The sequence below is a fragment of the Stegodyphus dumicola genome, chromosome 10 (genome assembly GCF_044657685.1).
Source record: "Stegodyphus dumicola isolate Sdum_Otavi_A_Nest chromosome 10, ASM4465768v1".
NCBI lineage: Eukaryota > Metazoa > Arthropoda > Arachnida > Araneae > Eresidae > Stegodyphus > Stegodyphus dumicola.
This window is the reverse complement of record NC_140777.1, coordinates 82911625-82983713: the sequence shown is the minus strand read 5'-3', so window position 1 is coordinate 82983713 and position 72089 is coordinate 82911625.

Genomic DNA, 72089 nt, shown 5'->3' with positions numbered 1-72089 from the left:
TTTGCACTTCAACAAGTAAATCAATAATAGACTAATAAATAATCTTCGGAATAATTAGTTTATTTTGAAGCATGGGACATGACAAATGAGCAATGCCCTCGCCACGAGTCGAACCTAGAGATCTCTAATAGGCGCCTTGTGCACTACTGTTATACCAGGAAGGCATGCTGGGAGGAGAGAGAAAATACTCTACATACTGCCCCTTTTTAAGGGCGACTGGGGATGGCCAAATTGCCAAGGTGACAAATTATTATCCACCACCTTTTAGTTCGAGGGCTATATGTAGAGCCATTAGGATTTTTGAAGAAGAAGACGGAAAAAATGCGCAGCACCTTCGCCGGCATTCGAACCTGAACATCTCGAATACGTGCCTAATGTACTACCGTTACGACACAAAATCATGCTGGAATGAGGGAGAAAGTACCTTCTAAACCAAAACATAAATTACTGGTAACTTACTAGTAAATAAAAACATTACTGATCCCCTATTCACACTAACACTTTTTCTGTTATAGACACTCAGTAAATTTTAGCGAACGATATTTCAAGTTCTATAATAATCCAATTCTTATTATAATAAGACAAATTGATAAATAATAAGAATAAATAAGAATTAATAATTAATTCTTTATTAATAGTAATAATAATTTATAAAAATAATAAGAATCCAATTCTACCCTAGTTAGAATTTAGAATTTTACCCTAGTTAGAAGTTAGTGCCCCTAGTTAGAATTTACCCATAGGTAAAAGTTAGAATTTGCCAGCTCAAGTGATTAGGATACTGTAGGAGAATTTCCAATGTTGGTAAGTCAGTAAATTTAGTTTGCCAGCCAACAGTTGGTGGCACTTCAGGATTCTGAAATTTCTGGGTTTCCAGTTAAATTTAAAAGTAAGTAAGTAGTTAATTCATTATGTTGGAACTATCTGAAATAAATGTCAGTCTAAAATTTTACACTATATAATAATAATATTTAATTAATCAGACTCTTCCAAAACGTTGTATAGTAACCTAAGTAGCAGCCTTCAGCAACACCTTCACCCAAACAAAAGAAACAAAGTAACTCTTTACCGCGTCCATGTAAGCTGAGAAAAGCGCTGTATTATAAATGACAGACTCAAACTTTTACGTATCAAGCAAACCTCCAGACACGTTGAAAGAGAACATAAGATCTCTAATCTCGGAAAGAAAAGTGCGCTGACTGAAACGTTACAATTCTGAACCAACACAATGAAAGAGATACAACAATAGTTTTCTCAGATAACAAGTTCCTGTTTGCCCCGGTGTAAAAGGTCAAGTGCCACCATGAAGTGCAAGTATTTACAAGAAAATGAGCTTTCAGGACATTACAACTTCACGCAAGACCTAACTGCAAGCAACAAATGCAAAATTCTCATAAGTGCTGAACTAAAAAAAATGCTCATAACTCGTAACTCAAAAATCACACAAATGAAATCCATAACTCAAATTCTACTATTTTCCTATGACCACAGAAATCTCAATTCTTCCACAGAAACCAAACATCAGAGAACTTACATTTTACCGACCTTGGCAGAAACCACCAAAACAAAACAAAAACCTGATACAACTATCTTGATACTACCAATTCAAATACAAAACTTAAGCCAAAACAAGAATTAACCCCAAATTCAGCAACAAGTCCAACCAAGAAAGAAAATTCAATAACTCAAATCTAATCTATTACAATTCACTAGCAAATTCAAGACCAACTACTTGTAATCAACAGAAAATTCCCACACATGAGTACAGAGCAAAAGTAACTAATCTTCTCAAACTTATTTCAAAAATTTTTACAAAACAAATTCCCGTTGTCACAAAATTCTCATTAAAATTCACTTTCTACAATTCACAAGACTAACTCAATTTCTACTGTTTAAACAATTCTCACCTGACAACTTTTCACAAACTTAAAACTCAGAAGATAACTAATCTCAATTACTCTGATCATTAAACTTAATTAGAACTTCACTCAAGCTGATGAATTCAATCCAAACAAATTAAATATGCAAACATCACTATTGCTGATCTCAGGCAAAAATTCCAATCTAACCCATGTTCACTTTAAAACAGAATTTTGCAATTGAAAAATAACCTTCAATTTTTTTTTTAACTCATTCATTTGTATCATTATGCCTTAAGAACTTATAAAATTCATTGCTCAATACTAAATTAAATTTTCTAACACATTACACAATATACTGGAATCATATAGAAACAGTGTAATCAAAAAATAATAAGATACTTGGTAAGGTAGATAATCATGAAAACATTAAATACATTTCACAAATTATTATTCAATCAAGTCTAAACTCAAAATTTTTCTAACGTTACCCCGCACAATTACACATTTCACAAGATTCTAGGTTAAATAAGTAGCAAAAACACAAAAAAATTTCTAGCTACGCATAGCTATGGCTTGTCTCATTCAGTAAAATAATTAGAGTCTTTAATCTCTTTCTCTTAGTAGTGCTCAAAAAATGAGTCCAGTTTTTTAAAGACAAGCACTCGAAACTTTATACAAGGATACACAAATAGTATAGGATTATCGTGAAATAATTCATTTTCCATCTTGTATAAGAAATCAGAAATCAAAAATATACATCCAGAAAACACTCAAGGATTTTCCACAGTAAAAATGTACAGTACCTACTCTGCTACATTCTATATATATATTTTTCCTAATTTTAAAGTTCAATTCTGTTTGCCTAACGTTAAAGTCCAAAATTCCTGAAATTTACACACATTTTCAAAATTTATCACTCTCGTATTAACAAATAAGCAAACACAAATCAAAAAACTAATTAATCCTAGCACATAGACTTAACTCCTTCATTAAAACAGTAAATTACTAAAAATAGGTAAATTCAAAATCAATTACTGATTCGATCCTTCACTAAGCAGAGGTCACGGCACCAAATGTTATATAGAAGTTTCGTGAGAATTCAATCCCCCCCAAAAAATTACTTATCTGGTAAAGACGTCTTGAAGTTGGAGGACTCGTATCTTAATAAGCGTTGACGTCGGCCGGGCTCATCTTTACACTGGTTCTCATAATGTTGACGCCACTTCACCACTGTAGAACAGAAACAGGAGCACTGCTGCCCAGGACGGCTATCCGCTTGGTCCTGAAAGTCCTAAGTCAACACGCAGGTAACTCGTTCAAATTTCGCCTCTTTACCAGAACGCGGCAAGGGAGCGTGTTTGCAGCTTCCGGCCAGAAACGTTTTTTCTAGGCAATTACGGCTCGCCTGTTTATACTCATCCCAAGAGCAAGCTTCACGAGTAGCGTCCCAAGTAAGTTCCACCCGCCAGTCAGTAAGAGAGTCAGAGAGTAAGTGAGTCCGAGATGCCAACTCGAATTTCCTTCGTCTCCTTCACAAACGCGGGCTCCCACTATGGCTTCACTTATCGCCCCCTTAATTTTGGCAAAATTTGCGTTTTCAACCCCTGAATGCGGAAATAAGGGTGAACGCGCATGCGCGCCCTTCTTCACTTAGCCAAGAACCTCAATCGCCAAAAACCCTGAATGACTTACATTGAAAGACAAGTAGCAACCTTTGACCTTTTTTGTCACGTACTTCCTCTCTTAAGGTTAACTCCACAATGAAAAATCCTTCTAGAACATTCTAAAGGACAAAGCGCGCGAAATCATGACTTGGCAAAAAATTGCTTCTCTTTCCCTGCTTCTTTCACAATGAATCAAAGCTTGTACAAAATTTGCAAATAAAAGAAAATAAATAATATTCTTTTAAACTAAATAATATTCCCAGAAGCATCTGTTTTTCCCCAAAATTAAAGCCTTAAAATAAATAATTCATAATCAAATAAAATTAAAATTTCCATAAATCAGAAAATCATTCACATAGTTTTTATAACGCTATCAGACAAATTTTCTACACAACAGTATTACGGAATAACGAGCAAAATATAGAAAATATATGCATTTTTGTATCATCAGTTTTGACGTAATTTTTTCAGCATAACAATGACACCATATTATTTTTAAATCTCCAGCTGTATCAGCTTCTTTCTGTGGCGATATTACTTATGCGTCAAATATATGATTTAAATTATTAATTAGTAAGGTCAGGCCGGGACAATATGGTATATGTTGAGGTGATACCACCTGTCAGCAATATGTAAGCGGCCTCTAAAGGCAAGTGGGATGCGTTAGTGATGATCATACTGAGCAGTTCATTAGGTCCAATTGATTCGTGAATAGGCTTCTCAACATGCAAATGATGAAGTGCACTGAAAGTAGACAACGGAATAGTATCTGTTCCTTTGATTTCAGACAAGAGACTACGTGATTTGAATTTTGATGGCCTTTGCTGTTATGCTAGAGCCAATTTCAATTAAAAGTTTTTATAGTCCGCTCATTAGTAGTCTGTGACAGTGGTCTCAACCGCGCGGCCTTCGAAGCAATTTTGTGGTGTCCGCGAATACATTTTAATTATGTATTTGTCACAAATACGCTTCGAATTGAAGGAAAAAAGGATTCAATAAATAGGTTCTTTATCACTATGCGCTTTGTTTTTATGCTTTATCATTGTATTGTTTGCATTTATCAATGAATGCTTGTATGCCAGCTCAAGTGATTAGGATAATGTAGGAGAATTTCCCATGTTTGTACGTCAGTAAATTTAATTTGCCAGCCGACAGTTGGTGGCAAGATTCTGAAATTTCTGGGTTTCCAGTTAAATTTAAAAGTAAGTAAGTAGTTCATCACGTTGGAATTATCTGAAATAAATGTCAGTTTAAAAATTTAATATTTAGCTCTCATTTCCTTTGAGTTACGAAGTCTGACCAACAGAATTTCTTTGTAAGTAGCAATCTTAGATTTCAGATAGTAAATGAATAAAATTTGATTCTTTTGCATTTGTGTTATCATTGCTTATTTGTGTTTTGATAAATATTATGTAAGTGAGATTTAAATTACTGTTACGGTTTTCATATTTAGTTTGCTATATTTAATATAATTGTAATTAAAATTACTAGATTTGTATTTCCCCGTGCAATGCAGCGCGTCACGAGTTTTAAGAGAAAGTCACGCCGAAAAAGTAAAACTACAGAAGCACACGCAGTTAATAAATACAGGGGTGGACAAAAATATGGAAACACCTTTAAAAAAGTTTCTTTGCTTAATATGGTGTAGGAAACCCGTCGGCATTCAAAACAGCTTGCAGTCTTCTCGGAATGGATAAATACAGTTCCTGTATGTTTACCAAGGGAATATTATACCATTCTTCCTGCAAAACGGTGACAAGATAACGATGTTGGCGGAGGATAACGAGAACGCACTTTCCGTTCCAATGTAGACTACAAAGCTTCGATAATATTCAGGTCTGGTGACTGTGGTCGCCAGGGAAGATGGGACAACTCATCCTCGTGCTCAGAAAACCAGTCCTGGACAATGTGAGCTGTGTGAACAGGGGCTTTGGCGTCTTGGAAGACACCATCACCATCGGGGAACAAAGTTTGTACCATGGGATGAACTTGATCGGCCAAAATGTTCCCATAAGTCTTGGCAGTCATGTGCCCTGACACAGTTATCATGTGGCTAGCAGAGAACCACGATATGGCTGTCCAAACCATAACAGAACCCCCGCCATGTTTCACTCTTGGCAACAAGCAGTCTGTATTATAGGCTTGAGATGGCGTTCTCCAGACGTAAACTCGGCCAGAAGTCGGAAATAATGTGAAAGAAGACTCGTCAGACCATAGTACTCGCTTCCACTGCTCAATTCCCTGTTTATGAAGCTCCGTTCGAATTGTTTTGTTACTCACAGAGTTCGGTAACACAACATTCATTTCAGCAGTAACTTTTGCAGCTGTGGTCTTCTTATTTTTCGTCACAATTGCCTTTAATGATCGTCTGTCACGATCATTCAGGACACACTTTCGTCCGCGCTGTAATTTAGCAGATGATGTTTTTCCGCTTTTCAAATATGCGGAATAAATCTTCGATACAGTACATCTTAAAACACTAAACATCTCGGCTACCTTGCTTACGGAAGCACCTACCATACGTGCTCCAACAATTTGCCCACGTTCGAAGTCTGTTAACTCTGACATAATGCAATGACAACCTCGCATAACAGTACTCCGACAACAACTGAACTGTTTAGCACATTTACGAAGTTGTATAGGTGGCGTCAGTAGTCAAACGTGCCTAAATATTTCATTAAAATCAATATTTCTTTTCAAACATGCATTTCACAAGGTGTTTCCATATTTTTGTCCATCCACTGTAGGTGTTTCGTAATTGTACTCTTCTGCTATCCAGAAAAATCGAGAAATGCCAGAATGTTCTCGTGTATGATTAAAAAGCTTATAAAAGACGGATTAAATCATCTCTGTTCAGTTGTTTACTTAATTCTTGTTGTTGTATGTAGCAAAATCGTGGTGAGATCGGATTAGCTTTCGCTGCTTTGAATTGAGTTCTATTTAATGTTGTAGTAGTTCATAATATAACTACTGTGAGATATTAAGATATTGTACGAATATCTCTGAGGAAATTTCAGTATTTTGTTCTATTTCTTGTGATAAGAATAAATTTTATTATTTATTTTATCGACTTGTGCCTTCAATACATTACAAACCCGTACGCACGCAACAATATATTGAATATATATATTATATATATTGAATTTTACTATTTTATTTATTTTTGCGGTGTTAGCTTGGTAGACTGTTGCACGGATTTTGGCGATTTTTCTTTTGGCGAGCAATACGACTTATAGTTAAAACGTTCCTGAATAAGTTATTTATGGTAACCGATACTTTGTTGTCATTTTATTTAAAAAATAATGCCTTTTATTATGCACAACTTCCGCGTTTTAAATGTTATTTATGAGTTCTAAATATTAAAAATCAATTTAATTTTGCATTTTTATTTGAAATAAAAATGTTATTGTTTATGATATTTTATGAAATTTTATCTTGTGGATGATGAAATCAATGACGTCACCTTACTTTAAAAGTAATTCGTTTTAATATCTATCAATTTAATCTAATGTTTTAAACATTATTTATGGCTGTAAATATTAAAATACAATTTAATTTTGCATTTTTTTAAATGATTTTATTATGTAGGATTATTTAAATAATTTTAATTCTAGGCGTGATGTAATCAGCTCTCTGATTGGTTATAGAATATTTGTGCATTACCGAGCTGTAATCAGCTCCCTTATTGGTTACTGAAAATTTGCGCATTACCGCGCCATTTTAAAATTTAATTCATACCGCCGAATTCCTTCAAAGATGAATGTTGTTATTGGTAAGTACCAAGAATTATTGGTATTGGAATAAAAAATTGTCTTTTGTACTTCAGGGAGAGGCGGTTAAAGGATCTTCGAAATCTTATAAACAATACCTATTATTAGAGTTTTATGAATTTTTTTTGTGATTTTTAATCTTCATTATCCATTAATTTGGCTCTAAATTGCTTTATCTATTTATAATTTTTTTTTAATTTTTTTTATTCCTGCCCTTGATATTACATTTTCCAAATTTTTTTCAATGATATCTAAATTATGATTCCGATTTTTTGTGGTAATTATCAGTAAACGACAGGTTAAATGACTAAAAAATTGTAAGTACATATTTTCTTTCATTTTATGATTATATACTTCAATTTTCGTTAAAAAATTAAAACACTATTTTCAAAAATTGCTGATATAATTATTGTCACATATGTTTTAGTGTTAATTATAATCTATATAACGTATTTTAAAGTATTTGAATTTAGTATTATTTTAAATCTTTTATATGTTGGTATAAAGTTTTTAATTCGATATTCAATTTAAGTAATATTTTAATCTAATTAAACATTGGCACAATGCTTTTATAGCGGTGTTTTTATTCTCTTTCTTTGCTATGTGAAAGTAATAATAACCTTTTAAGTGTGAAAGTATTTTATACTCATAGCAAATATATTTATTTACATATATACTTGCCTGCCATCTTCAAAAAAGACATTTTCAACAAAAAAATAATCCATATTTTCGATATTTTTTTTTCTTCAAGTTTCGAATACTTTGCTATGCGTAAAAACAGCGTTTTTCAAGATGACTGACGATTGTAAAAACCGCGCCAACAATTGCGCCAACGTAAATCGCCAAAAATCCGTGCAACCGTCTACCAAAGTAGCACCGATTTTGCTTTGCTGTTTTAGGAAATGTTTATAAATTTTGTTAAAAAAATATCATCTGCCCTGTTAGCTGTGAGATCGAGTATTCGGCCCGCATGCAACGAATTTGAGACCACTAGCCTATGGTATGCGATACAGTGTAAATTAGGGTATCTTTCGGAAGTGATTTATAACATAATCATTAGATTCACTGCATGTGCACAAACCTAGTGTTTAATTTCGACGCATAATGTGACCTGTTTAAATCTCTTAACACATATAAATAAATTTATATCTTCATATAAGAATGAGAAAAAATTCATAAGAAAAATATTGTCTATAGTAGTAAGAGAAAAAATATTTAATGAAGTAGAATAACTTAATGAAGCTTTAAAAAGTTTGAAGAAAGTAGCAGATAATTTAATTATCAGTACACGTTGTAGGAATAAATTTTCGATAATCTAGAATGCAGTTAATTGAATTTATCCTGGTATGTATTGCACCTCCAAGTCGTAAGATTGAATTTGAAAATCCGAACGGGCATAAATTTATGGAATAATATGTATTTCAATTAAATTTGTCTATTTGAGATTATTATTGCTTTTCTATCAACGGGATATTGTTTCCCTTTATTTACATTTATACCCTAACATTTTATACCGAACAATACTTAAGAAAGAAATCTTGAAGACTTTATCCAATTTTCCTAACGAAATTTGCGAGGCATTCTTGAAAGAAAACATTTTTTACAGAGAAAGGACTTTTAGTTAATCGATTTACTCACACATTTGCAAACCGAAGGTATACCAGTTATCTACGACGTCAAGAAATAATACAAATTCTTTTCAATAAATAACAAAAATAACAACGGTATTTATTTCAAATTGCCTTTTAACATTTTATTTACTAAGAAATATTTTTCACTAGACCTAGTTATTTTATGAAATGTTTGTTCCAATTTAATCTTATTCTGCGAAAGAAATTGGCATTCCAATTCCTTCCAACAAATAATAGTTTTAAAATATTTTATACCTATGGAATAACGATTAGAATTTTTTTTTTTTTTTTTTTGACTTCTTGATTCAATTTCCAGAACTGCGTCATTTTCTAGAGCTTTAATACTGCAGATGTTCCACTTGCGAAAGAAGTGATGCATTCTTCGCTCTGTCTTATTTTCTGCTTCATATGAACTGCACAATCAAATAAAACCTAAGCACAGTAATAGAATAAAAAACTCGTAATTACATCGACTGTTCAATATTTGCACACATTTTACGGTAAACAACCCCACAGTAGCATAAGAGGAACAGTTACCAACTCTGCTTGCATAAAGCCAGTAACAGTTCTGGTAAATTGCGTTTTGAAGATTGGTCTTGAAGATTGGTCTTTGTAAGTGATTATCTGTTAAGACAATCGTGGAGTAATGTATTTTTTCTTTTCTTTTTCTTTTTTTTCTTTTTTTTTTAGTTTGGATTTCCAATACGAAATTGATTGATTTTTTCCTGCTCGTTCTGTAGAAATAGAGCGCTTCGAATAGAAGCAATTCTGTTTTTTCTCGAACATTTTATTTAATTAGATTATTCATTCATTCATCCCAGACTGATATGCGATCAATGGTGTGGAAAGTTTCAGAATATTAAGAAATCAGATCTTCATATAAGAATGAGAAAAAATTCATAAGAAAAATATTGTCTAAAGTAGTAAGAGAAAAAATATTTAATGAAGTAGAATAACTTAATGAAGCTTTAAAAAGTTTGAAGAAAGTAGCATGTAATTTAATTTTCAGTACACTTTGTAGGAATAAATTTTCAATAATCTAGAATGCAGTTAGTTGAAGAATTCTCATTACAATTCCAATACATGTGTATTGTACAGAAATATTTTACTCAATTTGCATTCTAATTAATGCTTTAACCAAAAAAACGTGTATCTTATATTGCATTTGGCGGTTTTTTCTAAGGACTTTTAAACAACTACTTGATTTACAAGATGCTTTTTTTTACTATAACATATCTGCCACTTAGAAATGTTAATTAAATAATTATCACTTCGAAAGTTTTAATATTTCTCTTTAGAAGCAGAATGAAGTACACGATATTCAAATAATAAGTTGAGTAATTTAATTTGAAAATGATCAGTTGTTGCCTACTTAATCTGCGGAATTCCAGAGAGCTGGTGAGGCCAGAACACGGCTTCAGGTCATAATTTTATTGACTTAATTTATCAAAAGTGAACTTTCCGTTTTTTGCATCGAAAAATCTGCCTTCGTTCCTGATGGTCGAATTGCTTGCTATTGCATATGAACTCTAATTTTAATTATAAAATTTATTTTTTAACTGTATTTGGTGTTTTAAGTATTTCACTGCATTTTGGGCATTTGGTGTTTTACAATTTTTTATTAAGATGTTTTGAGTTTTTATGTATTTTTGTTTTGCCGTGAAGTGAGAAGTGAATTAATTGAATAAGAAATGTAGCTCTAAGAAATTCGAGAAAATAGGTTGAAATGAAATGCAGCAAAAATGTGTATAATTTAATAGGCCAGACAAGAAAATCCTGTGATGTCCACAGCAGATTTTTACTTAAAATAAAACTAAAGTTACATTGTAAGGTTTCCCTTTGTTAAAATATCCAGTTATTCAAACTTATGTCATCTTTCCTGAACTCCTCAAGTTCCCTTCGCATTTCCTCGCCAGGATGCTAATTTAAAGTTAAGTGAAGTGAGTATTTAAATGGGGGAATCTTGGAGTTTATTCAGAGCACGTTTTCGCTATCCAGCGCACGCTTCCTTTCTGACCTTGCTGTTACGCTGTGTTGCTGATACGCCTCTTAGTAATTTGAATAATTATCGCGCTTGTTAAGTTCTCGAGTCAACCCTAGTTAAACCGTAACTTAAAGTGCTAGTCCAACACTACTCTTCTTAGAATAATTTGTGTAACAACACTTACGTTCTACTGCAATTTGTCGGTGTTATTGTAAAGCACGAAGTACATGCATTTCTGTTAATACTTGATACTAATAAAGGATTATTTTCCTCCTACTTCTATGCTGGTATTATTTCACGTCTGTGCAAGAAGTTGCCAGGTTCATTAGTAGGATCTAGATTAGTTTATACGAGGCCAAAGAGAGTTAGATCATAATATATATACAATTATTCAAATTGTAAGCACAAAATAGATAATACATCTAAATTTATACATCTCTTGAATTCAAAGTACCTGCTGATTCATAATAATTTTCGATTCATTAATACAATGAGCATCTGTAGGTACCTAATGCTCATTTACAATTATCTGTATTTTAAACTTACATAATTCACTAAAAAATTCCTGAAATCATACATAGTGTGATGCTTCTTTGGCGAAATGAAGCAACTCCAATGATGGAGCACAGCAATAACTTTTATTTAACACTAAAAAAAAAAATGACGACATGCAAACAAAAAGAGAAAACATATTCTATCATTTAAAAATAAATTACATTCTTCGTGCGAGAGTCGCACGAGGCACTCGAGTCTGGTTTCAAATATTGCCATTCACAAATACCTTAATGTTCATCTATTTAAATTATTTAAACTACAAGATTTTAATATTATTTAAAGCTGTTACAATAGCAATTTCATTCCGATTTAAAATGAAGCAATCTTACACACAGCTATATTTCTAGACGAATCTTTAATATTTGCTTTTCAGAAAATCTCTTTCCAAAAGAATACATTTCATGCCAAAGATAGTGCAAAATAGCGAGAGCTGTGACACATTTTTCACGGGACGTTTCACATCTTCAATCTCGCAACGAATGGAGCGACAGACCCCACAAAATGGATGCGAGACTGTGCAAAGGGACGAGGATAAAGAACAGGCTTTTGAACTAAGCTTTTATGAAAGGGAGAAAGAAACATGCCTCATATGCCAGATTTCATTCTTCCCTTGTTTCTGATTCGTAAAGCATTCTGTGACACTACAGATACAAGACGATCGATTAGATCTTTTATCTTGCGATTAGATCTCTTATCTCTTAAATGAAATGCGTAAGCAATTTTTGCGCAGAATTATTCCTTCAGGATAAAAACTTCATCATCACTGTCAATCATTTCTGTTATTCGAAGTACAAAAGAGCTGAAGTATTGTAAGAGTATATTAAATGACAATAATATTCCGATTATCCTAGGTAACGTGACCGAAAATCATTAAAACAATGTAAATAAAAATGGAAGCCATAGTTTTTTACTTCCTTGTACGAAGTAAAAAGGAAGTATTGTAATCGCGAAAAGTTTCAGGCAGCATATTTCAACGAAAATATCCATTTTGACCGCTTTCGAACGCAATTTAACGATGTTTTTCGTGATATCTGTACGTAAGGACAGAATAAAAGACTTTTTTTTCCTCCAAACATTTATAAAACTGCTTTAAAATGAATTCTGAAGAGAATAGTCTTAGAGTACGAACGTATCTACGTACGTATCTCGCATAACTCAAAAACGAGTAGCCTTAGAAAGTCAAAAGTTTGTATATAGGACTACTATAACATGTAGATGTGCACCTCGTATTTTGGTTGCAATCTGCCGCGCCAAAAGTACATATAAATATAGTTAATTTGGTTTGGTTTGGTTTACTTAATTACGGCAAAGCACACTAGAGCTATCTGCCTAAGCGGAGGGATGCCTTCGTGGAGGACTTTCTAAGGGGAACTGGCTCGTATACACGTTACACATGGGGAAAACCACGAAAACGCCCATGCAGCCAGCCCGTTCGCGGGATTCGAACCTCGGACCGAACTACTAGTTTTCAGCGACTTTACCGCTCGGCCGCTGGTGGGCTATATAAATATATTTATAAATATATCCACTCTATTACCCGGCTCAGTGATCTAAGTTTCTTTACTCTTATATGTTTGTAAATTGTACACTTTTTTGCTTTAAAAAATGATTGCATTATGTTGTTCTTATCGTCCGGTTACGTTTTTATGCCTTTAGTAAATCTGTATGCAATATTTTTAGAATTATCAACAATTTAGAAGTTGTTCAAGTGCCGCTAAGCCTAATATTATTTCTTTTTGATGGCAGCCATTGCTTGTTTACATTTGAAACAGGAGAGTAGTGAATTTGTTGCCAATCTAGAGAAACGTAGCTTCGCAACAACAAAGATAATTAAATCATGCTTAATCCATTCTGGAATTTTTTCGAGGAAATAAGTGTTTAATATTTACTTAATTTTTAATAATTTAATTTTTAATAATTAGTAATTTAATTTTTAATAGTTAGTAATTTTTAATACAGATATTTTGAGTTTTTATGTATTTTTGATTTCTCTCGAAGTGAGAACTGAATTAATTGAATGAGAAATACTCAATCGTCTGTGAAAAACTGTTTCTTTTTTGTTTTGTTTGCTTAATTTCTTTTATACGTCGTTTTAGCTTTATTATAGTATTTGAATAGAACATGTGGCAACGCTTAGATAATTCTTTAAATGATATAAATTTTGTGCATTGTGAGTTATGATATGAACGAAATATAATACTGTTAAGTGAACCTAGCGCCAGAGTGTCGCTATGGTAAACAAATTTAGTGAATTTTAAAGAATGCATTTAGTCTATTGTGGTTTATGCGCTGTCGGCGAAGTAGATTTAATTTAATTCAATAAGTTTAAACGAAATGCAAGAAAAAAGGCGTATAATTTAATATTCCGTACAAGGAGGTCATGTGGTGTACACATCAGATTTTTTCTATAAATAAAACATTTAGATATTATATAACAAATTTCACTATTTTTTTTGCGGCATTACTTTTAAGATCCCTTTTTTGTGTGTTAGAAAATTTAATGTTTAGAAACAAAGACAAGCATGCATTTTCACTTATATTGCGATTCATTATATCATTCATATGCATAATAGCATCAATAAAATCCAAAGTCGTTGTGCGGGCTCTATTTGCCACGCTGATTACGAGAAATAAATTTTCTACATTCAGAGTTGGAGATTTTCTCTCTCAGTTATTTTCTCTTGTTCAGAAACTAAAAAGTATAAATTGCATCATACGCACGCAACCGAGAAACCGAAAACTAAACGGTTTTGATGAAAGGCCCTAACTTTTAGCCCAAAAAAGAGATTTTATTCTCGAAATGAGATTTTGAGCCGGTTCACTATAAACGGCGAGGCGCTTTTCAAATTGTTACCACCAAATATTATAAACCTGTATTATTCTTAAGGACATTAAATGCTGAAGAATCTGCATGTAGGTATGTATGTTCTTCGCACTATAAAAAATGTAAACCTAATCAGAGCCACTGAACGTAGTCCTCTACCCGAACACGTGCATTGAAATTTGTATTGACAAACTCAATAATTTGAAATTCTGCAGTGGAAACACTACGTAGAAAAAGCATTTTTATCCCCAGAGCGCTGGACAATCGATCGGAGATTCTAAAGTTATGCTGTCTTAAATCTTTTGTGATTTTGCTGTTGAATAGCATTTGATGTGGCGTAGGTGCAAAGAACATGATATTTAATAAATAATGCAAGCACTCAAAACGTTAATAATTTGGGATGGCATCGTTCATTATAATCGGTTGGAAGACTACGTTGTTCAGAATTTGATAGCTCTAGGTACCGTTGTTTCTTGAAAATGCGAGAACCATTCATGCAGATTCTTTATTATTTAGTTTCTTTAAATAGAATACATCGCGATAATATTTGGTGGCAACAGTTGAAACGTGAATCAACACAAAATGCCGCTTTGAAATTAACAGCCTTAAAACCATGAAACATTTGAGTATATCTCTTCCAAAAGTCGATAACAGAACGTAATTTAATAATAATGTATTTTTTGGATACTATATATATATAGTATAGCTTTCTGGACTGTCTGTTACTCTACAGAAGCACGACAATATCTTAATTTCATGCAAATAGCGATTACATTCCGGTTAAATTGAAATTTGCATGCATTAAATAAAAGCATATTTTTGAATGTCATAATGAATTACATAATTCCTATGTCGCAGAGCATCTCGTAAAAGAAAACGACGAACTAATATTTCAATTTATCTTTGCATGCACACACACGCGGAGAAATTGAATGAAATTAAACGCTCCCGAGCACCCCCGCAACTCGAGATCATACAAAATGAAATGAATTATTTGCTTTCCTATTCGTGAGAGGAATCGGTTAAAAAAGAAAACACAACATTCTGGAGCGTCTCAAGCGGCACAAGAAGAGAAAGAAAAGAAAACTAGGGACCCCAAAGGAATCGGGAAAAAATACTCACCACAATCAATACGTAAAGGACCGGCAACTAATATGAAGCATTGATTGACTAGAAGCTACACCAAAACTTGATTAGGCGAGAAGAGACGTGAGAAAATTCGAGAATGGTTCAATCCCAGGGAATTGGCTACATGTTATGCTTGCATACGGGCGCATATTCCTTTGAGTCTGCCGGGTATTAGCTTAATGCCATAAGCAGTAAACTCAGAAATGCGTCTGTTAATGACTCAGATGAAATTGAGATCACACAAAGCTCGAATATAGTGAGGAAAACGCACGAGAGGAATATATTACAGTTTTATGGACCGAAATCTAACGACATGCTGCAGATGGAGGGCAATTGTGAAACGGAAAATGTTATGTCCCAATTGGGCGCAAGTGCATATTGCGTTGCAAATGGCTGTGAGAGGATGAAGATGACTATCGCTGTATATTTTTTAACTGCAAACACTGCTTAATATATTTCCGAGTATGTTTGAGAAAACGCAATTTATAGATGCTGACTTCATAATAAAAACTTACTTACTTAAATTAACATTACATAAAAAATAAAATACGATGTGTACGCCACATGACTTCCTTGTAAGGAATATTAAATTATACGTATTGTTTCCTGCATTTCATTGAAACTTAGTGAGTTGGATTAAATCTACTTCGTCGATAACGCAAAAACCACAATACAATAAATGCGCTTTTTAAAATTCGCTATATTTATTTACCATAGCGATACTTTGTAGCTAATTTAACTTAACAGCGTTACATCCCATTCATTTTATAACTCAGAATGCAAAAAATTATATCAGCTGAAGAATTATCTAATGGTTACCATATTTTCTATTCGAATAATTTAATAAATTTAAAACGATGTAAAAAAGAAATTAAACAAATAATAAAGAAACAGTTTTTCAGAGACGATTCAGTGCTGCTAACCTAATGCGCCTGCGCTACTCGTTAACATTCCCCTCCACCCGAAACAGACCGGAAACAGTATTTTCTGCTAATATGAAACACTAATTTCCTCGTATTTTATTACATATATATTTATTGTTCAGTTAATTCAGTTTTCACTTAGTGGCAAGGCAAAAATATAATACAAAATATCTTCATTAAAAATTTAAAGATTTCGAAAACATAAAACACCAAATCCAGTTAAAAAATGCAAAAGAAAAATATTTTTACAATTAAAATTGAAGTTTTTACGCAAAAACAAGCAATTCAGCCAGCGGCAAGAAGATAGTTTGTTCGGTGCACAAAACTGAAAGTTTACTTTTGGTTTCACTCGGCAAAAACACACTGAAGGCATAGAAACTGATTTAATTTGTTGTGGACGCTATGCTGAGTCAATATATGGGGTAACGTAATAACTTAAATGATATTTCCAGAATGGATTAAGCATAATTTAATTCGCAATAGTAAAAGACGACTTTACCTTGTGGTTGCGAAACTTAGTTTCTCTAGATTGGCAACAAATCCACTATTCTGCTAAGTTTCAAGTGTAAACAAATATGGATACTATGGTAAAAAAATTAGGCTCAACCGCACTTACAACTCTTAAATTGTTGATAATTCTACAACTATAACATGCAGGTTAACTAAAGACATAAAAATTCTAACCGGAAGATAAGAACAAGATAATTCAATCATATTTAAAACGAAAAATGCACAACTTGCAAACATATAAGAATAAAGAAAATGAGCTCACTGAGCTATTGATTAGAGTGGATATATATATATGTATATATATAAATATATATTTATATACTTTTGGTGCGGCCGATTGAAACCAAAAAGAGAGCTGCACAGCTATATGTTATAGCGGTCCCACATACGAAATTTCAACGTTCTGAGGCTATTCGATTTTGAGTTATGCGAGATACATACATACATACTTACGCACGTAGAGATGCCACGAAAAAAAATTCTTGTGAATCCATTTTAAAGCAGTTTTATAATTCGTTTGGGGAAAAAGAGTCCTTTATTATGCCCTTATGTACAAATCACGCAGAAACTTCATTGAATTGCATTAGATAGCGATCAAAATGTATATTTTCGTTGAAATATGATACCCCAAATTTTTCGTGATTACAATACTTCCTTTGCTTCGTACAAGGAAGTGAAAATTATTAATGTAAAAACGTTTCAACTTAAAGAAATTTAATTTCGTACAGTTATATTATAGTCAGAGAATCATTTCGTGCAATTAGATATAAGTGCGGTTTAGTTATTCCATAAACATCTAGTTAAACACTAGTATATATAAATTAATTTAGCTTCATCATGCAGAATTTGATCTCTTAAAACTGCATCGTTATAGCAAACGTTTATTTCATCAGGTTAGCAGTTTGACTACTAGCGAGATATATTTTTTCCAATAAAAGTTTAAAAATTACTGAGTTGAAAAGTACTTAGAAACTCACTGTAAAGTATCTCAGTCCTAGAATCAAACCAGATATGCATGTTTCATCTTAAGTTACCCATTTGGCGGTAAATAGTTTCCCGCCAAATGCCATTGGTTTGGCCGCCAAATGCCAATATAATTTTTTTATTTCGTAGTCAAAGGGTTAAATATACATTCATATAGTCATTTTAGAAATACGTTGTTTTTGTTCCGCTGTCAACTATTTGAAACATCTTAAAATATTAGTTTTCACGCGAAAATAAATAAATAAATAATGCCTATGCTTATACTTCGCATATTATAATGTATAAAGTGACAAAATTGCCGTCTTCTGTTAATTGTAGTTCCAATGGAAGCTTCCTTTGTTATTTCAAGTCTATCTAATTATTTAATGAAACATTTATTCACAAATTTTGATACGAAACGAGAGATTGCAAACTACATTTTTCTTGAACTAGTTGCTTGATTTCGTTGGTGGGTTTTAATTAAGATACAGCATGCGGTCCATTACTTGTCTAAGATAAATTATGATTTTTTCGAGAATTTTCAGAAAGAATTTGTTTCGGGGCAGGAAGTTGACAGAACATCTCATTAGAGATCATTTTCTAAAGGGAAGTATGCCTTAAGGAACTTGATCGCATTTTGTGTTCTACAAGATATGAAAATGTTGATACAGATAATTTATTATGTTAGCTGGAATTTGAAAAATAGTCGAGATAATAGAGTCCAGCGATCGTAGCTGTGATTTTCAAAAACAAAAGGGCTCATATTCGCATTATACCTGAGGTACCCAAACAAAATATTATTCGATGATACCAGCTTCAGGATTGGAACTACAATTATTCATCAGTCTTATCTGTTCGGTTGTTCGAGAGCCTGGAGGTAATTGCAAAACTTAGCTCTAACTTCAGATATGTAATCCAAATGAAACTGCTTCAAATATTGCAAGATTTAACAGCAGTGGTCGTGGGAAAGGTGAAGAGTGTGGAAGACTTTGTGTAAAAGTGTGCAAGAGATTGCGGCGGACCACACAGAGATGAGAAAATCACGTGACGGTTCGCTCAAGTCACTGTTTTCAAGATTTTACAATGTGCCATGCGACATGGTCTGACATGGCAGATGGAATAATTCGTTCCACTTGACAATACAAGAGACATAACTTCACGACCAGTGTCAAGAGATTTTAGATTTCTGCACTACGCATGTCATCAAAACTTCTCGATTTTAGGAGAGCTGACGAACCAATGATCTTGGTTGTCCTCTTATATCGTTCCAAATTTGACGAATCAGAGGCTGTAAAGTACAACAGAAAAAATAAGGAGGCGTGGCTAATTCTGTTTGAAGATTGTGTCCATCGGAACAACAGGCCGGAATACAGTCACTACCAATAAGTATTTGGACACCTGTGATAGAAGAGAAAAACTAACTTTATTCAAAATCAATAGTTGGTAGAGCCTCCACGAGAGGTGATTACAGCGTGGAGCGTCCGGGGCATACTTTGTATGACAACTAGCGGTATTTTCTTCCACTCGACTTGGAGAAGACATAGAAGTTCCTTCACCGATTTTGCACGGGTAGTGCACCCCTGAATTCGGCGATGCAACTCGTCCCAGAGGTTCTCGATAGGGTTCAGGTCTGGACTCTGGGCAGGCCAGTCCATTCGATGAACTCCATTGGCACCATACCAAGCCTTGGTTAACGTAGAAACATGACAACTGTCAATGTCGTTCTGAAAGTAACAGGGATCCAACCCGTAAAACTGCCTCAACATAGGAAGCACATTGTCATCCAAAATAGTGTAGTAGGCATCGGAGTTGAGCTTACCATAAATGGGGACCAAGGGTCCCAGCCCATACCAGGAGAAACGCCCCCAGACCGTAATTCCACCTCCGCCGAACTTGACTGTTGACGCAATGCATTCTGGCAGGAGACGTTCTCCAGGTAGACGCCAGACCCAGACCCTGCCACCCGAACGGTAAATGGTGAACCTTGATTTGTCACTCGAAAAAACTCGTTTCCACAGATCTACGGTCCAATATCGATGTGCTTTGCACCAAATAAACCGAGCAGCGCGGTTGGACTTTGTGATCAAAGGATTATGGGCAGCAGCACGACCATGAAAACCAAGCAGATGTGCTTCCTTACGGATGGTATTCATTGAAACAGTACTATCGGATGCCTGTTGAAACTCCTCGCGGATGAAGGCCATCAGTTGGGTGCGGTTCTTCCGAATTTCTCTGGACAGCACTCGTCGGTCTCTATCTCCCAGTTTCGTTGGTCTGCCGACTCGGGGCACATTCCGTCAATCACCGATCACCTTCCACTTCTTAATCACATAGGCCACTGTCGATTTTCGGTAGTTCAGATCGCTATATATGCCCCTTAAGGATGGGCCGCATTTGTGATACCCGATAATTATACCTTTCTCAAAATCAGAAAGCTCCGAACTGCGAGTCATCTTGCATGCGTCTAAAACCGATGCTGTTTTCTTCACGATATATACCGGCGGAGTCCTTGATGTACCTTAGGACCGAAGATATCGTCATTTGCATAGGTGTCCAAATACTTATTGGTAGTCAGTGTATTCTTGAACTCTCGACTAGAGAGACCTTCGTTAGCAGTTTCCTCGCGTTACGAGGACTATAATTCACTACAATAACTATTCTATGGTATCCATGAATTGCATATATATGTAAAAAGCTTCTCTTAACTGTAATAAATGTTTTGACTTTCAAAATGCAGTGAGTATATGCAATCTCACAGAAAGTGCTAACGACCGCCGGTTACCCTCAAGATTACTATATACCTCTAGTATCTCTTACTCACATCTAAAGTCGTATTTAATTTATCTCATATTTTATTGACCAATAGCTATTTCTTTTCTAATGAATGAAATGTTGGTATAAAAAGCATTAATTATTGAAGATGCACAAAATTACGCATCTAGTATGAGATAACATGTACGTGAATCTACTGAGCAATAACCTAGGTGAATTCAATCCATTGTATAAGAATATGTAACTGAGATTTATCCTCCTTTCAATAACTTTGATTAAGAATATATTTTATAACTCTACGCTACACTTGTTTATCTACTTTATGTATTTCTGTTTATGAGTATTATTTAGGATAAGAATAAATCAAAGTTAATTTCACGCGTAATCAATTTCAAACATAAATATAAAAGGATACATACGTGAAAACACGTTTACTGTGATTTTCATCATATAGTTAAGTTTCAGTAAATATGTAAAGTACTTAAGGATCGGGCTGATCAGGATATCCGCGAAGTTTTCTGAAAATAAATTACCTTATTTTGATCGAATCCATCAACAGGAAATTATTCGATATAGGAATCGTTTATAACCCATTTGGCTGTATCTCTATCGTAGATATAAAAAGCATTTTGGTGTTTAGGGACAGTCTAATGATTCAGTTGCAAGATGTTGATAATGTTACTTTAGGTTTATTAGATATTTTATTTTTTTGTTTTCGTTTTCACTTAAACTAGAACATATTTCCATTATCTCTTTGTTTGGTTATCGTTTCTGACAGTGAAGTTTCGAATCCATTCTGTAATTAATTTTATTTATCATACGTAGATTCAATTATAATGATTCAGCGTTAAGAGGTGCTGGAATCCAAAAATCTTCAAAAAATGGTGATTTAGGATTTTTGCATTTTCAAATTCAAAACACTTTTAGCTAATCTCTTTGAAAATTAGAACTGTAAAATAATATAGTTTTCATTTATCATCAGATGCTTTGATAAATGAAAATTTTTACATAAGAGTTCGTTTTTCTCAAAATGCGTTTTTTTATAATCAATGTACCTTTGCTCAGGAACAACTGAACAGGTACATACATTTTTTATGGTTTAATTATTATGTTTCTTAATATTGACTGAAATGAGTTTGATAATTAAAAATTCGTTAAATCTTTACAAAATATGAAATAGATAAAAAAACAAATTCCAAATTTGGGCTTTCAGATGCCCATATTCGGGTGGAAACGTACGTTATTCAAAATTGAATGCCTAGGGACCGTTGTTTTATCACAATGCGAGAAATATACATACATTTACACATATTATTCATTATTTAATTTCTTTAAATATAACACAGAGTTCTAATATTTGGTGGTAACAATTTGAAAAGTGAACCGTCATTTCAACGCAAAATGCCAAAACGAAATTAATAGTCCTTCTGAGCAATTTGCCTCCTTGGACTAACTAGAACAGAAAATTAGATATAGATAGAGGGTCACTGAAATGGATTAAGAAGACTTAAAGGGAAATATGATATATATATTTATTCTGACAGTCTGACAGTCCTTCAAGCTCTCTCACGACCTGATCAAGACAACCCTTTAATAGTAGATATTAGAGAATTATATAAAGACTTGAGAAGATCAAAATTTTGCGTTTAATTGGGTGACGGCACACGTTGGGCATTTTGGAAATGAGAGGGCGGACGCACTAGCAAAGGAGGCAATTACCGATGTTAATGCTCGTGATATTGATGTACAGGGATCAGCAAGGGAAGCTGTGACTATTATGAAAAATTATATTTATGATAAATGGAGGGAGGTGTGGGAAAGGTCTGATCGAAATAAAGGTTATATGAAATTTGTTAAACATAAAAAAGGTTTATGTTATTCAGACATTGACGTTAACCAAATCATTACAGGTCATGGCCGTTTTCCTTTCGGCCATGACCTGTAATGATTTGGTTAACGTCAGATAATTTTAGTATTAATTAATGATTTTAGAAGGTTTAAACTACAAGAGTCTGACCTCTGTGATGTCTGTAAAGAACCAGTCACTGCAGAGCATTATGTGGAAACATGTAAATATTTTACTGATATCAGGAACGAGTTTAAGAAAAATGATGTTTTTAATATATATGATATTTTAAATGATTTTAAGAGACTGAAAAAATTTGACAGAAAAATGATGGAGATGATTAATCATAATAAGGTTGCAGTAGGCATTTTAATCTGAATTTTGTTTTTTCGTTATGTTCTTTATGTCTGTTGAAGGTGCTGCTTATGGCTTGCTCTGGCGAAGCCCGCAAAAAGGCCATAGGGGGACGTCAAGTTTGCCAATAGGGTCTGGCTGCGTCCCTCATATCATATCATAGCTAGAGGGGAATGGAAATGATTGTTTCAAAATAAAAATAACTGTTAGGAAAATAAAGTAAACTTTAATCCCAACAAAGAGAAATGATTATCCAAAATAAATGAAGTATATTTTTTGTTCACTCAAAACATTTTATAAATATGATTTGCTGAGGCGCATTTTACGTATATAATATTCGCTCTGCTTTCAAAATTAAATGTAGAATATTAAAACACTGAACCAAAATAAAAGCAAAAGATACCTTGCCAATTACAAAAATATACCTTAAAATCTTTCTAATTTGAGATTTGAGAAGCATGAAATATTATTTTATTAATACAGATTAAAATTGCTTTGCACCGCAAATCTTGAACGAGCTAATTAGAAATGTATTTTTATGCCTCTGAGAGAATAATATAGTTAAGCACACTTAAAGTCTTAATCTTCTAGAAACATTCAGTCGCTAGAGGGTTGTCGTTTGCTAGAGTATTTAGAATTTGACAACTGTCATGTTGAAGATCTAAAAAACGTTATTTGGAATTGGAGAACTGACATGCTGAGAATCTTAAAAGTTACTTCAAAGTTTGTTTTAAAAATTGCGTAACAGTGTTGCTGAAACATTTCGGAAAAGACTGAAATATATTTTTGTTGGTTTCAGTTTCTGGATAAACTTATAAAATAATAAGCATCATTTCAGAGTAATGTTTATGATGAAATATGAAAAACATTAATTGTAAACTAGTTATAATGCACATAATTCCTTTACCTCACGATGAAATGATTAAAATTAAGCACATCTTTCTTTTCCTTTTTACTTCCTTGTACGAAGTAAAAAGGAAGTATTGCAATCGCGAAAAGCTTCAGGCAGCATATTTAAACGAAAATATCCACTTTGACCACTATCGAATGCAATTTAACGATGTTTTTATCTGTACGTAAGGGCAGAATAAAAGACTCTTTTCCTTCAAAAAAATTATAAAACTGCTTTAAAATTAATTCTGAAGAAAATTTTTCGGGGCGTCTGTACGAACGTATGTACGTACGTGCGTGCGTACATACGTATCTCGCATAACTCAAAAACGAGTAGCCTCAGAACGTTGAAATATTGCATATAGGATTGCTATAACATGTATATGTGCGCCTCGTATTTTGGTTGCAATCGTCCGCACCAAACGTATATAAATATATTTATATATATATATCCACTCTGTTACCCGGCTTAGTGATCTCAGTTTCTTTACTCTTGTATGTTTGTAAATTGTACATTTTTTGCTTTAAAAATGATTGAATTATGTTTTTTTTTATCTTCCGGTTAAGGATTTTATGCCTTTAGTATATCTGTGTGCAATATTTTTAAAATTATCAGCAATTTTAAAGTTGTTTAATTGCCGCTAAGCCTGTTTTTAATGACGACCATTGATGTTTACATTTGAAACAGGAGACTAGTGGATTTGTTGCCAATCTAGAGAAACTTAGCTTCGCAACGACAAAGATAACGCATTCATTTATTATTGCCAATTAAATCATGCTTAATTATTTATGTAATTTTTCGAGGAAATAAGTGTTTAAGATTTACTTCGTAATTTTTAATATAGATATTTTGAATTTTTATGTATTTTTGCCTTCTCGCGAAGTGAGAGCTGAATTAATTAAATGAGAAATACTCAATCGTCTGTGGAAAAACTGTTTCTTTTTTGTTTTGTTCGCTTAATTTCTTTTATACATCATTTTAGCTTTATTATAGTATTTGAATAGAACATGTGGCAACGATTAGATAATTCTAATCTTTAAATGATATAAATTTTGCGCTTTCTGAGTTATAATATGAACGAAATATATAAGTTAACTGTTATATAATTATTGGATTATATAACAGTTAACTTAGTTTCCGTTATATAATTATTATATAAGTTAACTGTTATATAATTATTAATACTGTTAAGTGAATCTAGCGCCAGAGTGTCGCTATGGTAAACAAATACTAGAGTGAATTTTAAAGAATGCATTTATTCTATTGTGGTTTATGCGCTGTCGGCGAAGTAGATTTAATTCAATCCAATAAATTTAAATAAAATGCAAGAAAAATTCGTATAATTTAATATTCCAATTTAATATTCCAATACAAGGAAGTCATGTGGTGTACACATAAGATTTTTTAATTCTAGTGAGCAAGGAGCATGCTGTGGCCAAAGCAAAATTTATAAAGTTCTACCTAGAGCTGTAAATAAAATGCATAAAACATTTCAATATCACTGAAATCAGTTCATTCAACACCAACCAATTCGATTTTTTTTTTGTTAACAAAACAGAAAAAATTTGACACTTCAGGGTAATACGTATGACGTCATGAATTAAATTTAATGTAATATAACGTTTCTCAATACGTAGGAACAATCTTAATAAAAGAATGAACTTGGCAATAGCATACAGTGTCAAAAATCCTAACCTGAAACAAAAACGTTGCCAACAGCAGCTATTTATTTAAAATGCTGACATTAACGAAACATTTTCGACATGCAATGACGTCACATGCAATCACGTGCTTTCGTAAGCATTAGAATATGTCCTTACACAAAAACAACATGTTTAATGTTTAGAAATGCTATTGTTGTTGCATATTTTGTAAAATTTACAAATTCGTGACTAATAAACTCTAAAGATTTGAAAGCGAGAAGTGGCAACACGTTTCGAAATAAAGCATATTTATCTCCAGAGCTTGAGATGTTTCCACTCGGAAAATGAGCGTGAAAATTAGGTTTTCAGATATTTTAATTAATGTATCAGCTGATTAAAGTTGTATGAAGCTGAGAATGGTTGAAATGACTTCGCACGAATTTTCAGAATCCGAGGATACTTCTCTCAAATCTTAACTGCCCGCCATACCGGAGGAGTTGATATTACAAACAAAACAAAGAGGCAGATGCGCATAAAGTTTAATAGTACAGATTATTTGAGCAAAAACTGTATTTTTCACTGAATATTGTTTACTCTGCTTTTAGGGATTTAACTTATTTACTACTGCAAATGTACCTGTTCAAGATTACAAAATATTATTTTTACAATTAAATACAGAGTCAAATAAATATACGTTTACGGTAAAGATAAACGAACTACTGCTAATTATTCCAAGAAGCATATTTTCAGAAATTTAAGATGCATATTTTGCTTTAATTTTTAAGAAATGGAGGTGAATCTTTACATTATGGTAACTTGGCGATTTTTTGGCGAAAGTTTGGCGACCAACCCTGCTACAGCAACCTGCTAGTTTTGCTTTGGGCGCCATTTTTTTCACGAAGTAAAGGCATTTTTTTTTTTAACTCAACATTTTTTCCAACAATCTGCTAGCCGAATTACGCTTATACTAGAACTTTTATGGAACAAAAATGCTTAATCATGACGTGCGAAATTGGGAGAAAGTGCAGAATCGCAAACTGCTGGCCGCGTTTTTAAGAAATGCACATACACGGTATCCATGTACACGTCGACCTATTTTCACTTAAAAAAGCATCCCAGAATTGCACAAAAATGGCATTACGCACGCTCTTGACTTTATCTATGTACACATCGACCTATTTTCACTTAAAAAGTAGTCCTAGCTAGTAACCTTTATCGCATTACCAAAATGTCGCCAAACTACCTGTTACCATATTCTAAAGATTAGCCGAAATGGAAGATAAAAACTGCTTTTCTTAATCTACTTTAAAGAAAGTGAGAAATATATTACTCACTATTTTGTCTTTAAAAGTACGATAAAGTGCTTATATTTTCCAATATTTTCTATGAAAGAGCATCTTAAAAAAATGAAGTTTAGGGGACTACACAGTAAGTAGTTGGGTAATTATAAAATGCTTGAGTTTCGAATGATGGGAATTTCATATAAAATTTAGTGTGATTTTGGGCAGATAACCCTCGTATGCTTTGCTATATGTGAATAATCAAAGACCTAAATTAACTTAAGGACATGGAATTTAGAACCTAAACTAATCATACTTCTTAATATAATTTTACTATACATTTATTCAATATTAATTGATACTCCAGATGTAAAAAGAGCAATGCTTTCATAAAATATTCCAGCTAAACATTCATTATCTTTAATATGTATAATATGCCTCACGATCAAATATCAAATATATCAAACACGTATCAAATATGTTACGTTTAGAATATCTGTTTAAAGCCTAAATTACTTTAGCGGTGGGTATATCATAGATAATGCTGCTTCTGCCAGTTCACGCTTCTAGTGAAAATGTAGCATATAATTCCCGGGTATTTTAATGTAAATATTTATCATTTGATGCATCTTAGTATTTATTTTAGGCGTCGTCTTAATTGCTTCAAAATTTTTGAAGAGAGAGCGATAGAGAAAAAGAAAATAATGTAATCAACGTAATGAACTTAATTTAATACTAGAAAATTGATTTAACATATTTTAAAAATTAAAATAATTAATCACGCTGTATTTAAACACCTGTTCTTAATATTCCGCAAAAATATATGTTCACAAAATCTGATAAATCTCGTACGAAAATAATATAATATTTCACTGAACAGCTACTATGTAATCCATACATAAACATAAATTGTCGATTCTCTTCATTGTATATTTTTCAGTATCTGTAACATTCATTTAACACATTAAAAGAAAATTGTTTAGAATTTAAAACCTTCTCCTAGAAGTTGTTATTAGAAATTATATTCAACTAGAATGAAAAAAACCAATGCTGAGGAGGTTGAACAAAAAGCATTTCTTTCAATTTATAAAATAAATAACCGCGTAAATTGCAAAACAAGTAAAAGCACTTTGGAATGAAGGTAGTTCACTCGCTAACAAAACTTTCGCTGACTGAAAGAAATAATTAAAGTCGATACAATATAAGCAAAAAGAACTGAAATAAACTGCAGTTATTTGCTAAGAACTCTATTATTAATTACTGTGAACATATTTTTTCTAACGTATTTTACTTTTACATGGACCTATAAAGCAAAATGTTCTTTATAGTAATTGATAGAATCTCTAATTACCATCTAGTCAGAGTTTTCGTTATTGAAAATGGCTTAAAATAGTCACAAATAATAATCACAGAGATGGCATTTTTTGTACCAAAGAACGATCTCGAATTCACGTTTTAGGCAAATGCAGTTCAAATAAAAAATTAATAAATGATACTGCGATTGCCAGGTTTGCCGAAAATAATAATTTATGCTTTTATGCGATTTTTAATAACTCCCTGGGATGCATAGAAACTGTTAACATTAAAATATTTTTTTTCGCGTTTTAAAAATAAACTTGAATTTAAAATAAATTAGTAATAAATTTAATAATTAATAAAAGTTTAAAATAAATCTGTAAATGTTCAGTTTTTTAACGTTCCCCCATCTTTCTCTCTCTTTTAAATTTTGTAAGTATTTGTTTATTTTATCTGACCAGTTATCTTATGTTCAGTACCTTTACTGTCATTTTCCCTTTCCGTTTTCCTGCCAAAATGCTAATTTTAGTTCTCGTGTATTCAAATGAGGAAGAAAGACGTAGTATTTAAAGGAAGGTTTTAGATTGTTTAATCAGAGCGTGTTTTGGCTGCTGAAAGCCACGTCACTAGCTCAAATTATATCCTGAGTGTTGCTTTATTCTTGCTGATACTGGTTATCATGCCGGTATAGGTCTGATCCAACTTTCGCGTTAATCATTTCTGTGTAGCCTTTGGCTAAGTTAAGATCTAATTTAATCTATATAATAACTCAAGATTTACACTGCCTTGCCGGTTAGAGTGTTAATTTGAGTTACGCCATAAATTTTTCACTTTTTATACAGATGATGTTATATAAAAAATTACGTTACATAATTTTTCACTTTTTATATAGATGATGTTATATAAAAAGTTACGTTATATAATTTTTCACTTTTTATATAGATGATCACTTTTTATATAGATAATGCTTTTCATATAGTAGATGTATAATTCTAGTTTCGTAAGCACAAAGAGTGTCTTCTGTTAAATTATTGAGGTCTTAGTAAAAGGGTCTTTGACAGCTTTCTTACGTGTCTCTATATCTGACTAGACATAGCGATAGGTCGCTTGGATCCATCTTGAGTCTCGACTTAGTATATGCTTCAAGTTTAATAAAGTTTATCAGCAGAGATTATCAGTAGAGATGGCCCAGGTGGAATAGCGACACGTTCTATAGGATAATAAATGAATATGCATTTAGTCTAACATGGGAGAATTATACATCTACTATATAAAAAGCATTATCTATATAAAAAGTGATCATCTATATAAAAAGTGAAAAATTATATAACGTAACTTTTTATATAACATCATCTATATAAAAAGTGAAAAATTATGTAACGTAATTTTTTATATAACATCATCTGTATAAAAAGTGAAAAATTATATAACGTAATTCTATAAAAGAATGTTTAATGTTTTTAATTAGGTGCATCATGAATTAAATGCATTTTATTTAACTGAATCAGATTCAAAAGTTAAAAACAACTATTCTTAAGAACTGCGTCTATTGCTTTTCAATAGCTTAGTTTGTTCATTAGTAACAGATTTAATAACTTTTACATGGACCAATGTAAACCATGAAAGAGCTTATATTTTGCCGAATGGCAACGGACTTGAATGAAAAGTGTAATAACGTATTAAAATGAGCGAATGCAAAAGCGCGTTTCGAGACTAATAATCCTTCTGGGCTTATAAATGCTCACAGAAAGCGGAAGACAGACAAATGAAATATATAAGATAATTGATGAATTCTACGCGAGAATGGAAATGCATATACTACATCAGAGTGCATTTAGAATTAGTAAGTATAACAACAATAGGCTTCGCTCTCAGCCTTCTAAGTGAAAACGATAGTTCGTTTATGGATACCATTTATTAGGCAAACTAAATTCAGATAATCTAGAAATATGCAGATAATAAATGTAAAAGAGAGTGCATTTGCAAGAATTCATCAACATAGAATCTGTTCCTCCGAAGATCTGTTAGAAAATACTCTAAAAATAAAAAGAGTGTTGTTAAGGAGAAAAATTATCAAAGAAACTCAGATAGAATATCCAAAAAGAAGGGAAAATCTAAAAGAATTTACTTTTAGGAGAAGAATTTGTCCCATTTTTTTTCCCTCGTAGTTGGACGTCTTACTTTTGACTAATGAAGCGAAAGAACTAAGTTTTGCGAAAAGACTCGGCAATTGCTGGATTTAGATAAGAGTTACTCGAGTCATTAGTTGTTGACGAGTCGCAATCACAAATGTTACATTTTTTTCCTCTTTTAAATTATTCTTTTCGAAAAAAGAAATTATTATGTATTTTCTTATCTTAAAACAGAAAACAGACTTCAGAATTTCAGTAAATTTTATGATAATTTGCTAAAAGCATTTTTGTAGAAAAAGAACAAAGGTGCTTAAAACGTCTTAGAGTCAAAATGCGTACACTAAACTTATATTTTTATTACCATCTAAATATAAGAAATCATAGTTATGCATAAATCGTATACATATCACAATTTAGGCAATAATAACACATTTTTTATTGGTCATCATATCAATATTATTCAGTTATCGAGGAAATAGTAATTACAAAGTGTTCCAAATGCTTCTAAACACAAACATTTAGTAGATTAAATTCAGTATTTTTAGTAAACAAATTTAAATTTATAACATCTCCCATCTGTTTTCAAATTACTAATTATTTAGCCTTTACTATCTCAACTTGAGAAGAGAGTTTTCTAACGAAAGACTTTATTGGTAGCTAATTAGAAACAAGTAAGATTTAATGTCAAAATTAACAAAAATTGTCTCGCACAAGTGCGACTGGTCAACTGTTATAATCTGATTGCAAAGTGTTAGACATATGTTTTGTTACAAACCCTTTATATTCAGACTGATCTTGACTAATTACTGCGACTATACCAGATAACCAGCTGTTACTAGATCAAAAGGAAATCAGTTCACGCGGAATAATGTTTGAGGTTTTCAATTTTAGAAGAAGAATTTTATCAACTATCATGTTTTTGGTGTCCGCCGATAACATCGCGGCAAAAACATCGTGGACGAAAACGTCGCGGAGAAAACAACGCAAGACGAAAACGTCGTGCTACATAACATCGTGGGAGAAAACATCGCAAAGAGAAAACATCGCAGTTCTAAAACATCGTGGTACAAAACATCGTCGTAGAAAATAAAGCGGTTCAAAAACATCGCAGTTTAAAAACATCGTCGTCGAAAATATCGTGGTAAAAAATAAAGTATCTACAAATCATCGCATGACGATAACATCGCAGACATGCTTTTTTCAGGTTTTAATAATTGTAAATGGATATTCCCATAATGATTTGTGAGCGCAAGGTGTAAAGAAGGATAAATTTTACTTTCACATATTTTATTAACTAATAAATTTTTGCTGAAAACGTAAGAAGGAAACTTAAGCATAGAAAATTAAATGTAACTTATAGATTATACTTTTCATGAAATATTACCAGTAAAAACTTTATAAAAATGATTTATTAATGGCCTTTGTTAGTTAACTATGTCGGTTTAAAATTCTATTAAGTGCTATAAGTTGCATTAATTTTTTATGCTTAAGTTTCCTTTTTATTTTCTCAGCAAAAATTTATTAATTAATAAAAAATATGAAAGTAAAAATTATCCTTCTTTCCATTTTGCGCTCACAAATCATTATGGGAATATCCATTTACACTTATTAACGCATGCTTGAAAAAAGCATGTCTGCGATGTTATCGTCATGCGATGATTTGTAGATACTTTATTTTTTATCACGATATTTTCGACGACGATGTTTTTAAACTGCGATGTTTTTGAACCGCTTTATTTTCGACGACGATGTTTTGTACCACGATGTTTTAGAACTGCGATGTTTTCTCTTTGCGATGTTTTTTCCCACGATGTTTTGTAGCACGACCTTTTCGCCTTGCGTTGTTTTCTCCGCGACATTTTCGTCTGCGATGTTTTCGGCTGTAACCCATGTTTTTAAATCTAACGAATGACCCGACGTCAAATGTACTCCGTATAACAAAGATTATGCAGCACCAAGAAACAATTAGAGAGAGTAGAATGTGATGAGCATCTGCAGATGAACAGCCAGTGTATGTCTAAATAAGTGATTTTTGTATAACGAACATAACTCAATACAACAATCGAATACATGGGAAGGAATAGGAAATAGGAGCACTCCCTTACGGCGATGCTTGAAACATTTCTTCGAGATAAAAATGAAATCAACTTTTAAGATACGGTACTGAGGAATGTATGATAATTTGCTTTCATTCAACCTCCACAGCTAGTCCTCCGAGTCAAGCTTGGCCCCCAATTCGAACAAATGAAAGTAAACAACAAATGCTCAATCAGTGTGAGATTTGGAAACTTCGATAGACATGGAAGCGTCTGAGAACCTTGAGGGACTTGTCTGCTGATACTGTTGCGTACAATCAGACATTAAAGATAAATAGTGCTGGAAAAGAACATTTTTCAACCGTTGGATGTAAGGTAGAGTAAACGACAGTTTACCATGTATTGCCATGCTGTCATTGAGCTTCTTTGTTAACCAGAGGTGACTGGATATCCAAGGAGATGGCACCCGTAACTATAATATTTCGTTATTGAATAGTTATTGGGCTCAAAATTCGCAGTAAGATTTTACTTGTCCCCATGTCGCCTTCAGACTATTATTTGACGACTGTCACTGGTGAAGCAAAACTCACATCCATGACTGTACACTGTACACCACTGTAATATTATCAGTCATCCAAGAAGTTTGGTCTTGACACTATTGCTATCGCTTGCATCAATAGCTTTGCATGCAGTGTCTCCTGTAATGCTTATTGCATGCAGTGTCTCCTGTAATGCTTATTGTATGCAGTGTCTCCTGTAATGCTCCTGGCTTATATGATTGCGAGCCACTTCTGAGCAATCGTCTAGAAATTGGTTCTGACATGAGAGTATTGGAAAGTTCTCTGAACATTCTGTATGGGTCTAAGTATTCGTTCGTATATCCACCGTGACATGTTTTTGGATGCGTCAAACAAGCATGCTGTCATCAGTCTATATGACCAAGTAACCTGGCACGATTCACATTCTCTTTTTCAAAACATTTGCATTGTCAAAGCATGTAAGTGTTCTTTAGGTGCAATACGATAGAAAACTAACGGAACATTCGCATTCCTAAAATGAAACCCCTCTCGAAGGCTTCTGATTACCGAAATTAATTTCGACGTCGTCTGTCAGGAATCTTCTGAACTACATGTGTCTTTTAAGGAGGAAACACGTCGAAAAATGGTTTATCATGGTGAAAGAGTGTATCGACCACCGATGCATCTGATACTTGCTTCTCTTTTTAAGCCGATTACGTATCACGGTGCAAATTTATATTTCCAATGATTTACATAAATCCTTCAGTTGCGATATCATACTTGTATCATACGTATTGTTGCGTTTTTCTTTTCTTCTGTCACCAATTGTTGCGTTATTTTCTTCCTTCACGTTCGTACGGGGTTCGAGTTCATTTGGAGTGAATAACAACGACACTTGATGAAGTATCGAAACACACTTTATTGGCCAGTATTGTCAATACAACTCCAAAACACGTTTTACAGTCGTCGATGAACTACTATAAACACGCTGACACGATCAGCGACACAGCCTTCAGGTTATCAGGCTATTACGGTGGAGATAGCTTCCTGCAAAGCACCCGAATCTGCTTTTTGGAGTACAGCTCCCGACTCTGCTTGGTCGTTCTCGGAACTGCACGTACTCTCGAGACTCTCCACGCTACAACTCATGATGCACTCGACAACACACGAGCACAGCTCCCGACTTTTCGGTTCAGTCGTTCTCGCAGCTCAATACACGATGCACTAACCGCGATACACTAAGAGACTCCTTCGATGCACTCCACGACCCACTCGGCACTCGTTGCCCGGCTGTCAACTCGATCGACTCCACACGGCTCGCTAAACGACGCACACTCTCTGAGACGTACTCTCTCGATGAGAGACGCACACTAACTGACTGCGGACCAACAGGGTTTATATAGCTTTTGGCTTGTGTTCGAGAACATTCTGGGCTAAATTGGTAAGAATTCGTTCCAGAAGGTTCTCCATCCGTCCATGGTGTATCGCTAAATGTGGTCAAATGGCCGATTTATCGCCAAATGTGGCAACCCCGCACTCCTTACCATTTTTGGCAACCCTAAAACTGCTTTGCGGGGAAGCCATCTTACCGCGCCTGTACATTTCGTAACGATATATTATACCCTCCAAAATAAGAATAGCTATATATATACCATGGTGGCCCTAAATTTGGGAAGATGTCTTAGAAAAGGAAAGAGAGGCTGTCTTAAGTATATGTTAAAGCCTTTTTCAAAAAAGAAGAATTATAACGATATTTTGAAGGAGAAAACATTGAATGACTCACATGTATTTTGAAATGTTTGCTTCGACTATGAAAGTTAGAATTCTTTCACTGGCCGCTGTTTTTGTCAAAACGTTTCATTTATACTATTTTTATATGTCAGATATCTACAAATTGGGAAAAGAAACAGGTCACGACCTTAAGATGATATTTTTGGTTGTCACCTTCTAAATAAAGAGAAACTGAATAATTAAGCATACTGTAAAGATTAAATTAATAAGTTAGACTGAAATATTACTATCAGATTGAAAGGGATGAGGTATCATATGAAACGATATGAAAAATGTATCGTTATCACCACAGGACTAAAAAATTTAAACATTTACTTAATTAAAAGTAATTTCAGTAATTGTAATAACTTAATGAAGGTTATAGACACCAACACAGTCTTCACAAAATAATATTTTCATAACAAGACTCGGAAATAAGTTTAATATTGGTATTTTGATTGCTATTCAAAGTTCACCCTAACGGAAATAGAGCATTCTTCAGTGCCATTTGAAATTATATCTGAATAATACAAAAGAAGTCAAACAGAATACATATATTTAAAGCAACGTAAATCAGTAATATTTTAATCAAAATAAGAGTAGAGCCAACGCTCACAATAAGAATCACTCATTACAGCTATCACTTCATAACGAAAGTCAGCTTATAAATCTTTAGTTCATTAGACTATATTTCGTTCATTTTCATTATAGCACCTATCATTATAATGTCCTTTAAATGTAGGAGACAATGGTTCGTTGAAACGAACACAATCTGTGCTATTATAATTTAAAAATAACACATTTAAAACACAACTAGATTAATGCCTTTATAATTAACTTGCTGTAAAATAAACAATGACCTGATGTAGTATGTAATTATCTAAAATCCGTCTGGATTTTGAATTCAGTACGTTTCACAGAGAAGAGATTTTACCCACTTAGCAATCTGAAGTTAGTACCTGGTTAGGAAGTTTCTTTCTGTAAGGAAAAGGCTCGAACTTGAAACCTTCAAGACATTACTTATCGGTCTTAGATACGCTGCCAAATTATGGAATCAAATCATTTGTACCTCACAGTATTGAAACACAGCTCTTTCGCGTCTACTCATCAGCATGAGGCTTTCATGTAATAAATAATACATAACAAATACTAAAAACGTGGAGAAGTATTTAAACCCCTTCAAAGCTTTAGAAGCAGTCAGCTGCAGAGGTTTGGCTCTGGCTAGAGTTAACTGTCCTACCAGTAGCCAAATGATTAAAATCATTACAGTATCATCCTGTTTACTTAACCAAGTTCAAACCCAGGTGAACAAGCTGACTATATTGTTGGATTTTGTGATTTTTCTCATATGTAACCAGGTACTAACTTCAGATTGCTAAGTGGGTAAAATCTCTTCTCTGTGAAAAGTACTGAATTCAAAATCCAGACGGATTTTAGATAATTACATACTACATCAGGTCATTGTTTATTTTACAGCAAGTTAATTATAAAGGCATTAATCTAGTTGTGTTTTAAATGCATTCTTTTTAAATTCTAATAGCACAGATTGTGTTCGTTTCAACGAACCATTGTCTCCTACATTTAAAGGACATTATAATGATAGGTGCTATAATGAGTACCACCCAGCTTCCTCTAGAAATCATCCACGAAGGCAGTCCTCCTCTTAGAAAGATAGACCTCTTGCGTTTTTCCATATTTAAATAACGTAACCTGCCTAGAATTTGAGCATCAATTAATTATACTCCCTGCACTATCAACTTTTGTTGCCTTCTTTAGAAAATGCAATAACTTCTGCTATGATGTTAATAACAAATCTTCAACTACTTTACAAATATCGGTTACAGCCGAAAACATCGCGGACGAAAACTTTGCGGAGAAAATAACGCAAGTTGAAAACGTCGTGCTACAAAACATCGTGGGAGAAAACATCGCAAAGAGAAACATCGCAGTCCTAAAACATCGTGGTACAAAACATCGTAGTCGAAAATATCGGGGTAAAAAGCAAAGTACCTGTAAATCATCGCGTGACGATAACATCGCAGACATGTTTTTTTCAGGCTGTAATAACTGTAAATGGATATTCCCATAATGATTTGGGAGCGCAAGATAAAAAGAAGGATAATTTTAATTTCATATTTTTTATTAACTACTAAATTTTTGCTGAGAAAATGAGAAGGAAACTTAATCATAGAAAATTAATGCAACTTATAGCACTGAACAGAATTTTAAACCGACATAGTTAACTAACAAAGCCCATTAATAAATCATTTTTTATAAAGTATTTACTGGTAATTTTTCATGAAAAGTATAATCTAAATAAATTGCATTTAATTTTCTATGCTTAAGTTTCCGTTTTACTTTTTCAGAAAAAATTCATTAATCAATAAAAAACTGTGAAAGTAAAAATTATCCTTCTTTACATCTTGCGCTCACGAATCACCATGAGAATACCCATTTACAATTATTAAAGCCTGAAATAAGCATGTCTGCAATGTTATCGTCATGCGATGATTTGTAAGTACTTTATTTTTTACCACGATATTTTCGACGACAATGTTTTCAAACTGCGAAGTTTTTTGAGCCGCTTTATTTTCGACAAAGATGTTTTGTACCACGATGTTTTAGGACTGCGATGTTTTCTCTTTGCGATGTTTTCTCCCACGATATTTTGTAGCACGATGTTTTCGCCTTGCGTTGTTTCCTCCGCGATATTTTTGTCCGCGATGGTTTTGCCACGATTTTATCGGCGGACACCCAAATATCAATGGTTGAATACTTGCTCGATGGCTGTTCTTTGCGAATGGTTTATCCTGTAGGTCATTTAGTAATGTCATCATCAAACGCATTAATCAGGGTGCACCACAACGGGTAGACAGATACTGTATCCACGAAAATGGGAGAGGACACACATACATAGAAATAAGCTTTATTTCGGACCCAAACCAACGCCCTAGCTCGACGTAGCTTCCTGGTAAAATGCACTGTGACATGATTGTAGCATCATTATGGAAATAAATTAGCAAAATTTCAGAGCACGCAAAACTGGAATTTTATGAAATATTTTACTGATTATAGAAATGGAAGATTTATCTTAACGCGTATACACAGAAAGAGGTATTCTGTAAAATATAAATATTTCTCTGACAGTCAATGCGTAAGTTTCATACTATATTTATTAATATGTCAATAAAATCATTCACTCGCATTCTTCAGGTTAAATTTCTGAGTGTTCCACGCATCCTTAATTTTCCATAAGTTCTATTATCTTGATACGCATACCTCATTTATAAGATGCATTCCTCTGTTTAAAAATTGGTTTCAGATTCCAACGCCAAGCATTACCCTACGTACCTATCATGGTTTCACTTATCGAAATATCTCAAAACAATTTTAAAACTTTAATTTCTCTGTCACGTTGTGTAACTTACTGTAGGTTATCACTTGCTGATATGTACCCCATGGGGCCAATATTTCCTCCTCAGATGTGTACATAAATTAGTAATGACGTTGTTCATCGACTGCGAACTCCCTTGAGCTTCAAGACCGCAAGCATTCTCCTCCAATTAAAGTGCAGCAAGAGCAGAAAATAGTACCTTATAAATTTGATGAATAACGAGCCTCTGCTCAGCCGCAACTATTTTGCAGATCCCGAGAAGAATTTATCATGATAGAAATTTGCCGATGACAGGATGTAATAAAACATTAATTAAAGCCGCTTCCAGTACTCCAAGATGCATTTCTAATTTGTTAGTTTTGTTGGATGTGGATTGGACAGTAATCTGGAAAACTAGAAGAATGTCAGTTAAATGCAATTGAGTGTTATTTGCGAAATTCATTTACTTCAAGGCCTTGTCTGAGTCGTAATATTGGTAATGGGATAAGTAAACTAAAATTAAGTTCTGCAATGTAAACTAATCAAGATTGCAAATAGTGATCGGAAATGATTGTGGAACAATTACAGGCAATCTCCTGGTGGGAGAGAGAGAAATGATCGCAGAAACGAACATGAATTATCCTTATTTCGGAAGAAAGCGGAATATAATTAATGCATCGAGTGAAAACTTCCAGCTCTGTCAAGTTACTCAAAACTGGAAGAGGAAGATTTTACCAGAAATCTGTTACATTAACTTCTTTCTTTGTTCTGTACGTTACTGGAATAAGCAAGGAATGTTTATGAAGTACCATTCAGATAATGTGCGTAAAAAAAATTTGCCCTCATTTAGTAAATAGCTATAGCAAATGTTTGCCTTCTTTGTGTCATATTTTTCTTTCCCTCTTGCTAAGCATGGCTGGGGAATGGATAGTAAAACTAAATCTGATGCAGTAGGCTATATTTGTTGCAACCTGGTAATAATCATTTTCAGGGTATTACATTATTATATAAAAGAGAAGAAATGTATAATTCGATATACCTTAGCCTATGCACAGAAAATAGTTCGCTTAAATTTTATCAGTATTTTTGAAGGTCAGAATAATATTGAATAATGAATTTAGAAGAAGAAACCGAGACTTTTCTCAAATTACTGTGCAATCAAGAAAGCAAACATTTTTCCCATTCAAGCACTAAATTATAGCTTTCAGATTAAAACAGTGCATCGTTTATTTTATCATATTATAAAGGTATGTTATATTTACGTATCCTTGGCTACTAGAACTTACGTGAAGAGTCTAGCGGCTAGTCGCTGGTCTTCTTACAACTATAAGGATGAGTCCAAGTATGATATGAGAAAGGATAAAATAAACTTTTATTCACTCACAGTCGGCCCCTTCTCGGGCTTACAGGAAAGTCTCCACTTGGTCTTTAACTCCAGACAGAAAATAAGGTATTAAACTATTTAATTGGCTAAACTTTAACCGAACTTGTACAAAAGTAACTGAGTGAGTTGTACAAAAGTAACCCTTAATTAAACCTAACAGGTTACTAACAGGCACGTAAGACTAAGGTCTAACGTAGTGAGATAGGCTTAAGGCAACGACGTGGCCCGAAGCCAGAATATGATCTACTGAGAAATTCTGAGCTCTTCTATGGAAGTGACTGAACTTCACATTAAATACTGGTTCTACCTCATTTACTTAAAAAGCGATACTGAAATCCCCTTCTGGTATTGAGTTGTAGGTGGAAAACAAGAATTTAAAGGAAAGGTTTCGAAAATTAAATATAACTATTAAAAAACTAAAATAATCCCTACAATATGATGACAATTTGCTGAGTGGGCATCGCGCTGTTCAACTCGAAGGTTCTCCAGGAAGGCATCTCTCCCCTTATGGAGAGCCTGTGAGTCATTCGCCATATTTGGATAACATAACCTTCTTTCTGGAAATATCAGTCAGGCTTATATATCTTTCTACAGAATATTGGGCTTGTGTTATTCCATAAAGAAACGGATCCTACATTCTTACAAACATAGTTAAGGAAGAAGTCCCTTTACAATAGCTTCTGGAAGGAATTCTGAAATGATGAAGAAATGATTGTTGCATTTAGAATTAGTCAATGACCCCGCCCAGAATTATTATTAATTAATTTAGAATTTAGAATTAGAATTAGACTTATTTAGAATTAGACCCATTTAGAATTAGACTGCACAGTGATCAGAGGAGCCTACTGCGATACAGAAGAGCCAGCGTTCCAATCCCGCAGAAGACCTGGATGTTTGTAAATGTTTAATGTCTGTGTGGCATGGGGATACTCTAAATATCCAGCGAGCCGAAAGTCCTGTCGAGAGATTGTAGTAGAGGAACAGGGGTTGGAGGGCGTCGGATCCTTACCCCTGGGGTGTTCTCCTTCAAATTGGCGGCGAAATTGAGCAAAGTCGTACAGTCACCTGTGTGGTGCTCAAGGACCCCTGGGGTGTTCTCCTTCAAATTGGCGGCGAAATTGAGCAAAGTCGTACAGTCACCTGTGTGGTGCTCAAGGACCCCTGGGGTGTTCTCCTTCAAATTGGCGGCGAAATTGAGCAAAGTCGTACAGTCACCTGTGTGGTGCTCAAGGACCCCTGGGGTGTTGTCCTTCAAATTGGCGGCGAAATTGAGCAAAGTCGTACAGTCACCTGTGTGGTGCTCAAGGACCCCTGGGGTGTTCTCCTTCAAATTGGCGGCGAAATTGAGCAAAGTCGTACAGTCACCTGTGTGGTGCTCAAGGACCCCTGGGGTGTTCTCCTTCAAATTGGCGGCGAAATTGAGCAAAGTCGTACAGTCACCTGTGTGGTGCTCAAGGACCCCTGGGGTGTTCTCCTTCAAATTGGCGGCGAAATTGAGCAAAGTCGTACAGTCACCTGTGTGATGCTCAAGGACCCCTGGGGTGTTCTCCTTCAAATTGGCGGCGAAATTGAGCAAAGTCGTACAGTCACCTGTGTGGTGCTCAAGGCTCATGTCAACGACAGGCGCAATCTTGCGTTGCTTGCCACAATGAATTCCGTGGGCTTGTTTTGATGTTACGATAGGAGATCTGAGGTAAGTCAGAACAATCCAACAATAAGTAATCTGCTTAAAATTACACAAATTTTGAAAATGATAAGAACATAAGTTTTGATGATAATATTTAAATTCCTTCCCAGGGTAACTTTTAAAAGTATTTAAAATACAGTTCTCTGCTTATTATTTAATTTAAGCGTTAACGAGCTGGAATAATTTCAAGGAAGTAAAACTGCCTTTATTGGTCAATGGCAAACATGAAAGGCATTCAATTTCAGCATCTTTGTTTGCTTTTAATAATGAAAATCCATTTGATCTTCTCGAAACGTATTAAATATTTAAATCAGCTTCAAATGTAACGATTTCCTCCAACGACTTTTAAAGATTTTAATTAGCATGCACTGATTAGTTTTCCTAACTTAAAACTGGTGTAGTCCTCAGATGCACATAATTTTCTCATAAGGTTCCCTTTAAGAACTGCAATAAAATCGAATGTTAAAGCGTAAGCACTGGAAAGAAATTTTCACGCCCGAGGTCTGTTACGTTCGTAAAGTATATAGTTATTCTTTTCTGTACATATAATCAACTACTTTATGATTTCTGCTTACACAAATGGGTTTTCATACGCTAAGTATTGGCTTTTAAGACAAATACAAAAATATAAATGGTAGATTTAGAGATTTGGTCACTGCAAGAGATATAAAAGATAAATAGATAATACATTTAATCGTAAGAAACCTTCATGCGCTGCTAGTTACGTCAGGTGAAATTGAGTGAAATATAGTAAATTAACATATTTGACTGTACCAAAGTATAAACGAAGATTTCTTAGCATTTCCAGCAAAATTATAGCATATACAGCTAACTGAAGAAGTTTCATGGTTCGAATTCCAACAATGATGCTTTTTCATGTACACTGTGCACCAAGAAAGGCGGAGTAATAATATATCTTCTGTTCTACTGGGCCGATTGACGAAATTTAACTTGTGTTTTTCATGTCTCGAGAGCGTAACTTAGAATTTATATTAGATTTATATATAGCGTTGTTCTAGCATAGGTATTTTGACACAAACGTACACTTTTTCTGAAATGATATTATTTTTTCCCCATATTTCGATTCCACGATTCAAATTATACCAAGTTTTGCAAAACCCGCATGAGTAGTTTTTAAAACGTTAAATCTCAACATTTTAGCTCCACAATATTAGTTGAATTGAATATATAATTATTCATGTCTCTTTTTTTTATTAAATTTAATTGATTTCTTCTTTCAGAGTTCGAAATTTAGGTTCAGTCCAAATAAATTCGAAAATATTTTATGATTCATCTTTTAAATTTGTATTTTTCAGTAATTTTTATACATTTTTCAAAAAAAAAAAAAAAAAAAAATCAATCATAACTTGCAAAATTCTTATTGTCACGAAAAATTAGATGTATTTCAGGCATACAAGCAAAAAATTTGTCTCTTGTTCACAATATCCAAAGGTATGCCGCCCAGTTGGTGTAGTGGTCAGGGAAGCTGACTGCGATGCCGAATGGCCAGGGTTCGAATCCCGGAGAAGGTATGTTTGTAACTCTCCGTCCCTTCATAGGAAAGGCGATGGTGGCCCACCTATTAGGTGCCTCCATAGTAAAGAGACGACCACATCTGGCCTTGTATAGATTAATGGACTGGGTTACGTTTGTAATTGTTCACAATCTGCCATTGGAAAAAGAAAATCAGAATTTTGCTTGAATTGTTTCTAGCGCAAACTAGAAAAAAATGGAAATAAATTCCTCCAAGATAAATTTTAAAAAATTTTCTCCGTACGTTTCTCTCCAAATTTTATAAAAATTAATATTTAGGCATAATTTGAGTCACGGCATCGAAGCACGTGAGAAAAATCTGTATGTTATTATGTGGGGATTTCCTTATTTTGCATAACAGATTTATTTTAAATTTGATACCTGTTCTAGACTTCTCAACTTCCCCTCACATTCTCTCGCCAGGATGTAAATTTAAAGTTAAGTGAAGTGCTTATTTAAACGTGTGACTATCTCAGTTTATTCAGAGCGTGTTTCGCTAACTAAGTGTATGTTTCGTTGTTATTTCGCGGTCACGCTAGTAAGCCTCTTGGCCTAATCTGATTAGTATCACTCCGGTTAGATTGCTGTGAGTCCGCCTCCCAGGCGTAACTTAACATTTTGACGACGGGATGGCCATTATAGTAGCCATAGAGTCCTCTCTTTGAAAAGGCGGGGTTGTCCACCTTAGTGGACATGTCTTCTTCCCCCATTTTTCAGGCTGAAAAGTGGGGTGAAATGTCAAATTTCATGTCCTTAGGACTTTAACCACTTATCTCTTTCAAAGGTCTTCCTCTTGCGACATAGATGCACCCCTCTGAGAATCGATTAAACTACACACAAGAATCTTTGCTGCAAATAAGAGGTGATTTCTTAAAGGGGGAAAGCATTCTGTTCAAAATTCCCCGTCTTTTGGTAGCTTTTACTGCTACCAAAGCCCCGGCCTCAAAAGCTTAAGTGCGATCTTGCACTATTTATTTCAGGTCTGACTTATATTATATTCTACGTTTTAGTTTCCACCGCAAGTTGACGGTGTCTTTGTAACGCACGAAGTCTGTGTCTTCCTGTTAACTAAATTGAATTAATATAGGGTTACTTTTACCCTTCGTCTGAGTCAGTAAATTTATTCACGCCTGTGCGAGAATTCGACAAGTCATTATACGGTCTACTCTAGTTTATGTGGAACAAGAGAGGTAAACTCTCTAATTTCAGAAAAAGTACGACTTTGTCTCAGAATACTTGTGTTTCCTCGACATGAAAAATACAAGCTAAATTTCTTCATTTGGCCCAGTAGAGGAGGAAATATAGGACTGTCCCATTTTTTTGTGCAGAGTGTACCTTGAAACCAAAAGGTCTAATATTCGCGACAGTAGTACTGGGCTCTGGGACTATAAATGTGGTAGAATATAACTCGTTATTTGGATCCTCGTAATTTTCTCAAAAACCGCCTTACAAGGGGGGGGATTTTAAGGAACCGTCGCCTTCTGCTATATAAACTCTTGTGGAATAAGTGCATACCCAGCTAACGTTGGAAAATCCTTGGTTAGAAACAGTGATAATATAATTGATTTTGCACACTTCTCCCACCCCAGAAGTGTAATATTCTCTATGCCTTTATATGTGCTTTTGCTTTCAAATGTTAGCCTTATGGGATATATGTAACTTGAAGTTTTGTTAGGATTTTAGAAATTTCTTGCTTTGAAGAATCACAAGAATACATGCATTACACATAAAAGGTTAGCTTCTAATGTGTGTATTTAATTATGGCAAAGCACACGAGGGCTATCTGCCTAAGAGGAGGGTTGCCTTCGTGGAGGACTTTCTAAGGGAAACTGGCTCGTATACACGTTACACATGGGGAAAACCACGAAAACGCCCATGCAGCCAGCCCGTTCGCGGGATTCGCACCTCGGACCGAACTACCAGTGTTCAGCGACTTTACCGCTCGGCCGCTGGTGGGCAGTTAGTTTCTAAATCTCGGCATTACATAACATTGTTAGACAACTGTAAATATGCTTAACTCGTCTGTAACATAGAATCCAATAACATACACATGATAACAACAGTCCAATAAAAGCAACAAATCATTTCTTGGTACTTCAGCTGAGGAGATTGTTGATACAGGATAAGGAGATAATATATATATATATATATATTAAAAAAAAAAAAATTCAGTTCCATTTCTTGTGGCCTGGGAATTCTACTAGTTAATTTACTTAAAAATCAAATATTAGTGATTAAAAACATCACTTTTGTACTCGCACACCTTCTCGCGTGCAGTAAGAATAACAAAAACCTTCTTTTCCCCTGAATATACAGAAAACAATTCAGCGCAGCCCTTAGCGCTTCGTATCTAAGTTTCAAAGTTCAATCTTTGAGGGCCCACCAGCGGCCGAGCGGTAAAGTCGCTGAACACTGGTAGTTCGGTCTGAGGTTCGAATCCCGCGAACGGGCTGGTTGAATGGGCGTTTTCGTGGTTTTCCCCATGTGTAACGTGTATACGAGCCAGTTTCCCTTAGAAAGTCCTCCACGAAAAGCATCCCTCCCCTTAGGCAGATAGCCCTCGTGTGCTTTGCCATAATTAAATACACCAACACACCATCAATCTTTGGGAACTTATAATTTCATTCGTTATTTACATTCTTTTAGATCGAATTTCTGGAGGATAGACGAAAACGCAGAAGCGCAGGAAACATACAACATAATTAAAACGCTGATGAAAGTAAAATTTATGAACATGCATTATACAAGCGCATGCTTCTCCTAAAACTCAAACAATAAATATATTCGTTGCATATTAAGAATTTTTTGCGTACATTATGTATTAACCATATCTTTCATAATTTATTGTGCTTTTACATTTACATAGCAAATTTCAGATGAGATTTTCACAACTGCATGAAAATATTATTGAGTTAAAAGATTATCTGATGGAATAAAACATGCAAAACCTAGTATTTATTCGAGGATTTTTGCAAAATTTATCTTGAAACGCTACGTTTGACATTTTTTATCCAAAATGATTGAATGTGTATAAAAAATTTGTATAAGGAATGCATTAGCAAAATGTACAGTAGAAGAGTGGATTTGAAGGCCAAAACGCCCGAGTAGGCCTTTCATTCAAACGACCACAACTATCGACCAACATTCAACTCTAACATTTGGTGGCAACAGTTTGAAAAGTAATTCTCCGTTTATAGTGATTCAACGCAAAGCGAAAACAATATTCCTTCAGGGACAAAACCCCTTTGGACTAAAAAATAAAATATTACTTCTACTGATATGGGGACAAAAAGTTTTGGAAAACAGGGTATCTAGATAATCTTCTCTCAAATACTAAAGACAGTAAATTTTATAATTCATTTTCCGCCTCTATCTTTCTCTCCCATAATCATTTTCCAGTGCTTAAGAAACTTAAAAAGAAAAAGTATCATCTGCTTCGCTGCTAGCATTTCTTTCATTCCCTAAGTGACAAAATTCTTATAAATACATTACAGTATTGTAAATACTTCACTTTTCACTCTGAATTTTGAAGGTATGTGTGTGTGATTATGGCAAAGCCTCGAGGGCTATCTGCCTAGGCGGAGTGATGCAATCCTGGAGGACTTTCTAAGGGAAACTGGCTCGTATACACGTTACACATGGGGAAAACCACGAAAACGCCCATGCAGCCAGCCCGTTCGTGGGATTCGAACCTCGAACCGAACTACCAGTGTTGAGCGACTTTACCGCTCGGCCGCTGGTTGGGCCTGAATTTTGACGGAGGTAAAACTGAATAGCAAGAAGTAAACTAGCCTCTTTTCAGAGGGTGCTTTAAAAGAATTCTTCTACTAAACACCTCCTCGGCAATTATTTGTAAGGCCTCCGGGTTTAATAAGAAAAGAATAAAAATAATGAGAAGAATTAAACAAGATAGGCTCTTAGAATAATACTGGCCATTTGTTTTTGTATATTAAAGATCTGCAAACCTTAATTAATTTAGATACACCATTCTGATAGTTAAATTCTTCTTTAGTCTAATTAAAAAAAACCTTTCGCTTATTGGCAACGCCAAACTGGCTCGAAGTGTTTTCAAATTTGATGCTTCAAAACAGCAATCTTAAATTACATACGGGTGGAATGTACAAGGCAGCTGACGGGCCAGAACATTTCTTAACGAATTTTAAAATCATTCTAATTAAAAGCTGAATAAATAACTATGTAAATCAAAAACCCTGAAAGCTTTCAGATTTTATATTACGTCTAAAGGATCGTTTTTTTAACGTTTTGTGGGTTATCTTTATATACTAAATATCATGCTCTTTGGACCTAAAAATTCAGTTCCACAGCAATATCAAGAAACAATTTAAAAAGTGCATATTTTTAGAACTTCCGATTCACAGTCTCGCGCGCTGGAGATATTTTTTTTTTTTTTCCTTTTTTTTTTCCGTACAGTGTCGCAATTGCTCACTTTGAAATCCATTGAGTTTGTTAATCAGACTTTCGTTAAAATTTTACAAAATATGAAGTAAATAATAAAACAAATTCCAGATTCCAAATTTGGATGTCCAGATGCCCATATTCGAGTGGAGGAATACGTTACTCAAAATGTGATGTCTCTAAGTACCTTTGCTTTTTCACAGTGCGAGGACATACATGCATTCATGCAGATTTTTCATTATTTAATTTCATTAAATATAATGCAGGGCGGCAATATTTGGTGGTAACAATTTGTATTTGTAGAGTGAAACGGCTTTTATAGTGAACCAACGCAAAATGCCAAATCGAAATTAGTAGCCCTTCTGGGTAAACTGCTTCCTTTGGGATAAAAATAACTAAAATTTATATTTCACTTACTAACTATTTATCAAAATATACGTAAACAGTAATAGCAATCTAAATTTATGTTTATATTTCCTATCTGAAGTCTGACGGTTGGTACTTGCAAAACATCTCTGTGGATTCATCTGAATTAATCATATTCCAAGTTACTAGGTATTTCAATTTATTGATAGAAATATTTAAAACTGCTTTTAGCTTTGTTATTCAAAGCGTTTTGCCCTAAAATTTCAATATGCTGCTTAACCAATAAATAACTTAATTTTAACCTAAACCAGAAAAGCGGGAAAACAGAGAGAGTCTTGAAGCGTCATTAGTTGTCGGCTGGCAAACGAAATTTACTGATTGTGCCAACGTGGGAAATTCTCCCACTTTATCCCAGTCACGTTGGCTAGCATACAAACGTATATTGACAAAGATAAAACCCCAACCTATTCATTCTGTTTCTTTTTATTTAATAACAGACGGTTACGAAAGCTCAGTCCATATTTTGCCATAATCACACACACACGAATATCTCCGTATCTCTAAAACTATAAACACCGTATTTGCAACAAATACATAATTAAAATGTATTTGTGGACCGCATAAAACTGCTTCGGGAAATATTCGCTTAAAACTGCCTGCGCCCTGTGGATCACGAGTTTTGAGAGCAATACGCTAGCTAAAACGCTGCAAACGATGAAATGAAAACCAATAAATCTCGATTTTAGGAGCCGTTTGCAAATTAAATTTCATTACATACAAAATTTACAATTTTATAACGTCTAGAAAGAAAAATCGTAAATTCTGGCTTTTGTATTAATATACTATTGAGGCAAAACTAACATCTTAAAATCTGCATTTGAAAACTTAACAACCATTTCTGCTTTTATCATTATTTACTTCTTCATAGTTTACAAAGCAATTTGAATTTGAAAACTTTACAACTATTTCTTCTTTTATCAGTATTTGAATTTACATAGTTTACAAAACATTTAAGGAATTCCTGGCAGCAATTGATTATGTGATATTTTTTAAGGGCGGGGGGAACAAGTTAGTCATGGGAACCGAACTTGTTTTCTATGTTTTCTATGAACCTTTTCAATGAGACTTCAATAAATATTCAATTTTTAGGCTATTTCTTTTATTAAAAGGAGTCACGGTATAAAAACATTTGCAGCTTACAAGCCAATTTTATTTATTTCATAGATTGAAGGTTTAACAAATAATATTTCATAACTCACTTAAAAACATATTTTTTTTATTTATTCTCTATAAAATTTATTACGTAATACCCTACATCTTCGACTTTGTGATACCTCAAAATATATTTATATTGTACAGCTATATCAAAGTATATATCAAACCTCAAAGTATATATCAAAGTGATACCTCAAAGCCAGCAACTATAATATAGAGCTTACGTAATCAAAATATGCGATGCAAAGCATTGGGCCAACCCATGGTCGAACGGCGAAGTCACTGAATACTGATAGTTCGGTCTGAGGATTCAAACTCGCGAACAGGCTGACTGCATGAGCATTTTCATCTTTCTCCCTGTGTGTAGCGTGTTTGCGAATCAGGTTTTCTTTAAGGGGGCTCATACACCTTAAACCCCTCATGATCTTCGAATATATGACTGTTGCAAGAATTGGGATATTTTATTTATTTTAAAAGCAATTACTTCCAACCTTTTACAGCTGACTACATAATATAGCTGCGTTGGAAACTAGTAACCAGAAAGTTTGTGTTGCCACAAATATTTTTGTAATTTAATCCTCTTTGTGACAAAATATTTCGCCATGTTTCCACCTTGCGCGCATGATATTTTAAAAATGGCTAATGGTACATACTTGAAATTCGACGGAATTCTTTATATGGGCACTATTTTCTAACTGAACCAAAAATCTGATGAATATTTTAATATTGAAAATTTTATGGACGAAAACATTACAGATTTTTTTAATAAAATACATTTTATAAACTCAACTCAAAATAAAATAAAAATTTAATATGAAATTTTTAGAAATTTAGGTTCACAGTAGTTTCCAAATGTTATAAAAGTTATATATTAAGTATGGAATTAAATTATGTAACAGAATGTTTTAAAATGAACAGAATGTGCGCGCAAGGTGGAAACATGACAAAAAATTTTGTCACAAAGCAGATTAAATTATAAAAATATTTGTGGCAACACAAACTTTCTGATGACTATTTCAGAAAGCAGCTATATTATGTAGTCAGCTGTAAAAAGTTGGAAGTAATTGCTTTTAAAATAAATAAGTTATCCCGATTCTTGCAACAGTCACCTATTCGAAGATCTTATGTGTTTTAAGGTGTATGAGTCCCCTTAAAAGGTCCTCTCGAAGGCATCTCTGCTCTTTGGCATATAGGCCTCAAATGCTTTGCGTAATCAAATAAACCAAACTAAATCATGCAATGAAAGGCGCATAACATTGGAAAAAAACGCTAAACATTGAAAGCCTCCCACCAAAAATTTTTGGAGTGATATTTATGTATGTCTGAAATATATAACAATTTATCTGAATTATTTATGTTTCAGGTTATTGATAAAAGAGTATTTTTAAAACTGCTATTCTGAAACCAGTGAATGTTTAGGGTTGTGCTACTTTTATACAGGGTTTACTTCAGCAATAATATTCGTTATCCAAAATAACAATGCTGAATTTTATCATACGTTTAACGGAGTTTGTTATCTCTGTTTAAATAATGCATACATAAAAACCTTTATCTTTTAGTTTATCTTTTTTATCTTTTAGTTTTATCTCAACTGTTATCTTTTAGTTCTTGAGAATGTTTTTTATTGGAAATCAGGAAATTTGCATTTTACCGTATACTCTTAAGCTGGGAAAAAACAGTTTCTTTTAACAAAAACAATCCACGTCTTCCGCTTTACTTATGTACATTTAATTCTATCCTGCACATAAAGCATATACCACAAACTGCACTCTGATCAAAATGCAATATCCATCCGAGCTTATGCGTGTCTTTTTTATGACTCATGCCATGACTTATACAGTCATGGCATGAGCTCTTAGTTGTCTTCCATACAGTGACGTCTAGTAATATATCGGAATAAAAGAGCTGTTAAATCAGAAGCGATAAACATGGTCCAGCGAAATGACAGCGGATGTAGTGTTGCTAGGAATTTGTATCGTCTACTAAAGAATTCTTTTCTCGTGTCCATTTCTGTTCATAAACATTATATGCAAGACAGAAGATAGGAAGAAAAAAAAGACTACTTATATTTCTTTCATAATAAATGGATTTTTATAAGATTAAACATGCTTATCTGAAACATTGCATATCTGCAAATTTGATGGCCAAGTTAAGCACATGTATTGAATTTCTTTTCATTTTAATACTTCTATTTGTTTACTTAAAAAGTACGTTTTGTGAGGTACGGGCCAGACTGGGAAGTGGTTAGTGATTCTGACTGTTGAACTGTATTATGCGGGTTCGAATCTCGGAGAAGGCATGGACGCAAATCGTCTGTTCCTTAACAGGAGGCAATGGTGGCCCACCTTTTAGCTGCCTCCATAATTAAGTATTGACTGCTTCCGGCCTTAGTAGTGGCCAACGCTTATAACAGCTAGTGCCTGACATTGGAGGAGAAACATTTTATGACGCATGTGTATTTAGAAAAGTAGCCTGAGGCAGATCGGTTTTAAAAGTCATAAAGGTTTCATTAAAATCTACACCAAACATAAGGTTGCTATCTTGTCTATTTAAAATTGAACATGAGTTTAAACTGCGCATTGAAAAAACATCGACATGAACGTTTCTATATTAGAATAAAGTCAATGGAACAAAATATCCATATAGTTATTCGGCCCATTATTTAATCTAATTCTGATACCGTTTTCAGGAATTCTATCAAATAAGGAAAAGTGGAATTATGGACAACTGTATAAATTTTAGAAATCTACGTGAATTCAATTTCATTGCAACGGTTTAATGAATAGGGATTCCCAGAGCCATCAAATCATCTCGTGAGAGGCCGTGATGCTATATTATCCGATTTAGTACGATTGCAACAGCCGGGCAGAGAATTCTGAAGCTCAGTCCAATTTCGGAGAATAGATATACGTTATTAATACATAGAATCATTATGTTTGGACTGCAGAATCATTTTATTAGGAGATACTGCTGGTAGAATTTAATGATTAGTCTTATATTCTGCTATTATAAAAGGTTTAGAATTTCAAATGTCTAATACTTTCATAATTATGAGAAATTCGGGTTATAAATAGATTATTTGAAAGAGCTTTGCCTAAATATTACGTTTCGGATAGTTATATCCGTAATTCATTTTACAGTTATAACCTGCCGTCACTAATAAAACAAAAACTAGTTTATCAAATTAATCATTGCGTGTAATATAACTAAAGCATTTAAAGTACGTAAAACAAATGTACTCTAATCGAATAGAATTCTGAAAGTCCTCCACAAAGAAATCCGCATGGATTCTGAAAGTCCTCCATGCATATGAAAAGCGAATCATAAAACTTATTCTTATAGACATTAATTAGAAAATTTTTTTAATTAAGTTGACAAATTATTTTTGTTTATAAACTTAGTTTTGCCTATGAATAACGTGCATACGAGCCAGTTTTCCTTAGAAAGTCCTTCACAAAGTCCTTCCCTTAGGAAAATAGCTCTAAAGTGCTTTGCCGTAATTAAATAAATAAGGCAAAGCCTAAACGAATAAAACTTTTATTTTGCGATATAAATATATTTAAGGTTTAAGATAATTAAGGTTAGGTTAAGATATTCACTTGAGTATGGCAAAGCATTCAACGGCTATCTGCTTGATGGGGGATGCCTTTGTGAATGACTTTCTAAAGGAAGCAGTTATTCACGTTTCACATGAGAAAAACTCTTAAAGCAGTAAATGCAGCTAGGCCATGGGATCCAGCGCACGCTGAACTCCCAGACTTTAGAGATATTTAACTTCCTTTCGTTGGTGGGGCAAGATAGTTAAGATAATAGTGTTTGATTTAGGTTAGGATAGATTATATGAATATAGCAAAGCATACGAAGGCTATTTGGCTGAGGGAAGAGGTACCTTCGTGGAGGATATTCCGACTGATTGCTTTCATATTTACTTGGGAAGATCTATGAAAACCAATTGTACAACCAGCTCATTTGCCTGAGACTGGGCCTGGATCTAGCTACCGGTTTTCAGTCTACCATTCAGACATTAGAACGGACAATCTTCGATTTCAGTTCTTGAATTTAGAATATAGTTCAACAGCGGGTTGGCTGCATGGGTGGTTTCGTAATTTTCCGCATGTGTATCGTGTATGCAGTATCTTCTGGATGAATATGTGAATAAAGCGGGCGCAGCCCGCGCAAAACCCATGAACACAGGTAGTTCGGTCCAACTTTCGATTCCGGCGAATGGGCTGACTCCATGGGTGTTTTCTTGCGTTTACGCATGTGTATCGTTTATGCAGTATCTTTTCCATACATAGGTGTACAAAGCTGGCGCAGTCCGCACAAAATCGCTGAACACTGGTAGTTCGGTCCAACTTTTGAATATTGGCGAAATTTAAAATAGGAAATCTTTTAAAAACGAACAATGATAAGCGGGCTTTAGCCCGCTCAGCTGGCGGGCTTGTTCGCTAGTTCCTATTAATAAAATGTGTCATAACTTCAAAACCTCCCGCCCAACCGGGATAGTGGTTAGCGACACTGACTGCCCTACCGAAGTGCCCGGGTTCCAATCCCGAAGAAGGCATAGATTCTTGTAAATGTATAGTGTCTATGCGGAATGTGGGCGCTCTAAAAATGCGACGAACCGAAAGTCTCTCTAGAGGTTGGTGGCATAGGAAGGGGAATGGGAGACCTGTAGACTCATCTTTCCCGGGATGCTCTCCATCAGAACTGGGGGGGGGCGTAACTGAGAAAAGTCGTACAGCCACCTGTATAGTGCTCAGGGCTCTTACCAACAGCAGGCGTAATCTTGAACTTGCCACGATGAATTTTATGGGATTCTTCTGATGTAATTGTCAAACAAGTGACACAAGTCAAAACAACAGAAAAATTTCAAAATGTTCTTATAGTTTTATGACTTTTTATGTCATAAAGTAAAAGAGATGGGGAACAGTCAACAAGCCCAGTTATTATATTTATATCAAAATCAGTAATAATATGTATTGCTATTGGTTTTGTAAATGATTATTATAATTCAAAGGATAATACATCTGAATTAGATAAATCGTACTTAATGTAATTCAAAATATACAGCAAATTTGATGATTTATAAGCTTTATTAATAAATTCCTTCGATTCTGTTTAGATCATATAATTCTTTCATCATGATTTATATGATTTATTTTTTTTTATCCCTTAACGGAATGAGAGTGTCACTATCCTGTTCGAAAAGAAGAAACACAGACAAACCACACTCCTAAAATTTCTCTCAAGAGCTCGAGGATTATTATTCTTTTTATTACTGAGCCGTTAAAGTTCAGTACCAGACCTGAAGACCATTGATCATTAACCTGTCTCATATGAGATATCACCGTCATAAATAATCCTCAGAGTGAGTCTTTCTTTGATGGATCTGGTTCTGTAAAGATTACTACTGCACGGAAGAATTCTAGTTAAAAGAATGGCTAGAAATAGGTAATAATCTAAAATGAAGCTAGACTTTTGTACGTGTAATCGACTGGATACATGAAACTTCAAGTTGCATTACTGGTGTCTCTAGTTTCAATAAGGATTTCTCAGTTTGTTTCTGAAATAGCAAAGGTTCTGGTATTCGTTTTCAAAAAAATTGGATTGCGAATCTCGGTTACATTGACGAGACTCCTTTATTTAATAAGTCAAGCTAATAAAATAGCATTATTTGGAAAACATACATTCCTTAAGAGCCCAGAATAACTGCATGCTCTTATATACTTGGATTATTACAGAATATTAACGATTCCGGTTTAATCTAGAACATTATTTTTAGATTATATCCTTAAATCTACTTTATACAAATACATTTTCCATGTAAGTAATTTTATACTTTGAAATAAATGCTATTAAAAATAAAACAAATTGTGTTTTTTTTTTAATTGGATTATGATGCATATGTTTAATAATGATATTAATTGTAAAATCTTAACTTTAAGAAAATGAGACAGTCGGTTGGGAAAAATGTTAGTTTTGTTAAATGCACAAATAAATTCTGTTTGATTCCATACCTGTTTGAAAAGCACTTTGCTTAACAATGTATTATTAGTGTCCCATTTAATGTAGCGAATGATAAACTGGTACTATTTCTTTCAGAGATCACGACCGGATTCAGAAATGCGTGCGTATATGTGTGTATGAATGTATGGATTTACTCATGTATACATGTGTATATGTACGTATGTACGTACGTATATATGGACGTATGTATGTACGTATATGTACGTATATATGTACGTAGACATAGGTATGTGTGTATACATACATCTCGGAATCTGGTCCCCATTACAGACGAGTACCCAAAAATACTCAAAATCATTAAGTAATTAATGCTATACAAAGGAGGAGAACAATAAAGCGCAAAAATTCAATTCAAAACACATATACATTTCAAAGATTATTGAATATATTGGATGTTCTGTCTGTCATTCGGGAAATTGAAAACAAAATGAATTGCGTGTTTCAGATTCGATGTTTCTATTTTTTTCCCTTCTATTTCATAATTCACAAAATTCTTATTAGATGGAAACGAAACAAAACATCTCCTTCTTATTTCATTAGTCATCTGCTTCTTATCTTCTTATTAGTCATCTCCTTCTTATTTGAAATGCAGAAAATGTTTTGATCCATTAATAATACATCACCTATTTACTCTAAACAATGCTATAAATACACAAATAGATTTTATTTGGTACAGATTGAACAACCCAGATCACATATACTGGAGTTTACGCGTGACGCATAAATGAGTCAATTTCTCTATTTTGAGAGAAATTTTTCGCGATTTCCAAGTCTGTTTCTTGCTTCATAAATCTAAATTTATTCAATGAACGTAGTTACGATTTTACACAAATAGTCAGGTTTGATAGTTAAGTAATATTTTATCTGAATTACCTTGAACCATTTAACTCTCGATTTTCTCATATGACATTATATATAAAACCATATTAAATATAAACTTCCACATGTTCTCAATACAGATTACTTACAATATATGCCGATAAAGCCATAGGCAATGCAAGAGAATGCAGTTAGAGTCGAACGTGAATGCAAATAAAACCAGTGACAAAACGTAGATTAATTAGAAGTTCACAGATAATATCTACTTTATTGATTCCCAGAAATCTCTCTCTGAAAGTAACTCACAAAACTGAAATAAGCATTGAAGCGTTACTTACAGTTCATGTCCACGGTAACGGCAGCCACTGCGGGTTGTGAGAAGTTATTATTTGAAGCTTGGCATGTAAAGACTGCCATCAAATCATGGCGCTTGAGAGACACTATTTCAAGTTCGTTCCTGACCACGCCGTGAGGTGTCACTATATACGTTTCATCCAACAGCACAGACTCTCGCCACCAGGTTACTGAAGGTAGAGGTTTACCTGCAAAAAAAAAATAATTTTAAGTTATATTTTTTATCCATATCGATACATGCAAACATTATCTCGGAAAGTTTCGGAAATCTGAAAATATCCATAGTATTTAATTAACAAAACTGTTTTTATTGTTAGCTATCTTATTCTCAGTGGCGATTCTGGTAATTAGAGGCAAAGTTCAGTAAAGGAACATTTTGTTTTCGTAAGATTTAGTTCTTAGGTTTTATATGCTTCTTTTCAAAGTTGTATTATCTTCGGATTGTACCAGACAGACTCATGCATATGCAGCTCAACAGGTACCATCAATCACTATATGTTCGAGTGCGAAATCACCAAAAACGTATATTTCTGGTTGTATACAGCTGAAAATGCCCAGAGATGGCTGAAATAACTCCAAATGAGTAAGCTAATTTAAAACAAGCGTTAACCTCTCATAGACTACTGGCAATAACCTGCAAAAATTTAAAAGCAATCTAAAATAAAAAAAAAATAATAATAATAAATCTGATGTGTACACCACATGACTTCTTTGTACGGAATATTAAATTATACGCATTTTTCTGGCATTTCGTTTAAACGTATTGAATTGAATTAAATCTACTTCGCCGACAGCGCATAAACCACAATAGAATAAATGCATTCTTTAAAATTCACTCTATTTGTTTACCATAGCGACACTCCGGCGCTAGGTTCACTTAACAGTATCATACTCGTATTTCGTTCATATTATAACTCAGAATGCACAAAATTTACATCATTTAAAGAATTATCTAATCGTTGCCACATGTTCTATTCAAATACTATAATAAAGCTAGAACGATGTATAAAAGAAGTTAAGCAAACAAAACAAAAAAGAATTAGTTGTTCACAGACGATTGAGTATTTCTGATTCAATGAATTCAGTTCATGCTTCGCGACAAGGCAAAAATACATAAAAACTCAATGATATCTGTATTAAAAATTACGAAGTAAATCTTAAATATTTATTTCCTCGAAAAAATTCCAGAAAGGATTAAGCATGATTTAATTCGCAATAATAAATGAAGGCGTTATCTTTGTTATTGCGAAGCTACGTTTCTCTAGATTGGCAACAAATCTGCTACTCTGCTGTTTCAAATGTAAACAAGCAATGGCCGCCACCAAAAATATTATTAGGCTTAGCGGCACTTAGACAACTTTAAAATTGTTGATAATTCTAAAAATAATGCATACAGATTTCTAAAGGCATAAAAACCTTAACCGGAAGATAAGAACGACATAATTCAATCATTTTTAAAGCAAAAAAAATGTTCAATTTACAAACATATAACAGTAAAGAAACTGAGATCGCTGAGCCGGGTAACTGAGTGGATATATATATAAATATATTTATACGTTTGGTGCGGCCGATTGCAACCAAAATACGAGGTGCACATCTACATGTTATAGCAGTCCTATATACAAAATTTAAACGTTCTGAGGCTACTCGTTTTTGAGTTATGCGAGATACGTACGTACGCACGTACATACATACATTCGTAAAGACGCCACGAAAAATTCACTTCAGAATTAATTTTAAAGCAGTTTTATAATTTTTTTGAAGGAAACGAGTCTTTTATTCTGTCCTTACGTACAGATATCACGCAAAAACTTCGTTAACTTGCATTCGAAAGCGGTCGAAATTGATATTTTCGTTGAAATATGCTGCTTGAAACTTTTCGCGATTACAATACTTCCTTTTTACTTCGTACAAGGAAGTAAAAAAGAAAAAGAAGGGGGTGATAAATGCTCTCAGCACAGATCTAGCGGCTGAGTGGTGCTGTAATGAACTCATTTTCCAGTGTTATTTTCAAGTGTTCTGTACCAGTAATCGGTACAAACTGCCAAGCAGATATAAAATGGTGCTTTCCATATACGCGAACCGCGCATGCATTTCAATGAACATATTTGTTTTTAGTTCTACCCACTGATTTGCATTCCTCAACATCACTTTTTGTTACTAGGCAGACTATGTGAATTGTAAGGAAAGTAAGTGAATAACACAAGTGACTACCATGAATTGGACAAGCAAATATTACAGAGGAACTCTAGAAATATGTGAACAGCACGTATGTTGCACATTAATATATGCAGTTAATATTGTTCAGTATAAAATGCATCTGAATAACTTCTTATATCCAAGTTACCACCGACTTCTAAAGTAAATGTTCTCTGTAAACTCAGAATCACAGTTCATAAAATATTGCTAAAATACGCATTCAGCACAGTTAAAGTCTCGACAGCGTCTCTTTAATAACTTAAATAACCATAGGTTTCAAATTCCCATCTTCCGAAGTAACTTTATAAATTCCACAAATTTTAATATGCCATAGAGAGTTATGGCTAGCCCTAGCGACAACAGAATGCTCCACCAATTGAGTACAAATACTAAGAGGCGGTACACAAACTCAACTGGTGGTAAGTATGTAACAGAGTTTTCTATTTTCTGCCAGCGTACTATTTTTAACTATTATATATTTAATGCACAAGGAACAAAGCAGGATCGTTGTTGCATAGAAATATACTTTATATATTCCTATATTATGGCTTTCCCACCCCCCAAAAAATTAGCCTAACATTAAATCTCAGGAAAATAGTGAGATTAGACTTCAAATTTCAAACCGGATCAGGAGCACCTAATTTGGTAAGACATGAAGTTGGAAACAATAAAAACTACTGAGTTAGATGAAACTATGGGTTATCAAAAATAGTGAAATCGACAAATAAATGGTATAATTTTGAGCTGCAAATTCAAGTTGCAACAGACCTTATTCAACGATCAATCTATAAGACATTTCGTGATGATCGAGACTTATAGCTAAAAGAGAGCTTTTTCACTCAGATTGTTCGAATATGTAAGTAATGATTTCTGTAAAAGAAGAACAATTTGGAATTTGGAATCCCTTACTGTGAAAAGAAATATGTTTTGAAGAGCAGCAAAAACACACATTTGTTAGGTACATAAGAGAAGAGAGGTATATTAAAAGTGCATAAAAGACAGTTAAGTACGCCTTCAGGAAAATATTTTAAGGCTTCAGTTAATGTTCGATAGATGCAAATGGGATGAACAAAGTTTATATCATACATTCTAATGTTTTGGAAACATTTGCTTCTAGGGTGTAAATGCTAGAAATATTATAGAAGAATAAAAATTAATTTTCTGACAACAGTTTAAAGTAATTTAATATTCTAAAATTATCTGTCGTGCATTTACTCGACAAATTTCAGTCGAGGCATTCCAAATAGTAATACCTTCTCAGAAATACTTCAAAATGCCTCATTGAATGCTTTAATATCAGCAATTCTTAATCGGTGGTACGCAAGAGAAAAATAGATGGTACGCATAGAAACGAAACATTTTTAACTATCAAATTTCAAAATTAAATACCCCAACATCCTGTTTAAGTTTTTATCTAACACTCGTACATTTATTCGACGTGAGCGTTTTTTCAGGTCAATAGCCGGTCATAGACTTTATCAAAATAATACGTTTTTATTTTAACAAATATTCTTTTAGCCAGAGGCATAACAAAATTTGTCATAAATAATGTTTTCAAAATGAATAATAGAAATGGATGTTGTATTTATTAGGAAATAAAAATAAGTTCCTATAAAAACATAATGATAACATCTCATTAATTGCTTTAGAGGTGATCGATTTATTAGCTTGTCTCCATTTTATTTCGCCACCATTTCAGGGCTCATTTTGCTCTATTTTCAACTAGAATTATTTTTCACGTCGATTTGTTGTCTCTAACAGCAGGTATTTTGTTTTTCTCTTTGTTTGTATTCCATACTTTTCTATGACATTTGAGAATATCGTCATTTGCTTTTGAAGAACTTGTCATATATTGTGCATTGACATATTTGTGAGAATATAAAAAACAAACCTCGATTTTTCAAAATAGAAAAACGGCTAGGATTGGCTAAGCGGAAAAGTTATGATTCACAAGTGATAAATCCAAGACAATCTAGTAGCGCCAATAATGTTGAAAAGAAAATATAATGAAAAGTTTTATAATTTAGGATAACTTCGAGTGGAGATGAAATGGACCGTGAACCTCAGTGTGCTGTTTGCGGTAAACTGTTATCCAATCCAAATATGAAGCAATAGCTTCTTAAATGACATCGTGAATCTAAATCCAATTTAAAGGATAAAATCTGCAGAATATTTTTAAGAGGAAATTATCGGAGTTCAAAAATAGTAAACAAGTAATGAAAGGTTTTGTTACTTCAAGTAAAAATGCTATGGAAGCTAGTTAGCAAATAAGCCTAAGAATTGCCAAGACTTAGCAGGCTCATAGTACTGGAGAAACACTTATATTGCTAGTAGCTAAATATATCGTTTTAGCATTATGCAACGAAAACACGGCTAAGGAAAATAATACTATTCCATTATCAAATGATACAGCAAGTCGATCAATTCATGAAACAGCAAATTCCATAAAAGAGACACGTATTCAAAAAATAAAACACAGCGAGCATTTTGTATTGAAATTGGATGAATGTACTGATATAACGCACTTTGTTCAATTATTAGTTTAGGTATATGTCGAAGAAGATAAATGGATTCCCGAAGAGAATTTATTTTGCGAATCCCTTCATGATAGAGCAACTGCAAATGAAAATTTCAAAGTAATTGGCAATTTTATGTCTGAGAATTATAGTGCTTGGAATAAGTTCTTTACCGTATGCAGTGACGGAACTTGATTTTCAAAGTAATTGGCAATTTTATGTCTGAGAATGATAGTCCTTGGAATAAGTTCTTTACCGTATGCAGTGACGTAACTTGAAAGAAAAAGAAAAAACATTGGAGTGTTTTTTTCTCAAATTAAAGAAAGTCGCGCCTGAAACTAAATTTACTTACTGTTCCATTTATAATGAAGCTTTAGTAGCGAAAACGGTCCCCGAAAACCTGAAAATTGTTTTGAATCTAGCTCTGAAAACTGTTGATTTTTTAAAGCTGAGCTTTAAATTCAAGAATATTTATGATTTTATGCCAAGATATGGGCAGTGGCCATGAAGCGCTTTTGTTACATTCCGAAATAAGGTGGTTTAGAATTATAAGGACAATGTGTTAATTTGTTTCCAATTAGAGATAAAATAAATGAAAAGATAAAATACTTGATCAAAGAATTGGATAATAATATTTTAAGTTTTTTACCATTTTTATAAAGATTTTTAACCTAAAATAATTTGAAAATCTGCATCTGACATTAAAAATCATTGTTTTCCATTAATAAATAATTTCAGCATGTATTTTCCGGAGGATTATGGAGAGAAAATTGGATTAGAAATCCATTTTGTACAAAACCTGAAATTTTATCTCATGAAGGAAAAGAACAATTGAAAACATTTCCTGTGATCGAACTGTAACTAAAGACTTAAAAAATAATATACTTATTAATTTTTGGCTGAAAGGATAAAAATACTTCAGATTTCAAATGAAGCTATTAAAGTTTTATTGCCTTTTTGCACAACTGCTTGTGTAAACAAGGATTTTCTTCCATGTCATATTTTAAAAATTAATACCAGGCATAAAGAAATTGATCTCTCTTAAACCGGTCCATATTTCACACTAAATTGTACAATTAAATTATTATAACTTAAATTTTGGCAATTGAAAGATAATCATTGTAAAATGTAGTGGTGGTACTAAAGTTTTAATGGTACGCGTTAGTCAAAGGGTTGAGAACTGTTGCTTTATATGATAGTCTTTATTTCTATTTCTATTGCGGAGTAGAGCTAGGACTCGTTCGCTAGAAATAAAATGGACGATTAAATAATGTTACTTCCATCACGTTTCATATATTCTAACCGCATAATATTTATACCTCTATATGTGTATTGAAATTGAATTTTATGTTTACTTTTCTTATATTAAAAGGTGTTTTTTTTTTGCATTGGATTTAGTTAATTTTCCAACATTTATATCTTTCAACACCAACTATGTTATTTAATATATTTTTAATGCTGCATTTTAAATTTATTTAAGATTTAATTTTAAAAAAGGCACTTGAATACATCTTAAATAATTTTTAAACATGTAAAAATTATTTAAGATGTATGCAAGTGCTTATTTATCCATGTTATCTCTGATGTTACCCTTCTAAATGTTCAACCTGGGAAATTTCGGTTCTAGTGAAAAATTTTTAAAACTTTTTGACGCTGGTACCTTTTGGATCTACTACGTACTTTGGTGTTATTCAGTGATGAGTGCTAAAATATTCCCGATCGGTACTATAGAGAATTTTGTAGAACAACTTTGAAAAATATTTCAAAACGTGTAATTCATAACACAAACTTTTTAAAGCAAGGATGTAAGCAAAGCCAAGAGTTTTATACAATGATTGAATCTGTTGATAATCTTTCAAAAACAATGATAATGTATGGGCAATCTTGAAACAACGAAGTCAAGTACAGATGTATTTGGGCTGCAAAATTTGTTTCATATCGCTGTTATTAGCAAGACACACAGAAGACTAACAACTATACTGATCAGATATATTCGAATCCCAGAAGCGGCGTGGATGTTATTAAGTCTACCTCATAGAGTTACCAAGTGGATGTTACCAAGTGTACCTTATGGACTCTGTACCTCATAGAAGAACTTGTAGCTCTTCGAGCTGAATTTTTTGCGAGGGTTGATAGTAGGGAAAGAGGGGGTAGGAGAGTTTTAGATCGGTTCTACAGAGTGTTTTCTATCAAAATGCGAGCGGAGATTTTCTTTTCCCGCGGGTTTAATTCCGCCATCTCGTGTAGTGCACCCTAGGCAACGTTCGCAATAAGATTGCAGATGAATATTGTCTGTTTTAGACGAGAGCATTAGATTGCAGATCTCCAGCCATTTGGAATAAAAACAATTTTAAAGTAAAAATAATGATTGTGTTATTTAAACTGCGTAACAAATGTTAGAGGGCTATTTTAATATAAAGCTATTACAAAGCAAATTTATCTAAAGTTTTAAGTTTACTTTTCAAGCATTTGCTTCTATAACTTCAGTAATGATGTGAGAAATCTTCTTGACAGAAGCCGGAACCTTGAAGCTCACATAAGAAGAACCTCAAATTTAAATTCTGTTAGTGATAGAAATAAAGGATTAAAAATTCCAAGATATTTAGAAGCCTAATTCAAGCTGTAGTCTATATTTAGGCATATTATTTTATTAAAGTTCCCTTTTTAAATACAATTTACCTCTCCAAACTGATGAATAGTTATCCACGGAATAGATTCTGTTATTTCAAATCGAATTATGATTGTTCGCCCGTGAATCATTCATGGCAACATCTGGAAATGCGTGTAAATATTAGGTATTACATTAGCTTCGTAAGGTTCGTTAAATCCAAAATAGCTTTGGGGTATTTTAAATTACCAGGGCATAATCCCCTGCCTGATACAGCAAGTGAATTATTATGAGGGTTAAAATTCTGCTCTCAACTCCTCTTCCGTTTGTATACGATGATTAGCTAGTCTAAAAGGCAAAATAATCCAGACATAGTTTTCTATGCTTTCCGCATACTTTGTTCTATAGGTACAACAAGCTTAAATGAAGGTAATGGATTGCGAATGTTGTAAAAATTTATACTTTTCTGTCAAAATAAAATTTGCAGTTTTATTGTAGCTATAACTACTTGCCAACGATTAAAAGGTGACTTGAATCTGACGCAATTAAATTACCGTGTAATGAAGGTAATATTCTGAGCGCATAAAATATTAGCTCTAAGACGAAAGGCGTATTTGCATTCAGACGTATAATAACAAGATGTTTATGTAGCACAGACGCTACAAAACCATTTTCATGCACGTTCCATCCATTTTCATGCAAGCCTTTAATCTTTCTGACAAATCTAACAATAGTTACAGGTGAAAACATAGCGAACGAAAACGCCAAAAACAAAGCAAGGTAAAAGCATCGTCGTACAAAACATTGTGTGAGGGAAAAAAAAAACAAAGAGAAAACATAGCAGTAAAAAAACATCGTGGTATAAATCATCGTCATCGAATATAAACCGATTAAAAAACATCGCGCTTTTAAAGCATTACCGTGAAAAATATTGTAATAAAAAATAAAGCACCTACAAATCATCGCATGATGACAACATCGCAGACATATGATTTTCAGGATTTAAAAATTGGAAATGTATATTCTTGTAATAATATGTGATCTCAAGTTGAAATGAGGAATTACATGCATATTTCATATATTCAGATAAACTAATGATTTTCGCTTGGAAAAAAAGCAGGAAACACAAGCATTCAAAACCTATATATATATAATTATACGCATAGTAGTTAATAGAATTTTATGTACATAATTATTAAATGTCATAATTTAATCAGTCTCTTTTATGAAGTTGTATTAGCAAAACACAGTCTAAAAAAATTAGAAAAGGGAAGATGAATAACTGCATGAACTTACCTATATAAAATTGTTTAATTAATTATCAAAATATTAAACTATTTGCTTCCACTTTCTTAACCTTATATTCTTTTAGCAAGAATTAAATCATGTTTTGTTTCAATCAGTCAAATAATTTTAATTAACTTCACTCAGTACTTATTTTCCCTTTTCTAATATTTTAGATTACATTTTCATGAAAAAGTGGCAATACAACATCGTAAAAACGAATATTTAAAAAACGACTTATAATAGTTAAGTATATAAATTCTATTAACGTCCACACTTGGGATTAATTTTAGTCTCCTATTCTCTGCTAGCAAAAAATTACTAATTAGTCTAAAAATAAGAAAAAAATAGTCTGAAAATAAGAAAAAAAGTAAGCCTAAAAATAAGAAAAATAAATAAATAAAAAAGGGTAAAATAATTCATCTTTCCATCTTGCAGTCACAAATCATTATGCGAATATATGTTTGGAACTTTTAATGCGCGATAAATGTTTGCTTGCAATGTCAATGCAATGTTTTGTAGGTGGTTTATATTTTACCGCGATATCTTTTACGACGATGTTTTAAAACTGAGAAGTTTTGGAACCGCTCTATTCTCAAAAATGATGTTTTAAATCTCGATGTTTTAGAACTGCGATATTTTCTCCTTGCTTTCTTTTCTCAGACAGTGTACTGCAACGCTTTCACCATGTGTAGTTTCCTATGTGAAATTTTTGGCCGCGATGTTTTCGGCAGACACCTCAGAGTCGTAGCATGCTATTAAATCGTTTCTTTTAGAAGGATGTAACACAGCGTACTAAAGCAATAATCTTCTAAATAAGGCATGGTTATTTCTCACTGTAAAGTGTATACTTTTGGATCATCACACTAGGAATTGTAGCGGGCGCAAGACTTGCATTAATTACATGATCTCCCAGATTAGGTGTCCGCCGATAACATCGCGGCAAAAACATCACGGACGAAAACGTCGCGGAGAAAACAACGCAAGGCGAAAAAGTCGTGCTACAAAACATCGTGGGAGAAAACATCGCAAAGAGAAAACATTGCAGTTCTAAAACATCGTGCTACAAAACATCGTCGTCGAAAATAAAGCGGTTCAAAAACTTCGCAGTTTAAAAATATCGTCATCGGAAATATCGTGGTAAAAAATAAAGTACCTACAAATCATCGCATGACGATAACTTCGCAGACATGCTTTTTTCAGGTTATAATTATTGTAAATGGATATTCCCATAATGATTTGTGAGCAAGTGTGTAAAGAAGGATAATTTTTATTTCTACATATTTTATTAACTAATAAATGTTTGCTGAAAAAGTAAGAATGAAACTTAAGCATAAAAAATTAAATGCAAATTATAGATTATACTTTTCATGAAAAATTACCAGTAAAAACTTTATAAAAATGATTTATTAATGGCCTTTGTTAGTTAACTATGTCGGTTTAAAATTCTATTAAGTGCTATAAGTCGCATTAATTTTCTATGCTTAAGTTTCATTCTTATTTTCTCAGCAAAAATTTATTAGTTAATAAAAAGTATGAAAGTAAAAATTATCCTTCTTTCCATCTTGCGATCACAAATCAATATGGGAATATCCATTTACAGTTATTAAAGCTTGAAAGAAGCATGTCTGCGATGTTATCGTCATGCGATGATTTGTAGATACTTTATTTTTTACCACGATATTTTCGACGACGATGTTTTTAAACTGCGAAGTTTTTGAACCGCTTTATTTTAGACGACGATGTTTTGTACCACGATGTTTTAGAACTGCGATATTTTCTCGTTGCGATGTTTTCTCCCACGATGTTTTGTAGCACGACGTTTTTGCCTTGCGTTGTTTTCTCCGCGACATTTTCGTCCGCGATGTTTTTGCCGCGATGTTTTCGGCTGTAACCCCCAGATTACCACGCTTGTTTTCCTGCCAGTATCTGTTAAAGACAGGTGTATTGTGTATCGAAGCCCAATTTACAAGCTTTAAGTGCTATAATCAGAACAGAACGAAGACTATAAAAACAAAAATGGTTGATCGGTTGAACTACAGTAATGAACATGTTTTTGCCTCCCTACTATTAGGATTCAAATCAAAGTGTACTAGATAGCTAAATAAACTCTAAATATTTGCACATGGAAAATGAATATATGCTACTGGTAAAAATGAAGTAAGTTCTATAATGTGCCATAATTCGTTTCATCAATACACGAACTGGATATTTGAAATACTAAATGTAACAACTTTTGCATGCGAATGCTTCATTTTCAAAATACCTAAAAATTAAATGTTACCGATTTAATAGTCACTAAAGGATCATGAAGTGCAATAAAGTGTTAATTTAGAAAATCAACATTTAGGTAATATATTTCAAGTAGCAATTTATTGTTTTCAGAAGCAGTACTAAATAGTACAATATGATAGTACAATATGATTCAAAATGTATTTTTTAAAATTCTACGAATGCTTCGTTTTTAACATACCTGAAAATTAAATGTTACAGGTTTCAGTCACTAAAGTGTTATTAAATGCTAATTTAGAGTTATCTAATTTAGAACTTGAATAATTTAGAAAATCAGTATCTAGGTTGTATGGTATTTTTGCCATCCTTTCTGCATGCCTTCGCGGTGTAACAGTTAGCACAGTCGGCGCGTATTCGAGAGGTCCAGGTTCGAGTCCTCCCGGCTAGGACGTTGCTCATTTTTTGCATCTCTCGTATGAAAGATATCCAATGTCTCTACAGTTGCGCCCGAACTAAAATTTGGTGGATGATGCTTCTTCACCACCAAGATTTGGCAATTGGGTCCCCTATCACAGTGCCCTTTAAAAGGGGGAGTATATAAGGTATTTTTTTCACTCCTTTCTGTATTTATAAAAATTATAAGATTCATTAACATTGTAAAGTCACTCGATCTCTGTGGCGTAAGACTTAGCACACTCACCTCGTATTCGAGAGGTCAAGGTTCAAGTGTCGCCTAGGGCAGTGCTCCGCAACCGGTGTGCCGCGGCACACTGGTGTGCCATGAGTAGGATATAGGTGTGCCGCAATCAAATACATGTATTTGACATTTTGCAATTTTTTATCATGTATTTAATACACAATGACAATTTTTTTCCTTAGTAATGTCTATTTTAAATGTTTTTATATATTTCACTGTTGTGTGGTTGTGTGTGTGATTGTAAGTGTGTCAGCATTTGAAATTTTTCGGCACTTCCTTGATAACTCGGAACTCAAAAATATATAACTCCTTTTTAAACATAAATTTAAACGAAATATATTGGTTTCAGACCATTTTAATTAAAAATAATACCTCTAAAACTGTTTATTTTTTAAATTTGAAATAAAACAATCAAATTGAAGAATTTTTGTTTTTTAATTTTTTTAAAAAAATTTCGCAGTCAGTAATAGCAAAAAATGGTATACAAAAATTACTTGAATTCTAATAAATTTATATAAAAACAAATTTTTATCAACAATTATTTTTAAATATACTATAGAATGATTATTATAAGTAAATAATTATTCAACGGTGCATCGTGAGACTCTATTATTAATTAAAAATGGTCATGCTTAAATGATCTTGACCAAGAACTTCGTGTTGCGTTGTCAGATATTGAGCCGAATATAAAACTTTTGTGTTCATTGAAGCAAGCGCAGGTATCACATTGATAATTATTATGATTGCATATAAATAAATATGTTATGGTTTTATAATTGTATATTTTTCAAATTAAAAACAAAAATTTATTGTAAATTTTGTGTATAAATCAATACATATATACATTAGCTTTTGGTGTGCCACGAAATTCCAGAAAGATGTTTTGTGCGTCGCAGGTGAGAAAAGGTTGCAGAGCACTGGCCTAGGGCACTGCTCATTTTTCACTTCTCCGGTATAAAAAAACAATTAAAGTCTCTACAATGTAATCTAAGTAATAGTTTTATTAATTTAAGAAACATTTCTGCATTCTAATGCTATATTATCCTCTTGCAAAGGATATGTCTGTAAATAAATTTTAACACACGACTTCCAAATGTTACGCACGTGATGCTAAAACCAACAAAAATTGAAAGGTAAAGCCTAAATTAACATGAAATTCCTTCTGAATGTAGCAAATGCATTTACTCATGAAAGAAAACAGACATTAAATGCAAAAATAAAAACAATATTTAATTTTAGCACATTACACGATGTCGTCAGATGTGAGTCATAAACAAATTTATGGTTAAAAGTAAATACAGACTAATAGATCTTACATCTCAATAAAGTATGTGACCACTTCAGACCTTCATTCAAATTCTACAATGAGATGATTAACTATCGCAGATGTTAGCGATGGTCAGTCCTCTCTCATGGCAGCTTTCAACTGTCTGACGGACGTAAACATGCAGAGACGGTACTGTGGAAGGCGTCCCAAAGATTTTCGCGGAGGAATCCGAAGGCCACTGAATACGATACATACCTTAATTTTCTCGGTATCCTTTAACAATGTTGGGTGGATGGGAATGAATACTATGATCGTGTAAGGATTATGTTAATTTTATTAACATTTAAGTTTTAAGTTTTAAGTTCCTTTCCTGTCAAATTCCTAACTTGAACTTACTACTTCCAGAACTTAGTTTTGGAATCACTCTGAATACTTAATGAGGAGGAGCGGTATTTAAACTGACAAGTCTACTTGCTGAGTTAGAGAGAATCAGAGTTTCTGATTTGCGCACGTCTGCCTTTTGACTCTCTCAAAGCTGTTATTACGTTCGGCCGCACTCAGGCCCATGATAAGCTTCGTAGTCAAATAGAGTTAAGGGGCCAACTCGATTAGAATCTTGATAGCTTCGGCTATATCTCTCTAGTTTTAGTTTATTTCTTAGTCTCTTAAGTTCAAGCCCAAGTGTCGGCTTTTATTGTACACTCCAAGACGGAGTTTTGTTAAATTTTATTGGAATAATAATGGGTTAGTTACCCTTTCATCTTGTTGTTTCTTTTTACACGAACTTAAGCGATTATTCGCTAAGTAGTTCTTAAGATTCGTCACTTTCTACAGTAACTGAGAAATACACTAGTGAGATTCTTACAATCTATAAATAGGAAATAATGAATAACTGTTGCAGCATAGGATCTCTCAATGGGGTCTGACCCGAATGGTTACAATGAGGTTGTCTTTTATCCCGACACAATGCAGCTGTCACAGAACCGTCTTTAAAGTTGTGAAGCTGGATGCGATATGCCATTGAAATTCCAGCCAACGCCATGATGCCGCAGCCATCTGGTTGCGTGTGCCTCGTTCTTTCCAGATCTTTACACGCTTATCATGCGATTCCAGAGAAAATATAGATTCATTAGTAAACAGGACGTTGCACCAATCTGAGAGAGTCCAAATGAGATATTAACGACAGTACTTTTATCTTGCTCCTGTGAATTAAGCTGTTAAAGGAATACAAATACTTATTATTCTGGCGTACAATCATTTTCATATGAAGCCCTTGCAAAGATATTGACACTGGCAGACACTTATATTTTTTATTATATGAGTCTGCAGTTATAGATGTAACTGTTGTGGAGGTTATGTTTGGTTCTCGTTTGGTTACCATGGCAATGCACTAATCTTCAGAAGGAGTCTTAACCCTCGGTCAACTAGGCGCATATCACGGGACAAATATTTGACTTGTTTGGAGTTGTTTCCAGGTTAGATAATTTTCCGAATGCATAACTCTAAAGAAAAAATGACATCTTTGATTGATTATCCTGCTTCAACACAGCCATCACGACAGCGCTCTCTATCTGCCTTTCGTCTTCTTTCAGTCATACATAAAGAATATCATCAGAGATTATTCCAGGAACGTCATATAACTCTATCTGTCGTCTAGGAACGTCTATTCTATATACACTTTGTAACAGCATTTAAATGAATCTCCGCAAACTCTTCAGAATGCTGGCGTCTTACACGACAGCCTAATAAACATATGCTTGAATAGTCACTCTTGGTTGACTGTAAAACATCATATTCGTATAATTTGAAAAATCTTTGCCACTTGCATCCGCAGCGATTTTTAGCCACGCAATTTCAACTGTTCTTCCGAAAACTGTTCATTCACATTGCGGGTTTAATTATTGAAAGCCAGAGTATGTAATTAAAAGGAAATTTACAAAATAAAACTGTCTTTAAAAACACTGAAAGTATTTTCTAGTGTTGGTTTATTTTTTTAATCAAATGCTAATAATTAGCACTTAATTTATTACTTACTTAATTTAATTTTTCTGATATTTAATTTAATATAATTAAGTTCCTAAACATTTGTAAACATAGCAAGAATTTACAATGTCCCATAGCACATTTTACGATATATTACTATTGCATGAATGCTGAAATGAAAAATATGGTAACAAAAGATATATTTTCTTCTATGCAATTGCGTGAAAGAAAATTCGTCCTTCTCGGCACGGTCAAGAGTTTGAAAATACTCGAAAATGACAGAGCTATATCTTCTATCAATCTATAGCTAGAATCCAAAAGGTGTCAAATGGATCTTTTCCTTTTTAGTGATGGCCATTTTATCTGAGGATTGTTTCTTTTCGAATACCGTTTTGACAGATATTTTCTCTACACAGAGGAAAAGTAGCTCATGGAAATAAATCTATAATATTATACCAATATTGAGATGAAATAATCAAACAATAGTCTACATTTCTTTCACAGATTCCTGTTCTGTAATAATGGGTGTATACTTTTATATACACACAGAATTATCCCATAAGTAAGAGCACACTGCATTACAGTTGAGATATTACTAAATATTAATTGGATAATGTCTTCGCAACACAATTTTGCTTTTATAAATAAACATTTGTTTTCTTTCGATATTTGGAAATATTGCATTTTTGCCAGGAAAACATCATAAATTAAAACATGGGATTCTTTCAAAAAGTAGACGCGTTAATGTAAATAGTGTTTGTGAAAAATAGGTACAGTATTTATTAACATAAATGTTAATTTGTTAATGCCAAGTGATTCAAATTCAAAATAAGATAAAATCTCTGTGAAAACAGTTTATACATTGTGGGTATAATTTAACACCTATGATATGCAAGATGACTATTTAAAAGTTATTCAGGTTCAGGAACACTTGAAGAATTAAATTTTATTTAAAGAGTCCTTCCACTCCAGGGTTTAAAATGCTCCGCTACGTTCATTATTTTACTTTGAGGAATTTGGAACTCGGTTATAATACAATTCTGGGATTAGTTTTTTAAGGAATTAAAACTTTTAGCTAACTAGTATCGAAATGATGGAGGGGTGCTTATGCAGCATAAGTATTTTTTTATTATTTTAATCATTATTTTATCAAGGCAGAGTAACATGTTGTTGTTGCTGTGACTTATCTCACTTGTTTGACATTAAAATAAGCACAAGTCCACAAAATTCATCGTGGTAAGGAGTGGAAGATTGCGCTTGTTTTTGACAAGAGACTTGAGTACCACACAGATGATACAGTACGACAAAATAAGGGGTTCAATACCTCCCCTAATTTTGACTAAACTTGAAGCACGCCGGGAGGACGAGAACGACCGAAAGACGTTCTCTACCACCAATCTCTCGAGAGGTCTTTCGCCGCATATTGAGAGTGCATCCGTGCTGCACAGACACTATACACTTACAAACGTGCGTTTTTCGAACCCGAGTACTTCGGTATGGAAGTTAGCGTGCCTAATCACTATCCCGGTTAGGCGGCATTCAGTATTATAGGATTTTTTCTGAAAAAATATTAAATAATGTTTTTAATAAAAGTTTATAAATCACTTTTAATCTAATTAAGTTAAGTTAGCATCAAATGTTTTTTAGTCTAAAGGGGCTTTGTCTTTCAAGAACTATTGGTTTCGTTTTGCGATTTTGCGTTGAATCACTATAAATGCCCGTTTCACTTCTCAAACTGTTGCCACCGAATGTTAGAGTCCTGCATTATATTTG